This window comes from Dreissena polymorpha, chromosome 8, assembly GCF_020536995.1.
Source record: "Dreissena polymorpha isolate Duluth1 chromosome 8, UMN_Dpol_1.0, whole genome shotgun sequence".
Lineage (NCBI taxonomy): Eukaryota > Metazoa > Mollusca > Bivalvia > Myida > Dreissenidae > Dreissena > Dreissena polymorpha.
The window spans coordinates 17,533,566-17,605,654 of NC_068362.1; the positions used below are offsets into that span (position 1 = coordinate 17,533,566).

Here is a 72,089-nt window from a genome sequence, read left to right on the forward strand (position 1 = left end):
TAGGAACATTGATTATGACTGGCAGATGACCCCTGTTGATTTTCAGGTCACTAGGTCAAAGGTCAAGGTCACAGTGACTCGAAACAGTACAATGGTTGCAGGATGATAACTCAAGAATGCTTACACCTAGGATCATTAAACTTCATAGGTACATTGATAATGACTGGCAGATGACCCCTATAGATTTTCAGGTCACTAGGTCAAAGGTCAATGTCACAGTGACTATAAAAAGTAAAATGGTTTCCGGATGATAACTCAAGAATGCTTACGCCTAGGATCATGGCCTTCATAGGTACATCGATCATGACTGGCAGATGACCCCTATTAATTTTAAAGGTCACTAGGTCAAAGGTCAATGTCACAGTGACAAAAAATGTATTCACACAATGGCTGCCACTACAACTGACAGCCCATATGGGGGGCATGCATGTTTTACAAACAGCCCTTGTTTTGGTATTTATAAAAAATGCAGAAAAAGGTGTATAGAAAATTTAATAATAAATTAGTATTGTTTTCTCTGTTCAGTCTAGTTGGCTGTGGAAGGTAGTCAAGTAGCATCACACAATCAGGCAATTTAGTCACAGGGGTACCCCCGATAAGGAGATTTAGAATGTATACACAAGGTACCCTTGATACTGAAATACGGGCCCATAGGTACCCCTTATTTGGGAATAAGGTGCATAGGCAGCCCTGTGCCTAAATCCCTGTGAAACAGCTTGTACTACATACATTCAATAAGATGTTTAATTGTTGTCCTGATTTGTATATTCTGTAAGGAAGTAATGAAGGTATACTAGTATTACCATGGAAGTCTGTCGGTCCGTTCATATGAAAAAAATGCTTCGGTCATTTCTCAAAAAGTACTTAGAACACCTGGATAAAACTTTGCAAACTAATGAAGAGCAGTGTCCGAATAACGCATCACATTTTTTGGACGTGGTCAAAGAAGAGGATTCTGTTGCTAAAATAGAACATAACTTTAGATTTGAATTACTCAAAACGTTACATAATACATGATCATGAAACTTGTTAAACACTTTTCAGCAATTAATTTTCTGTGTCTGTGTTTCTATCCCTTCCTCTTTTTATCCATCTCTGTTCATCCGCACAAACTTGAATAATTAGATTAATACATATTTAACAGGATCTCAGATTTGAAAATTCTTAGAAAAAACTTGGAATACTTATAAAAGGTCATGCGTTATTATGCAAAACCTTTATGTTTCAACAGCCGTCAAAGGTAAAATAGATGTAAAACAAACATACTTAATATTGTAATTACTTAACAACAACATGTTTATCTCGTATCTCCCTTGCAGGGGTATGATGTGTTTTGAACTGGAGAAAAAAAGCAATGTTTTAAAAGTGTTTAGCCTCTGTGTTGGGAATTTTTTTTAAAGATCAGTGCTTTGGTGTAAAATGGAATATTGGACATAAACACATAAGGTATGAAAATACATAACTTGCTTAAGAAGAAACGACAAAAACCTTTTTTTCCAGAGTATACTGTTCATAAAAAAGATGGCATCAAAATTTTCACAAAGAAGACATTACTAAACAAAAAGCGTCAGAACTATTAGATGTTTCAGAAGTATCTGAAAGTGAGTGTGAAGAAAATTGTGAAGAAACAGTCAATACACGTAAATATATAAGCAGTTTGAGTTAACAAGACATTAGCATTAATTCACCAAAACTACAAACCAAGAAACAGTCAAAGAAAAAACACAAACATGAAAAACAGGAAAAGCAAGAAACAGAAAGCAATGAAAATAAATATAACCTCATCAGCATTAAAGGTATATCAAAACAGCTAAGTGAGATAAATGAAAAACTGTCAAATGTTATGATGAAAAATGACAGCTGCCTAGAAAAAATGATTAAACAAGTTGTGGAAAAAATGAATACCAGCCTTCTTCATAAACTTGAATTATTAGAAGTGAAACTATTCGATAGAGAATCCGAAAACGAGAACCTGAAGAAACAGATAGATAAACTACAGACTGAGCTAAACACAGAGAAAGTGGTGAACCGTGAAGCGTTGAGTGAAGAAAAGTATAGCAACAGAGAAGCACTAAATGAACTTGAGCAATACACTAGAATCAACAACATAGTTTTCCACGGTCTGCAAGACACAGATAAAACTGAAATCCCTGAAACCACTATGGAACTGGTTGCAGATGCTCTTAAACGACACACCGGTATCCAACTCATCAGAACTGACCTTGATTTCGGCCATAGACAAGGTCGTTTTGAAAATGGAAAAAGTCGACTTGTCGTCTTAAAATTCATCTCTAGAGAGAGAAAGGTACAGATATTGAAAATGAGGAAGGAGTTAAAGCAGGGTAAAATATAACCTAGTGAACATCTAACGCCACTGAACCAAGATGTCGTCAACTCTGTTCGATTGAAGAAAAGTGACAATGTGGAGTCAGTCAATAGTAGATGTGGAAAAACCTTTTACAAAAGCAGAGACGGCATAATGAACAGGGTCCTTTTTAGCCAGTATGACGAGTGGCTCAACCGACCTTGGCCTAAGAAAAAGTAGGCACCAAAAGAATTGTAAATATAGATTTGTGAACAACAATGTACATTCAAAACTACTGTGATAATACAAAAACTGAAAACAAAGGATACCGACAACATGGGCAGTACATGAAGTGATTGTGTTGAGCCTCACAGTTTTTTTACCAACATGAACATTGATATGCATTTACATATGCCTGTGCAGTTGTATACGCAAAAGATTAGTGGTCACTCAAACATGCAGTATTGACATACAGTTAAAACTAGTATTTATTTCCTTCCATTTAGTTTTCGTGGTAAGGAATAAATACAATACAGCATAATTATCCACTATCCTGGACAGGAACTCCTATAAGGTATAAGGTTTTCTTAGATTAAACATAAATACACCTTTTATGTCATCAACTGTTTGATAAAATAAATAAATTCAAATAAATAAATGAATAAATAAATGAAAAAGAGAACAGGTGTTGTAATTTATTGGTTGTGTATTTTACATCAGTATTCTCCTTTTTGAATGCAGCAATAATGAATACATTACCAAAACTGTATCTAATTATTGTATTTCTGTACCCTTTAGTCTCAAATATGAATGTTTTCATATATGTAGACTGCAACAGTTGAAAAATGAAGTAAGCTGTTTAAATAGGTAACACCCAAGCATGAACTTGTATATTATATTAAACCAACTTGATTGTGCTTAGCATGATACAATTATGTGAACACGTTTATGCATATTGCACAAGCAAGGTAGATTGTAACTTAATAAGAGAACTGCATTTCTTTATATTAAATATGTTTGGATGAACACATATTAATGTTTGGTATATACAGACATACTAATAAAGGATGAAGGTGTTCATTCATTAAGTAAATTTGCAAATTAAGTAAGTTAAATAGTTTATTAGTATTATTTGAAAATTGTAAAATATTTTATTGCTGCATTATTTTGTGTTTACTCGGAATGTGGAATACACGATGCGTTACATACAGTTGAACCTCAGTTGTGTTGGTTGTTGAATGGTATTTTTACTGTTGTTTTTCTTTTATATGCATTCCTGTGCGCATGATTCTTTGTATTTTCATTGCTGCTTTTTTATTGTTGTTTTATTGTGTTGCACCTCACCGTTTTTGTTGGTTTTTTTATCAGTATACCAACATCAACATTTATATACATTTACATATGCCTGTGAACTTGCATATTATATATTATATTACACTTACTAGATTCTGCTTAGTATGATACAATTATGTAAACACGTTTAATACATATTGCACTAGCAAGGTAGATTGTAACTTAAAAAGGGAACTTCAATGCTTCACGTTAAAGATATTTAGATGTACACATATTAGATGTTGGTACAAACAGACATACTCATAAAGGATGAAGGTGTTCATTAATTAAATAAATTAACATGTTGGACAATTGTAAAAGATTTTAATGCTGCATTATTTTGTGTTTACTCGGAATGTGAAATACACGGTGCGTTACATACAGTTGAACCTCAGTTTTTTGTTTGTTCAATTGTATTTTTACTGTTGTTTTACTCTCATTTGCATTCCTGTGTGCATGATTGTTTGTATTTTTATCGCTGCTGTTTTTTATTGTTGGCTTTTGTTTACAATTACTTATATCTACTTTATTATTTAAAACTTAGATTCTAGTCTTTTCAGCCAGTAGAAATAAATACAAATTTCCAACACAGGTAAACAAAATATCAATATGTTTTTTTTATAAATGTAATAGGCATGGTTTATTACTTTTCAATTTAGCCTAACAAATAAAATCTTTTAAAAATAGAAATGGAGGAAAAAATATGTTTCCTAAATGTAAGAGGTCTAAACAATGATATTACAAGGCAAAGTATATTCAGATGGTTTGAAGAAAATAATTATACAATATGTTTACTTCAATAAACACATGTCTGTGAGCTAAAAAAAACAACAAATGGCAATCAAAATCGATCGAGTGGAATAAGTTTTTACAGTGGGAAAAAATCAAACAGTGAAGGTTTGGGAATTTTAATTAAAAATAAAGACAATGTAAGTATAGGCGATTTTAAGGAAATAATACCCGGTAGATTATGTACAATTGATGTTATTATTAATAATGAAGAACTCACGTTAATCAACATATATGGACCAAACAAACATGAAAAAAGTATTTTTAAACTAGAAACACATCTGCTGCAAAATATGGAAACTAACTTTATAAGAGGAGGTGATTTTAATACAAAACTTAATCCAACCCCAGGCAAAAAGAACGCCAAAAAAGAGACACACATAAAAAGCAGAAACACAATAAACTCCATAATCGATTCATGTTATTTGATTGACATATGGCGAGCACTTCACCAAGAGCAAAAACGTTACACATGTCATTCAAGTGGCAAACCGGTCATTTTTTGTAGACTGGACTACCTCTTAATCTAAAATAGTATAGGTAATATAATTAATAAAGCAAAAATAAAACCAGGATACAAGACCGACCACTCTTTAATTGAAATAATGTTTGACAATAAAATAGGATCTGGTTATTTTAAACTTAATAATTCCATGCCTTTAAATGATGAATATCAAAATCAAATTAAGCAAGGAATTCATTAAGAAGTAGAAAACAACACAAACTGAAACATAAATACTTTGTGGTAGTAATACAAGGAACTGTAAGAAACTTAAGTATAAATTTGCTACCATGACTAAAAAGCGAAACCAGGAAAAAGAACAGAATGTCATTGAACAATAACAGTCACTAGAGAAACAACTACATACAAATAGTAATAATGAAACATTACACAAATTAATGAAAGAAACACAAATAGAGTACGAAAAAATTATAGATGCAAAAATAAATGTCATGTTTGTAAGAGCAAGAGCTATACACATCGAACATAATTAGAAAAATACCAAATACTTTGCAAATCTGGAAAAAAAAGACATTAGAAAAGTAAAACCATTCATAAGTTAACAATAAATAACAAAGAAGTAACAGACATTAACGCTATTATGAACGAACAAAGAAACTTTACTCAAACCTTTATAGCAAGAAAAAAGATATTGATACGAATACTCTAAACAATTCACATTTCTTTTATTTTTTATAATATAAAAAGACTCACAGAAAATGATAAACAATCGTGCGAAGGCTTTCTCACAGAATATGAATGTCTAAACGCCTTAAAAGAGATGAATAACAAAAAAATCCTGGTTTAGACGGTTTAACAGCAGAAATTTACAAAGTATTTTGGGACGTAATAAAAAAACATACTATATTAACTCTATTAACCATTCATGTGTATCTGGACAATTGACTCAACTTCAAAAACAATGTATTCTTACACTGATTCCAAAACCAGGAAAAAATATTGAAGCACTTGATAACTGGAGATATTTGAGTTTATTAAATGTCGATTATAAAATAGTGACTCAAACAATTGCAAACAGAATTAACAAATTTATATCATCTGTTGGTGAATAAAGACAAACTGTATTCATAAAAGAAAGATTCATTGGCGAAAACGTACGCACAATTTTTGAAACAATACATTTTCTGAATAACAATAACAAACCAGGCCTACTATTATTTGCCGATTATGAAAAAGCATTCGACAGTTTAGATCATTACTTCATGTTTACAAGTCTCAAACAATTTAATTTTGGAGCTTAACTCATACAATGGATTCAATTATTTTACACTGACATAAGTACCATTATTATAAATAATGGACATCTATCTGAACTTATCCCTATTCAAAGAGGCGTAAAACAAGGCTGTCCTTTTTCAACAAAGCTTTTTATATTAAGTATAGAAATATTGTCCAACTTATTGAAAAAAATGAAGACATTCAAGGAATAAAAGTTAAATAACAGGAAAAAAAACAAACACTTTTTGCAGATACAACCTATCTGACAACGCTTTATTCGTTCTCAGCACTGATAAACACTGTTCAAGACTTTAGTGAAGTATCAGGACTCAAACTAAATACACAAATATCCATCGTTATGGGCGTTGGTTCACTTAAAAATACACAAATTATATTTAACAAATACAAATTTACTTGGACCTCAGAAGGAGCCAAAACAATGGGTTTTTACTTCACAAATGATGAAAATCTCAATGTAGACAAAAACATTCAACAAAAATAAATTGCAGGCCTTTAAAAATTGTTTAAAATAGTGGCATCACAGAAAATTAACACTTCTCGGAAAAGTCAGTGTGGTGAAAACATTTGGCCTACGAAAAATTATGTACACATTGTCAGTACTCCCAAACCCATCAGAATGAACTTTATAAACATGTTGGAAATCTTGTCTTTGAATATTCTCTTAATGACAAACATACTAATTCAAATTTTAAAAATGTATTCATCAGAGATGTAATTTCTTCCTGGTAGAAAATTAAATCAAAAGAAAAAGGACATGTCAATAAAACGATAATATGGAATAACTCGACGCTAGCAAAAAATAACCAACATACCTTCTTTTACCAAAACTGGTTTAATACGGGTATTAAGTTCCTAGAACACATCTATGACTTTAGGTCAAAAAGCTCTTTTATTATACATTCGAAGCTTTTTAAACCCTTTATGAAATACCCTCAACAGATTATCTTGTATATTACACACTTATCAAAAGTATTCCAATAAATTACAAACAACAACTTTCTGAAATGGAATTCGTTTATTTCAATAATAACACATTACTTGAAAAGGTAAAAAAAAAACAGTGTGTAAATATTTGTATAATCTACAACACACCTAAGAAGAAAGTAACACCAAACAAAAACAGAAGTGGGAAGAAAAAATGTCCTCCTATGAACAAAGTATAGATTGAAAACATGCTTATATAACACCATATAAAGCCACCATTGATAATACTTTACGCAATTTTCAATACATGATTCTGCAATGCATATTACCAACTAATTCATATTTGTACAATGAAATTTAATATCTTCAAGTCTCTGCACTTTTTGTTCAAGTTGTAAGGAAACAATTATACATGTTCTATATGAATGTAATTCTGTACAACCGATATGGCGGGAGCTGACATTATTTTTAAACAGTAGACAATTACACATAGATCTGAATGTAAATGATATTGTATTTGGTACACAAAAGGAGGCAATTATAATCCAGTGATAAACTATATAATTATTCTGATGAAGTCTTATATATTAAATACTAAATGAAAAGCCGATAAGCCAAATATTGAGACCTTAAAAAATGCTCTAAGAATGAAAACTATATTAGAAAAGCAGATTGCTTTTGAAAAAGATAAAATTGATCAACATTATACAAAATGGCACAACTGTGCAATAACACCTTGGACTATATCCTCCTCATCATAGGATGTTTCTTTATAATATTGTTTATTTATCTCTCTTCATTTTTCCATTTTCTTGTGAACATTTGAGAAACTAGGTAAACACCTAAAGCCTATTGATTATTTTTGTTATTGTTTATCAATTCTATCCTCTCTTAATATTTTACATAGCTTCTCCCCTCTCTCTTTCTCTCTTTACCAAAATGCTAGAGCATCGTCTCAAAAATGTATGTTCTGGGAACAATATCAAGCATTAGCAAGTTAATGCTTAAATAAATAACGTGTTAGTGTTAATATTTACCAAAATCACTTGCTTGCATATTAATAGTAAATATATATGATACTTCAGTATGTATAACTATGTAGCTTCATATGTATTACATTGTTGTAATTGAGATGTACGTTGAAAATCAATAAAAAAAATAAAAAAATCTTTTAAAAAATATAAAAAAAGAAAATACAAAATACATTATAATAACACTTGGTAGAATTTCTTGGGTGGTGGTAGAATGGTTTGGCTGGATCGTTGCCTTTCGTCTGTCGGTCAATCCCTTCCTCTGTTCATCAATCTGTCCATCTGTCATTCCACAAAAGAATAATTTTGTAAAGTACATAAAATATGATAATGAAACTAAGTTATTTTGCACAACACTTCTGCGCTTGTAGATGTCAGGTGACAGTTACTAAAACTATAATTTTACTTGCCATTTTTTGTAGTTTCATAAGATATAAACATGAAACTTGGAGTATGCATTAATAATCTTTTCCTGTAAAAACAATATTCACTATTGGTATATGACTTTTTTTTAAGCAGTTCCCCTGTGGTCAAAACTGTCTTTACCCTAGTTATCTCTTTTATTTTTTAACTTCCTGCAAATTAATATTTATGGCCTGTGGTGGTTTTTCAATAATTTTTGTGACAAGATCTTATTTGCCCTTTTCAGTGGATATTCTGAGACTGGAGCAATGCCCGAAAACGAGTTTCTCGGCCTACGTGATCACCCTGCAGTACCTCGTCATTGTCAAGTTGGTCTTTTGGTCCCTGCTGCTTGCACTGTATGCGTAAGTGAAAATGCCACGTGTACATGATTCAGCCATGTAAATGAGCCTCGTTCTGGGAAAATTTAGCTTAATGTATTTGAACAACGTGTCGTCTCAGATTGCAGTGTGCTCAGGTTAGTCATGGATGACACTTTCCGATTAAACTTGATTTTGCGATAAAGAGACTTCATTTAAAAAGGAAATACAATAAAAGCAGAAAGTATTGTCCCTCTTTAGCCTGCGCGTACTGCACAGGCTAATATAGGATGAAACTTTTACCACATGCATTAAACTTAGTTTTCGGAAAGCGAGATTCAAATACAGCTTTAACACCTTCGGCTAGATGTTATGTGGTTTTCAATCTTTACGTAAAAGATATTGATAATTACACCATCTGCATATATTCAGTATTACACAATGCAAATATTCTGTGTGCAATGGTGTGACATCATACATTTATATTTTGCATGCACGGTCCATATTTAGCATTTGCATTCCGTATCAGAAAACAATGACCGGTCAATATCATCTTGATTGCCTCTATGATATTTAAACTGACATAAACCTGTCAACTTGATAAAGAAGGACATATATGTGTGAGGATCAATGTTAATAATTATAATACATCACAAGTCTCAATTTGTTGTTACATCATTCAGATTGACGAATGCAAAAGTGAACGTGATTGCCAGTGACCTCTGGAAGTTCCAGCGCTATGCCCTGATTGAGAATTTCAAGAACCGGCTCACACTTCCCCCGCCTCTCACCTTCATAAACCTAACATTCATTTTCCTGAAATATGTCTACAGGAAGTGCTATGCCAAGTGCAAAGAATGCTATCATCCAGAGGTGAGGGCTGGTAAAAAAGGAATGTGTCCCTGACTGAGTTATTTTCGTGAAAATCCAAATTATCCCTTGAAACAAACAACGCTGGTCCATGTAAAATCCTTTCAAAATGACGTACAATATGTACCATTGTTATTTTAATTTAACTTCAATTGGTGGATTAAATTTTCCAGCATTGATACGGAATGGTTGGTGCAATCGTACTCATTTAAGTGTTAGCCGAGGTATGTGGTCGTGCTCTGTGAAAAGGGGGTTTAATGCATCTGCGTAAATTGTCGTCCCAGATTAGCCTGTGCAGCCTGCTCAGGCTAATCATGGACTACACTTTCCGTTTAAATGGTATTTTTTGTTTACATAGATTCTCTTCTTTGCAAAAATCCAATTTAGGCGGAAAGTGTTGTGCATGATTAGCCTGAGCGTACTGAACAGGCTTATTTGGGACGACACTTCAAGCACATGCATTTAACCCCCTTTTCACAGAGGAATGCTCATATTGATTATGTGACACAATTAAACTGCCAGTTTGTCTACATGACTCTCAATAGAGCATAATTGTTTGGTTTGTGTTTGCGTCCGCAGAAGGAAAAAATGAAATATGGTGTGGATGACATGGATCAGGATGACTCAGTCTTCTGGAAGAAGGTGGCAAAGGACTACATCGCCTCTGGGGAACAGGCGGCCGAGAAGGAGTCTAAACTCGGCAAGATCGAGGAAATGTAAGAAACCTGTTTAGGAAATTATTAAATTAAGTCAGAACATCTGTCTGTCACAACTTTTCAGGGCTTTATATCAGATACTATGCGAAATTTCAACATAAAACTTCATGTGTGTATAGTGATAAAAATGGAGAAGTGTAATGAACACGAATCATAACCTTACATTTTCTTAAATAAAAGTTATCGCCCTTTGTAGTGTTTCAATGATATAACTTTTCAGGGCTATATCTGAGATTTTCAACATGAAACTTGTATTGTCTGCTGCAAAGGCATCACATGTACAAATAAGTGAGAAATAGAACAACCCTTCAAATAACCTTTTTTGTTAGTTCTGTACCCGTCAATAAATACAATTCATTGTGCACGCGATATCAATTCGACAAATTTGCTTTTTAAAATCATAATGTCCCCACAATCGATCCCCAAATAAAGAGGAGAGATGTATACTGAATACCCCATGGACATCGGTTTGTTTGTTTGTCTGCCTTGCCATAGACACAAACTGGATTGTCAAAGTATCCCTACACTTTTCAGCAAACAGCAATCAAACTCGCTTGCATCGTCCCTTGTGATATGTGAAAATGCTCCCCTTTTAATTCTCCAACTTAAGGGAAAAGGAAAGGTGGTTGAAATACATTTTGGTCATACTTTGTGAAAATGTGGTTTAATGCATGTGTTCACAGAGCACTGCTCGTTTGCTTTTGTCTGATTGTCATTTCATCCATATGATATTTATGTTGCACAACTGGAAAAGCATTGTTGCTTAAGTTATGAAACTTCACAAGCACATTAGCAAGCATGTGAACTCACCGCCTGATTTTTTTTATGCACCTGAAGGGAGGCATGTGGTTATTAGTCTGAATAGTCGAACCAGAAATTTACCAGATTATATTACTGACCTAAATCTTGAAAGATATGTAGATTTACTCGAGTCCGTTATGTCTGGAGCGGATTTACATGCACGTAAAAATCACGACAAGGGGTTTAATTACTTTAGATCGAAATTGTTATCTCTTTGCAAGGGATATAATCTTTGTATTTTACATGGCCGTAAAGATGAGGGTACGTGTACCTATAATGCTATGTATAGAAAAAGACCAGTGTCCAGCCTAGTAGATAAGAATTTTATGATGATATCTCTAATATGTGTGTTCTAGATACAATTAATGAATATTCTGATCACTGTCCGTTGACATTTTCTCTTTCTTGTTGTATATCAGATATGCCAAACGAATATGTAGAATTTGAAAAATTGTATGGAACTCGTCAGAAAATTATGATATTTTAAACATATTACATGACAAATGTACTGCCTTTAACGGAATAAACCAGAAATTGTTAGATGGTGTTTATGATATCAATGTATGAAATGTTTGTCTGATACTGTATATGACATTTCATTTGCCTTTTATGGTAAAACGTACAATAACCGTCCCAGACAAACGAAGCGCAAGTCGCTATGGTTTAATGATGATTGTAAATATGCAAAAAAGTTATTTAGTGACGCTGAGAGACGTTATGCTGACATTTAGTCGGAAGATAATAAAATATATTTGTTTAATTGTAGAAAACAATACATTACAGTAAAGAGATCGGCTAAAAGGAAATATATTTGCAAAAAAATGTCTTATATCAGCAAAACGTCTCCCTGCAAGTTTTGTAAGTAAATAAAGAAATTTAGAAATACAAATGGTTTTGATGCTAACGCTTGTCTTGATGATTTTAAACATTATTTTCAAAATATGTCTAATGATAATCAAAGTGAGTTCAGGAGTGATGAATTTTCTGCTGAACGCGATGAAACAATTAATATTGAGTATCTTGATAGATCAATTTCTGCTGAAGAGATTAAAAAAACAATATCTTCTTTAAATAGATATAAAAGGTGTGATTATGAGAACAATATATCAGACTTCTGAATTGATGCGAACAATGTTATATCTCCATATGTGTGTACTATTTAAACTATATTTATGATAACTGTATATATCCTGAGGCGTTGCCCAAAGGAGTAATTGTACCAATATATAAGAAAGGTGACAAAATATACCTGCGAATTATAGAGGTATCACATTAGTACATGTCATAGGAAAAATATTCTCTTTGATACTAAGAAATCGTATTAATAAGTGGTGTGATTAAGAACATATTTTTAACGAATCTCAATATGGTTTTCGAGATGGACGCTCTACATCTGATGCTATTTTCGTATTACATGCTATTATACAGAAAGTTCTGTCTAAAAAGTCTAACTTATGGTGTGTTTTTATTGATTACCAGAGGGCATTTGATATAGTTATGAGAGATGCGTTATGGACTAAATTGTTACAATCAGGAATTAGTTATAAAATGGCAAATATGATAAAATGTATATATTTAAATGTGCAAGCCTGTGTGAAATTGTCGAGTAATATGAATATGTCTGACTTTTTCAATGTAACAATTGGATTAAAACAAGGGGAGCCTTTTCTCCTCTTCTTTTTATATTGTCCATAAATGATATCACTAAAAACTGAATTTTAATGAGTAAACTGAAAAAGACTACGAACTTTTGTCCATGTATATGATTTTATTTGCCGATGATATTGTTTTATTCACAATGGATCCAAATAGTCTACAGTCGCAAATAGATGCTGTACATCATTATTCTATGAAATGGGGTTTAAAAATAAATGTAACTAAAACTAAAATATGTGTTTTTGAAAAAAGAAAGCAAACTGTGTATCCTGACTTCTATATAGATAATGAAAATATTGACATTGTTGATAACTTTGTATATCTTGGAATATAATTTACTTATACTGGTTACATGGCCAATGCAGTAAAAGCACTGCATGATCAAGCCATTAGGGCATACAATAATCTTTTAAATGTTTTTGATAAAGTTAGCCTAGATATTAAGACAAAGCTATCCCTATTTGATTCTATGATTGTACCTATACTGACATATGGTTGTGAAGTATGTGGTGTGTATGATTATAAACATGTTGATAAATTACAGATTAATTTTTTGTAAGTATATACTAGGTGTAAAGAAATAAACTTCTACATATGGTATATATGGTGAACTCGGTCGAGTACCTTTGTAAGTTATTTGTTTAGGAAAGAGCAATGAAATTTTGGTTGAAAATCATGAAAAATAATGAATCATCTTTATATAGAATGTATAATGACCTATGTAGCAATGTAACTACTTCTTGTTGGGCTAGTAGAATAAATTATATCACAGACCATTTAGGTTTACGGGATATTAGATTGTATTTTGATCCCAGTGTAAATTAGTATAATTCATAAATTCGAGAATTAGAGATCAATTTGGTCAAAAGTGAAATAATAATGTTAATTCAATGTCAAAGTTAGATAGTTATTGTAAATATAAACCTGAATTTTGCTTTGAAAAGTATTTGGATGTTATATCATATGATAAACTTAGCCATCAATTAACTTGTTTAAGATTATGTTCTCATAGGTTAGAGATAGAACTAGGAAGGTATTACAATACAGAAAGAAACAATTGATTTTGTAAATTATGTAACCAAAATGCAGTAGAGTCTGAATATCACTTTATGTTATGTTGCTCACGATACACGTTTATAAGATCAAAATTCCGAGGCCAATGTTCATGGGTTCATGTCAACTTCAAGTAAAAAATGTATGTATAATATTGCAAAACATGTTAAAGAAGCATTATGTATACGACAAAATACTCTTGATAGTTTACCAGTCTTCTGATCGCTTAGATGTATATATCTATGTATATCTATGTAATGCTCTGCAATATCTGTCTATGCTTATTTGATGTGTGTGTGTGTTTGTAAATGGCCAAATGCAAATGCATTATCTGATTGCCAATGAACTGAAACTGAAACTAAAAGTTATTTCTATAACCTTTTCTTTGATATTTTGAGTTATGGCTCTTTATTGAAATTTCTCGTGCAAGGCATAATGATTATAATTAAATGTATTATAATTAAAAGTCATATATGGATAGAGGATATTGTATACCAATCTATAATTAAAATGTGTCTTATTTTGCCAGTTTCGAAGAGGAAGATCATACTGTTTCGGGTCAAAACAAAACTTTTGGGGCATTTGGCATTTACTGTGAAAGCTCTTGCTTCAATTATTAAATGATTGTTTGAATTACAGTGTGTTTTATTTTCACCATTTTTGTAATGGGGCCTTGTCCGTTTTGATTGGATAAATTCGCTGCGTTTTGGCGCAAATTGAGAAATTAGTGATGCTGTAGTGAAATGTTTTGCTTCAAAATTGAGAATAAAAAGTGTTTTCAGGAATAGAATTGCTAAGGTTGAACATAAATAGCGAGATGTGAGATGGCCAAAATTGCAGGAATAATCCCTCAATTAGCATGAAATTATAATGTGTAATGTTGTTCTCAGGATGGCATGATAATGTGTTCAACAGCTGTGGTAATAGTCTGAAAATCTTCTTTCATATCAGTATGTACATAGTTTAGAATATGCACTTTTTAACAAGATTATATTTAATATGATATCAGATTCACTATTTAAAATAGAACGGTATATTAAGCTGGTAGAAAATGGTTAGAGATTATATGTTGTAATTGAGTGACATAAATATTTCAGATTGCATTCCAGTTTTCAGTTTCTTCATAACATAGCTTTGTGGTGTTTATGTTTACCAGATATAGTTATTATACCGCCCAAGGAGTAGGGATATATAATTGGTGTTGTCCGTCTGCCTGTTTGTTAATCCGTCCATCCGTATGGCACACAATTTTATTTGGCTTGGGATACCAGTTCAACGAATTTGCTTATTATTGATCCAAACTGTGTTTTATTCAGTTTGTTGGTGTTGCAAGATGACATGAAGCATCAGAAGAAAGGGATCAAACTCGTCACTGAGCGCATGGTGGAGATTGAGAGAATGATGCAGTCTCACAGACTCTACCTGGAAGACTTGGGACATAAACAGGGAAAAAACGGTCTGTATATTTCAGTCTTTAAACTATTTGTTTGTTAACCGTTTGCCACACTTGCCAAAAGTCGCAAGTAAAAGTAGTTAAATGATTTTCTCCTGACTATATAAATTTGAAAATGTATATTTTCCCTTATTTTGTTTGACTTGTCCCTGGTTTGGGGCAAGTAATTAAAGCCTATATAACGCTCAAAAACAACGAAAATGTCGTAAAGTATTTCGTAAAATAAAGTTAACACCTAAACAATCAGTGTTGTTTTATAGCAAAAGCCACAATTTCAAAGCTAGATGTGGTATGATTACATAGATTTTTGTAGATACAAAATGCTCGTTTTTATTTATTTGTGACACAATTAGTTCCATTTTAATTTCCCGCAAATATATCTATTCATACGACACACGAACACTAAAATGGTACCTTGTTAGTGTTCATGTGTTGTATGAATAGATATCGTTGCGGAAAATTGAAATGGAATTAAATATGCAAAACAATATACGGCGTTAATAGTTTAATGAATGAGATCAAGGATAGCGAATGTCGTTTTCTGTGCAGTTCTTAGCTGCATCACACGCAGTACGGGATGTTACGGGGAGTTTTCGCGGCTTATTTAACATTATAACATATTGCTGGTCATAAACCTATAGATACAAAACAGAAAACCAAAAGAAGAATAGAAGTGAAATTTATACATATGAGTCAACCGGCCACACGAGAAGTATCCGTATTAATAGGCGCGTTCTTCGAACAAACCTGTTTTAGTGGTTTGTCGGGCATTGCTATTTGATTCGATTATTAACAGTATCGAGAATCATCGTGCTCATGCTTAAAGTGATATTATGGGCATTTTGCACTGTTGAATTGAGCTGAAATTTAACAGGTCAAAATAGTTAGTTAAAATGTGGTTACTGATCAATTATCTGCAACTCACCTTGCTACCAGTTGTTTTTAAAGATATATTTTATATTCGATATTCTTACGTGACCCACCCAGTCCTGTAAGCCGAAATGATCCGTAAAACAATATTGTGTCTTTGTGTCGTATGAACAAATCTGCACTAAAACTAAATTTAGGTTCAACTCGTAAACGCATGATCAGTTGTCAAACGAAAGTACGGTTGATATTCAAATGCATTATTTTTCTCTTTCTGGTATATTGTTTTAGTATGTTGATGCTGCATTAATTAATATAAGTGTATATGAAGTAGAAACATCAAAAATAATCAACGGTTGCGATAGACAACTATAAACTCATGCTCATAATATCACTTAAGTACATTAGGCAATATGGTGGAATAATTATTGTTAAATTTATCAAAAATAATATTTATCATTGTATTGTTGAAAACACATTAAGAATCTATTATTGACATACCATAATTATATTGCTGAATATCTTCATTTAACATATTTCTGGTCTAAAGAAAATTCCAGGTCACCTAGTTCACGGATTTCGTCTTTATTATATAACGATTATTTTGCTGGCCGCGAACTCCGGTGATGACCTGAATATAAACTCTGAATGTCCGCGAATTGACCCGAAACCTCGCGGGTTGAAATGCAATGCTTTAAAGTGAGGCCTCGCTTTCACTGCTCTTTATACTTTTACATGTTAACATGTTGACAGGAATATGGAAGTAAGTACTAAATATGAGAACATAGCCTTTTAAGTATAAACGCTTTTGCGCTGGTAATACTCTGAAAATAAAAGGTGTACGCACAAACTGTATTGATGTCGAGAATTGAGTGTAAAACTGTTCTATCTATTAAGCCTTTTCATTAGAGATAAAATTGTTTCATACAGTAAAACAGTGTTACAAAGACGCGAATATGTTTCCAATGTTCTGGTGGTATACTCAAATCAGCCAATGGAATAAATGAAGTGTATTCATTCGTACCTAGCCGCGGGAAATTTTATTTGAATTTTATTGGACACTTACAAAGGTCAGGCTAAGGTGAAAAGCTGGCTTAATACAGCTTACGCCGAAAAACGAGCATTTTGTATCTACAAACATCTATTTTACCAGACCACACCTTGCGTTGAAGTTTCGCCAATTGCCATAAGGAACACTTTTAATTGTTTAACTTTATGTTACGAAATATTGTACGAAAGTTTCGTTGACTTTGAGTAGTAATGGGGCTTTAAGTGTGAAGAGAATATTTTTATGGAAGAATGATTAACTGAACATTAGTATTTCACAGTTTTAAACAGTAAAAATAAAGTTGCAGTAATTTGTAATATTCACTGTTTCGATGACACGGATCGTCAACATTGCTTTACTCTAAATATTTAATAATGTCATGAATTTTATGAACATATTAACAAGTTAGAGTTTCTGAGAAGGTCTTCATTGAATTTGATAAATTCAGTTTATTTGCAAATGTATATTAACAAACAGAAAATGATAAATACTGTTAACAAGAAAATGTGTAAGGTTTGGTGAATTATGTGCTCACACAAAATAACACTTTATGGTTAAACAATAAATTTCTTGTGCATTGTATATACAATGTATTAGTATTTTCAACTGTATGATCAAGTTGTCATACCTTAATAACAGTAGTTCTTTGTCTTCTGAACGGAATTTCCAGAGATTAAGTTAAATTTATATTTCGTATCATAATTTGTTTAAGCCACCCCAAAAAATCATCAACTTGTTCTTAAGCTAGAGAATTATTAAGACTTGAACTCAAGAAATGATCTGGCGTGTTTAAAACATGCTGATAATCAAAGTAGCTTATGTCATCTATAAATCAATACAGATAAAGAATGCTATTATGTTATGAGAAGTTTATTGCCGGGTGACTTTTAATTAAAAGTTATTTTTGCAATAGACCTATGTCAACCGTGTTTTTGACTCTTCTTAGCACATATTGCTTTTGAGGACCTATAAGAACAGCCTGCTGTCAGTCGTCCGTCAGTCCATTTTTGCAATGCATCGGTTAACTTTTTCTTCTCACCACTTCTTCTCCTTGATGGCTGGGCGGATTTTAAACTTAACTTCACAGGATTGATCCATTCGTGACTTTCTTTGAAAGTTGTTCAATTCGTCCAGTATGCTGCATATTTAGATCCCCATAGCTAAGAGTAGATTTGAAAATTATTACATTCCAAAATGTTAATCTCTGTAAGTAGAAGCGTAAGGGGTTTATTATTTGGTATGCAACATCGTCTGGTGGTCCTCTACTAAGTTTGTTCAAATCATGCTCCTGGGGTTAAAACTGGCCACGCCTGAAGAATGATCATGTGATTTATATAGGCTTAATAAGAAAATAATTTTACAAATCTTGAATTAGGGGTTTATTATTGGTTTGTTACATCGAATGATGGTCCTCTGCTAAGTTAATTTGAATAATGCCCCTGTGTAAAAAAATTGACTCCTTAGGGGTTACTTGTTTTTGTTGTTGTTGTTTTTTTGTATAGCAAACATTTTAATTTGAGCCGTGCTATGTGAAAAGGGAGTTTAATGCATGTGCGTAAAGTTTTGTCACAGATTAGTCAGTCTGCACAGGCGTACTGCACACGCTAATCTGGGACGACACTTTATGCACTTGCATTAAACCCCCTTTTTACAGAACACGGTCCAATTTTGTTCTGATACTGCCTCAGACCATGTCAAATATGTATCGTACAGAGTACAAAAAAACTTGATAAATACCAAAGTATTTAAACAAATATCACAAAATCTGTGCATAACAGTTTAGTTTTTTCATGTCTAAGGTGAACAAATTAAGGCCTTTAAGAAATCTTGTGTAATTGTATTAATTGTATGATACCTCATTGCTTGCATGTTTCTCTACACAGAGTTGCTGGGAATAATAAATACAAAAGGCACGTTTATTCACATCGCTTCCCGACAGTCACCCTATCCTGGTACCCACATTGAACGGTTCCGAGTCATTGACAAATATGTGCCGTGGGAGGTAAGTAGAACTTATTGGTTATATAATCTGGAAGAAAACAAAAATCTTTCTGGTAAATTGGGCTTAATGCATTGCTTAAAGTGTGGTATATTGATACATGGTCCAAATTTACAAACTCATGTGTGATCTGCTGTCACCAGCCAAACCTGGTGATAAAACATTCGCTCAACTGGCTGAAATTGTCAAAAACCATTTACAACCCAAGCCATCTGAAATCGTACAAAGATACAAGTTCCACAGTTGTTTCAGAACAAGTGACCAATCAGTATCAACCTATGTTGCTCATTTACGTCATCTTTCTGCTGACTGTAACTTTGGAGACACTTTAGAGCCTATGTTACGAGACAGATTGGTTTGTGGGTTTAACAATGACCGGATTCAGCGACGGTTACTGGCTGAGCGTGAATTAACTTTTGAAAGGGCATTAACAATAGCTCAGGGAATGGAACAGGCAGAGCAGAGTGCTGCAGATCTACAGAAAAATGAGAAATTGGGTGCAAATAGTCATTCTGTAAATAAGGTCAAACATGACAAACATTCCAACTATTCAAAGAAGCAGACTCCTCCATTGAAAGAGTGTTGGAGATGTGGGGGGAAGATACATACTCCTCAAGAGTGTTTCTTTAAAGACGGTGAATGTTATATTTGCAAGAAAAAGGGGCATCTCAAGAAGAAATGTAAAGAAGCCCAAGAAGGTACTTCATCAAAGAACAAAAGTAGTTCAAGATACAAAAAGAAATCAAAGCATCTGTACTTAGATGGAAAAGAAGACAATAGTTCAGACAATGAGTATACCTTTTATAGAATGAATTCAAATAAAAGAGAGAAACCCATAGTTGTGAATTTTCTGTTAAATGGCATATCAGTCCCCATGGAAATAGATACGGGAGCTTCCAAGTCAGTCATATCGCGAAAGACGTTAAAGAACATAGACGGGAAAATGAAGCCAACTCATGTTAAGTTAAGGACATACACGGGGGAAGAGATACCAATCGTGGGCGAAACCATGATACGAGTATCCAGCGGAAACCAAACGCGCGATTTTACAGCGATCGTTGTCGAAGGCGATGGTCCAGATTTGGTCGGAATAGACTGGCTTCAATCTATACAACTGAACTGGCATAGTATTTTTAAAACGCTCGAAAGTACTGATGAAAACGATTTAATTCGTGATTTTGAAGGCATGTTCGACGGCGAAAGAGGTACTTACCAGGGAATTAAAGCTAAGATAATACTTAAAGATGGGGCACAGGCCAAATACTTTAAGGCAAGAGCGGTACCGTACGCACTTAAAGAAAAAATTGGTAAGGAACTGGATAAGTTAGAGACAGAAGGTACAATAAGGAAAGTACAATACTCAGAATGGGCAGCTCCAATAGTGCCAATAGTGAAAGAAGATGGAAGTATCAGGATATGCGGGGATTATAAAGTAACCATAAATCCTGCGTCACAATTGGACAATTACCCCATTCCAAAGACTGAAGATTTATTCGCGAACTTGAAAGGAAAATACGTTTCCAAGTTAGATCTCAGTAACGCGTACCAGCAGATTGAATTAGATGAAAATTCAAGACAATACACTACAATCAATACTCACCAAGGACTTTACGAGTACAATAGACTTTGCTATGGAATAGCTTCAAGTCCAGGAATATTCCAAAGAGTTATAGATAACATTGTACAAGGGCTAGAAGGAGTAAGGGTGAGAGTAGATGACATTTTAGTAGCGGGAAATACTGTGCATGAACACAACACAAGAGTATGCGAGGTTTTTAAGAGACTTCAAGAAGCAGGAATGAAACTGAAGAAAAGTAAATGCATCTTCATGGGTAAAGAAGTGATATATCTTGGACATAAAATATCAGAATCAGGGATTGAACCACTTAAAGATAAAATTCAAGCAGTGGAAGCAATGGAAAGACCCACTGACAAGAAAGAGCTACAGAGCTATTTAGGGTTGATAAACTATTATTCGAGATTTCTACAAAATATCTCGACAGTGTTAGCGCCAATGTACTTACATCTTCAAAAAGGAGAACCATTCACCTGGGGCAAACAACAAGAAGAGTCGTGGATTAAGTCTAAAAAACTATTAGTTGAATCAGACCTTCTAGTGCATTATGATCAAAGTAAGGAAGTCATACTTACATGTGATGCGTCACAATATGGAGTGGGAGCGGTATTATCTCACAAAATGGAAGATGGTTCGGAACGACCGATTGCTTTCGCGTCCAGAACATTAACAAAGAGTGAAAAGAATTATAGCCAGATAGAGAAAGAAGGACTAGCTATTATTTTTGGGGTTAAAAAATTCCATCAGTACTTGTATGCAAACAAACAGTTTTGTATCATTACGGATCATAAGCCTTTGTTAGGATTGTTCAAAGAGGGCAAAGGGACATCAATGATGGCTTCGGCAAGAATCGTTCGTTGGTCATTAATATTAAGTGCCTACAACTACATCCTTGTGCATAAGCCTGGATCATGCATAGGGCATGCAGATAGTCTGAGTAGATTTCCGCTAAAAACGGAAAATAAGGAACCACCAGTACCAGGGGAGACGATTCTGTTAATGAACTTCCTGGAAACAAGTCCCGTGACTTCAAAACAGATTAGACAATGGACAGCTAGTGATCCTGTTTTGAGTAAGGTAAAAACATACATTCTGCAAGGTTGGCCATTTGATGTTGACAATGACTATAAGCCATACTTTAACCGTCAAAGTGAACTGAGTGTGGTTAGTGACTGCATACTTTGGGGAACAAGGGTAATCGTACCACCACAAGGTCGTGAAATGTTACTAAATGAACTACATGATGGACATATTGGCATGAGCAAGATGAAAGCACTAGGACGTTCATATCTATGGTGGCCAAATATGGACAAAAACATCGAACTTAAAGTAAAAGAGTGTCATACTTGCCAGATCAACAGTAAGACTGAAACCAAAGGACCATTACATTCATGGGATTGGCCTGGAAGACCATGGTCAAGAGTTCATATCGATTATGCTGGACCGTTCATGGGGAAAATGTTTCTCGTGATTATCGATGCGCATTCGAAATGGATGGACGTATATCCAACTTCAACAGCGACATCAGAGGCAACTACCGAGTTGTTACGACAATCATTCGCTACAAATGGATTACCAGATGTCATCGTTTCGGACAATGGAAGTTGTTTTACCAGTGACGAATTTCAAAAATTCATGACGCTTAATGGTATAAAACACATTACATCTGCGCCATATCATCCATCAACCCATGGATTAGCGGAACGAGCGGTTCAAACATTCAAAAATGGAATGAAAAAGCAAGGAGCAGGTTCGATACAAACGAAAGTATCAAGATTCTTATTCCATTATAGAACAACATGTCAATCTACAACTGGACAAACACCTGCAGAGCTGCTGCTTAATCGGAAGCTGAAAACTCGTTTGGATTTAATTCAACCAAATCTCAGAGAAAGGGTAGAGAGGAAGCAGTGCCAACAACAAATTAACCATCCCTGCAAGAGTAAAAGTGAATTTCAAGAAGGTGATCATGTGTATGTTAAGAATTACGGTGTTCATGGTGATAAGTGGTTAAAAGGTCATGTAATTGAGAAAAATGGTTCAGTGTCATTTAAAGTAAAGTTGAATGGTCAAAATGTGGTAAAAAGGCACATAGATCAGATGAAAAAGTGCTACGAAAATGAATCAAGTGAAAATGAGTGGGAAAAGAATGTTCCTTTTCACATTGATGAGTTGGAAAAACAACGCGATCAAGTGATTATTCAGGACCAAGAGACTCCAAAGGAGAACACTGAAATGGTAACCGACCAAACACAAACAGTCGAGAAGTCTGCCAGACCAATCAGAGAACGAAGGAGACCTGTTAAACTGAAAGACTATGTGTAGACAAGAGCTGTTTGTTATACAATGTTTTCAAATTTTGTGTTAACTGAAGTAATAATGTTTTAAGTTACTATTTGTTTAAGACAATTAGAACAAGGATAGTTCTGCTTAGAAATTCTAACTGTTTCCAAATGTTGATTTATAGTTTCAATATAAAAAGTTAGTTTCTGGTTTTCAAAAGTAAACTTATGAAAAATCTAAGGAGGAGGATATGTGGTATATTGATACATGGTCCAAGGGAGATAAATCTTGTGAGTATGCTGCAATAGAACTGTAATAGTTATCTACCAAATGACGTAAGCTACTCTTCAATAAGAAGTTATTGTTGGTACGATTATGATGAAATGAATACACTAAATAAAACCATTGAAACAGAGTAATGACTTGTTTCTGCGTTTATCCTGTGTTGTAAGGACACCACATAAAGTGTCATCCTTTATTACCCCGTGCAGTCTGCACAGGCTAATCAAGGACAATGCTCTTCGCCTTAACTGGAATTTCATTTAGAAGAGACTTTCTTCAATCGAACAATTCCTGAAAAGGGAAACGTTTTGTCCCCAATTAGCCTGTGTGGACTGCAAAGGCTAATCTTTGTTGACAAAGTACGCACATGCATTAAGCCCATATTTCCCACAGTGAGGCTCATATGAATTGTTTTCGTTGCATTGAGTATTATATTTTTCTTGGTGACCGTTTTACATTATTGTCATGTACATGTATGTTGTTTGATCGTCCTGGTGTAACTATAGGTCCAGTCAATCTGTGCATATATGTTTCCATCTGTCCATCCAATTATGTACTCTAATATAACTCTAGAAGTACTTTATCTAGGTTGATAAAAAATGGTATGAGGACAGATAGCCAAACTGTAAATATGTATGTTATTAAAGTTTTTTTCAGTCCTTCCATCCATCTGTCTATCCCAAAAATTTGGATAATTCAATATCCCCATTAAGCTACGTTGATTGAGAGCTATTTGGGGAATATGCGTTTTATTTCTTCTTCTTTGACACCAAAAATGTGTGGTTGCTGTGGTTATGGAAAGTTGTGTAAACTAGAATCTGGATCCTGAGACAAATCAAAAAGTACTTAACCTACGGTGATGAAACTCTGTAGATGGATAATGGCCATACAGTTTATTTGTCAGACCAAAATTGTGGTTACTTTGTTACAGAAATATTAAAAACAAAAAACTGCAGCCCACCAGAAATAAAAAGTGCATAAACTTAGGTAATAAAACTAACGGGGATCCTGTTTGTGCGACAATATTTAATCCTTGACCACGTAGATAAGTATTTTGACGCATTTGTAGTCCCTTAGAAAGTTATATTTGATTTAAGACCTTTCTTACATGATTCAAGTTCTTTTCTAACCCCATGATACGGATGAGAAGCAAACAGCATAAAACCTGAACAGCCTGCGAGTTACTCGTACACTGTTCTGGTTTTATGCTGGTTGCAAAAGCCATTTTCACTTTGCTTCTTATGGGGAAATGGTTAACCAGTATGGAGCTGCTGTTCTGTCTGGGATAAAAAAAATTAATTAGATATGAGCCTTGCTTTATGAAAAGGTGGTTTAATGCATGTGCATAAATTGTCGTGGAGTCCGCACATGCTTATCAGGTACGACACTTTCCGCTTTTATTGTATTTTATGTTCAAAGGAAGTCTCTTCATAGCAAAATTATGAGGTTAGGTACCTGAGCTAGCATGAGGTCCTTCTTGAAATATTAGCTGTATTATAAGTGTAATTGCCGAAATTTTCAACAACAAAATATACAACTTTGCATTTTGCCATTGCACTTTCATTGAAACTTTTTTCATAATACTTAGAATTATATACTGTTATCATTTCAAATTATTTCAGCATAATATTTTTACAAGTCCTGTAATTTGGTTAAGGGTCTACTCATAATCTTCTGAGCCTGGCTCTGGGAAAACAGAGTTTAATGCATGTGCGTTAGGTGTTGTCCCAAATAAGCCTGTGCAGTTCATACAGGCTAATCAAGGCACACTTTTTAGCTCACCTGATTACAATGTGCTCATGGTGAGCGTTTGTGATCGCCTTTTTTCCGTTGTGCGTCGTGCGGCGTCAACATTTGCCTTGTTAACAATTTAGAGGCCACATTTATTGTCCAATCTTCAAGCAATTTGGTCAGAAGATTTGTCTCAATGATATCTTGGATGAGTTTGAAAATGGTTACTTTTGCTTGAAAAACATGGCTGCCAAGGGGCGGGGCATTTTTTCTTATGGCTTAATTAAACCTTGTTAACGCTATAAAGGCCACATTTATTGTCCGATCTTCATGAAACTTTGCCAGACGATTTAGCCAAATAATATCTTGCAAGAGTTCAAAAATGATGCCAGTTCGTTGAAAAAAATGGCCGCCAGGGGGCAGGACATGTTTCCATATATGGCCAAAGTAAAACCTTGTTAACACTCTAGTGGCCACATTTATTTTCCGATCGTCATGATACTTGGCCAGAAAATTTGTCCCAGTGATATCTTGGACAAGTTCGAAAATGGTTTCGGTTGCTTTTAAAACATGGCAACCAGGGGGCGGGGCATTTTTCCTCATATTGCTATATATGGCTTTAGTAAAACCTTGTTAACTCTCTAGAGGCCACATTTATTGTCCGATCTTCATGAAACTTGGTCAGAAGATTTGTCCTAATTATATCTTGGTTGACTTATAAAATGGTTCTTGTTGGTTGAAAAACATGGCCGCCAAGGAGGCGGGGCATTTTTCCTTATATAGCTTTAGTAAAACCTTGTTAACACCCTAGAGGCCATATTTAATGTTCGATCATCATGAAACTTGGTCAGAAGATTTGTCCAAATTATATCTTTGACAAGTTTGAAAATGGTTCCTGTTGCTTGAAAAACATGGCCACTAGGGGGCTGGGCATATTTTGGCTATATATGGCTTCAGTAAAACCTAGTTAACGCTCTAGAGGATACATTTATTGCCTGATCTTCATAAACTCGGTCAGAAGATTCATCCTATTGATATCTTGGACGAGTTCAAAAATGGTTAGGTTTTGATAAAAAATATTGCCACCAGGGGGCAAGGCATTTTTCCTTATATGGCTATCGTAAAACCTTGTTAACATCCTAGAGGCCACATTTATTGTCTGATCATCATGAAACTTGGTCAGAAGATTTGTCCCAATAATATCCTATCTTAATTGAAAAATAGTTCCGGTTGGTTGAAAAAGATGGGCACCAGGGGGCTGGGCATTTTTCCAAATATGGCTATAGTAAAACCTTGTTAACACTCTCGAGGCCTGTCATGCCACATTTATTGTCTGATCTTCATGAAACTTGGTCAGAAGATTTGTTCCTTTGATATTTTGGACGAGTTTAAAATTATACCAGTTGGTTGAAAAACATGGCCACCAGATGCGGTGCATTTTTCCTTATATGGCTATTGTAAAAACTTGTTAACACTCTAGAAGTAACATTTATTGTCCAGTCTTCATGAAACTAGATCAGACTATTTGTTTTAATGATATATTGGATTTGTACAAAAGTTGTTCCGGTCTGTTGAAAAACGTGGCAGCCAGGGTGTTCACTATTCATGAAAGTTGGTTAGAACATTTGTTCTAATGACATCAGGGGCTACACTGAACATGTCTGATCATTTGAATATCAGGTGAGCGACTTTGGGCCTTTGAGGCCCACTAGTCTTTTTTATGGTATTTTTTGTTTCAAGTAATACTCTCCTTTACTTAAAAAACAAAGAGGAAAGTGTCGTCCCTGATATGTCTGTGTGGACTGCACTGGCTAATTTAGGACATCACTTAACGCACATGAATTAAGTATGTTTTTTCAGAGTGAGTTATTTCTTCTTTATTTTATAGGTCCTGTATGACGTGTATGATCCAAAGACCTTTTCCCTGGAGAAGTCTAAATTTCCTGAGAGTGAAATCCTGTTTGTGGATGAGGATATTTTAGAGTGAGTGATTAAATATAAATTGTTGTTGCATTTAAATATACATTGTATTTGCATGTGGCGTTTGATTCTTTCAATATTAGGCAAATAATGTCTCTTTGGCCTCATCATTATCTGATACGGAAGGCATAGAGTGATTGGTTTGTCTGTATTTCGTTGATTTGTTTGTTTGTGTGTCTGTCTGCCTGGTCATGTTTTAAGTCATAAGTATGTGCACTTAGTCATGGTTAACAAAGGAAAAGTGAGAGTTTGTTAACGGATAGCCGTGAATTCACAGAAATAATGTATATATTTCTAGAAATACAATTAAATAGAGGATATTTGTTGGATTCGATGGATTATCGATTTTAATACACGAGTGATCATAGAAAAAATTGCGCCACGAGTGAAAAATATATTTTCTATGATCACAAATTTTGTTTTTATTTTATGCTTTTTTTCACAGTTTATATACATTGTTAAAGAGTTTAACTAAAGTATTTCGTTGGGAAAATGACGTAATTTCGTCAAAAATTTAACATAATTTCATAGTAAAAAGTGAAAATTATCGATAATGTTCACTGTTAATTTTCACTGTTTGAAACAGTGAAATTATCAGTTTTAATTCACTGATATTTCTCTATAAGCCACCGTAAAGCATGAAATAAAAATTTAAAAACAACATCTTATTTAGTATTACTCGGATAAAGTGTGAGAAGGCGTTTCGGGCCAGTAATCTAAACATTGCTCACAGCAATATCCTAGACTTCATGCCGCAATGGAACACGGTCACCAAATACAAGGAGAACGACGTCACCGTGGAGGTCGACCGGCGCTCCTGGATCTACGTGAACGGCATCCCTATGAGATATGCTGTAGACCCACTTGAAATACCCATGTTAGTATGGTCACATAGTTTGTTTTTCTTTGACTGCATGTATTTTTCTCATGATTTTGAAATATTGATTTCTGTATTCTTGAAAATCTCTCACTTAGAAGTTTGATGTTTATCCCCGCCGAAATTTCGGAAAGGGATATAGTAAAAGTCTCCGTCTGTCTGTCCGTCCGTCTGTCCTTCCGTCTGTCCTTCCGTCTGTACGTCCTTCCGTCCGAAACTTTGTCCAGAGCAAAACTCCAAATTTATTCAATGGATTTACGTTAAACTTGGAATATAAACATATTGCATTTAGGTGAAGTGCAGTGACCAAGAACCATAACTCTATCTACCTTAGTTTTTAAATTATCTCCCTTTATATAATTTCAAAGTAAATTGTTATCCGGAGCATAATTCTAAATCAACTGAAGGGATTTACTTAAAATGTAAACAGATGGCAAGAAGGAGAAGTGCAGTTACTCAGAACCATAACTCTTACTACCTTAGTCTTTGAATTATCTCCCTTTATTTAATTATACCCCTATTACAATTGGTAATGGGGGCTATATAGGAGCCTATCTGTCGGTCGGTCGGTAGGTCTGTCGGTCTGTCCCGAAAATTTCATCCGATCTTCACAAAACTTCACCAAACTTGGTCAGAAGTTGTATCTTCGAAATGTCTAGGTCAAGTTTGAATATGGGTCATGCCGGGTCAAAAACTAGATAACGGGTCACTTAGTGCGTTTTAAACCGAAATTTTGTCCGGACCATAACTATGTCATTTATCGTTAGATTTTAAAATGACTTTGTACATTTGTTCACCATCATGGAACGTTGTGTCATGCGAAAGAAGTACGTCGATATCTCCAAGGTCAATGTCACACTTGGAGTTGCCCATATATGAGCTTTGTCATTTATTGTGATACTTTAAAATCATTTTGCACATTTGTTCACCATCATTGGAAGGTGTGTCAGGCGAAAGAATAACGTCGATATATCCAAGGTCAAGGTCACACTTTGAGTTCAAATGTAAAAAATGGCCATAAACGAGCTTGTCCGGGCCATAACTATATCGTTCAATGTGAGATTTTAAAATCATTTGGCACATTTGTTCACCATCATTGGACGGTATGTCATGCGAAAGAATACCGTCGATATCTCCAAGGTCAAGGTCACACTTTGAGTTCAAAGGTCAAAAATGGCCATAGATGAGCTTGTCCGGGACATAACTATTTCGTTCATTGTGAGATTTTAAAATCATTTTGCACATTTGTTCACCATCATTGGACGGTTTGTCATGCGAAAGAATACCGTCGATATCTCCAAGGTCAAGGCCACACTTCGAGTTAAAAGGTCAAACATGGCCATAAATGATCTTGTCATGGCCATGACTATGTCATTCATTGTGAGATTTTAAAATTACTGGGTACATTTATTTACAATCATTGAACGGTGTATCATGCGAAAGAATAACGTCTGTATCTCCAAGGTCAAGGTCACACTTTGAGTTCAAAGTTCAACAATGGCCATAAATGATCTCGTCAGGGCCATAACTATGTCATTCGTTGTGAGATTTTAAAATTACTCGGTACATGTGTTTACAATCAATGGACGGTGTGTCATTCGAAAGAATAACGTCGATATCCCCAAGGTCAAGGACTCACTTGGAGTTCAAATGTCTAAAATGGCCATAAATGAGCTTGTCCGGGCCATAACTATGTCATTCATTGTGAGATTTTAAAATGACTCTGTACATTTATTTTGTTCACAGTCATTGGACGGCGCGTCATGTGAAAGAATTTAAAAGTTCAAAGGTCAAAATGGCCATCAATGATAATGGCAAAATAATTCTCAAAAATTGCCATAAATTATCTTCTCTAGCTTTGTGAAGGCAGTATGCAAAACATTCTGTGTCAGTGCAGCATGTGTGGGTATACGTCCAGTCTGTGACAAAACTCTAGGCTCAGAGTAAATATTTGTCCGGAGCATAATTCTAAATCTACTGAAGGGATTTACTTGAAATTAGAAATATAAGCAGATGGCAACTAGGAGAAGTGCGGTGAACATGAACCATAACTCTATCGGCCCTAGTTTTTTAATTATCTCCCTTTATTTAGTTTCATAGTAAATTTGTATCCGTTTTGTCAGGGGCATAATTCTTAATATACTGAAGGGATTTACTCTAAATCTACTGAAGGGATTAACTTGAAATTTGAAATATGAACAGATGACAAGTAAGAAGAGTTCAGTGACCAAATACCACAACTCTATCTACCTTAGTTTTTCAATTATCTCTCTTTATTTAATTGCAAAGTAAATGTTTGTCCGACTCATAACTTTAATTATATATAAGGGATTGATTTGAAACTGAAAACATAAACCCATTCAATATAAGGGATTCACTTAAAACTTAAAACATAAACCCTTTATTTAATTTCGTAGTCAAGTCTTCTTTTTTAATTACCCCCCTTTCTTTCATTTCCATATATTTAATTCTCTACAGCATAACTCCAATATAACTAATTGGTCCTTGACATATAAATAGATTACACAGGTGCTATGTTTTATAAATATTATTCTACTCTCTAAAACTAATGTTCTAATAATTATACAAGCAAACACATTTCGGCGGGGATGGCCACGTTAATATGGCTCTTGTTTTATTGATATTGCAAACATTTTAACACCAGTTACCCGGTCAGAAGAGCGTTTCATGTTCTGATCCACTATTTTAACAACAGAAACCCATTTATTTGCATAAAATCATCAAAAATGGGATCACCGCTTTGGAACGATCAATACAAACCATTTTTGGGGGCTGGCCCAACTTCAAACTTACCCCAGAACTGCTTTACCATTTAACAGCGGGTTTTTCCTTCTTTATAAAGTACCGGAAAACGGCATTTCCCAATTAGGAAAAAAATACTACTGTCAAACAAATTCACAATTGAAGGTTTAAAAAAAAAAATTATTAACATGCAACATTGAGTTAGTTTCCCTATGCAGCTTTATCGCTTGAACTAAATATAAATATAATGTTGACAACTTGACAACATTTAGTTATCAATTTTAATGTATTTTGGAGCACAAAATCAAATACACCAATATCCCAAAATGAAGACTTCAAGACGCGAATTTTCCCAATTTTAGGGTTTTTCGCACACAATTTTCCAAAATTGGGCCGGTACAGGTATTTCTCTTAATTGGGAAAAAACAGCGCTGCATTAGTTTCTGCACTTCACCAAACATCTTTGGCACTCATTTGGAAGAAATTTACAAATAAATTGCGTAAATTTGTTTCATTTATGTTCTGCCAAAATCACTGATTTATGTTCAAATGATGGATAAATAAAGTTTTAATTGGTTGTGAAAAAAATCAATAGAGCCACGCTTTAGGAAAATACAGCTTAGTACATGTCTGTAAAGTGTTGTCCCAGATAAGCCTGTGCAGTCTGTAAAGACTATCAGGGACAACTTTTTTCGCCTAAACTGAATTATTGCTAAAAAGATACTTCCTTTAAACGTAATATAGTATAAAAGCACAACAGCAGACTGCATAGGCTGATGAGGGATGTACACTCATGCATTAAGCCCAGTTTATCCTGAACGAGGCTCATTATGTTGTAATTCTACTTTTCATCAGCAACCCGATGGGGCGTACAGGCATGAGAGGTAAAGGTGTTCTGTGGCGGTGGGGACCCAATCACATGATCAAGGTTGTTGTGACCCGGTGGAGAAGGATGAGGAACCCGGACGGCACCTTCAAGTTCCTGTATGTAGAGGGTAAACGCGTCCTTGAGTTCATAGCTGTACAGAAGGTGGACGTCACAGATTTGGACTTTGCTCTTCCTGGGGTATGCCTACTGTGTAAACTAAGTTTAAATTAGTTTGTTTGATAGGTTTAGAAGCAACATAGCTATGTTTAATGACTTTAAACTGAACACCAACAAAAGCATTTACATTTAGGAAATTATGTGTGGTGTTCTTCTTACCTTGTTTTGTGAAATACAAACAATAAGAAATACGGGCAATTGATACCACAAAAATGTTCAGAAGGAAACCTATTTATGATTAACAATAACAATGAACGCAAATGTACATTTTATCCTTTAGATATGTTATGCATTTGTTTTTCTGCAAAATAACTCAATTTCTATTAAAAAGCTTAGATAGGCAAACTATGGATAGATTATAATCCTTTGTCCTTGTGCCTGTTGAGTCATGTGTTTTCAAATTAAACAATTAAACAATTGTAGAGTATGCATTTAATTTTGTTCTAAAAGCTTTTCTGTTAATGAATACATTGTGACAATGCCAAAATAAAGATGTGCATATGTAGATTCAATACATCAATATAAACAGATGAACATTACTTTTTCAACTAAATTTTTATTGTTAGAATTTTTATGGAATGGGTTACTAATTGCGGAATGTTTTGTGCATGTTATAGCTCTGTTGCATATTTAAAGACCTCATTATTGTACAATACTAAACATATGGTGGCTAGTCCTGTCTGTTTAAGAGATTTAGTAAACCTCAACTATCTTGCTTCTCGAAGTGCGTGTAACACAGCTCTACATATGACCTGCTGATACGAAAATAGGTCATATTATGCAGGATGGGGTCAGCACAGTTCCAGACCAGCCTGAGCATCAGTGCAGTCTGATCAGGAGCTACCAAGGCTACTAATTATACCATGAAACCCTGCATGACTTTAAAGCCAACAGGGTAGCTCCTGACCATACTAAGGGACTGGGCAGAGCAGTCTAGAGCTACACTGCCAGCATATGGCATGAACTTGTATATAACTACCCATTTGGCGTGACGTTGATCATATTGAATATAATGTTAATAAATTATGGTGATCTGAGAACTTGTGTGAGTCCGATCGGTTGCATGAAGTCAGGCCATGCTATGTGACACAACTAATAAGACTGAAATATGTTTCCAGAACATCATACTTATGCAATATATCATTAAATATTCGCACATTTTTTGTGTCAATGGATTTTTTCCGCTTCACCTAACTCAAGATGTTGACGTCACTTGTGGAAAATAAATAACCATGTTTTTCGAGGTATAATATTACTTGACAAAGTAAACCAAATATTTGTATTGAAAAAAGAAAGAAGTCTCGCGGCTAGTTTACGAAACAGAAAATGCTAGAGGTGAATACATTTTGTACTTAAGTGTTAAATACAATACGTCTCTGTTGAATGTAAGATATATATTAAAGTATTTAACCAGTACTGTTTGCGGATATCAACGGTTGCTGCATTTTTAGTATGTGATTTAAGTACATCCATCGCGTACTTACCAGCCCCCAGTCTGTGTAAGGCTTTCATTAGACATAAAGTACATAGAGAGTATGCACATTAAAATGTGAAAACTGGGCTTAATGCATGTGGTAAAATATCATTGCAGATTAGCCTGTGCAATCTTCACAGGCTAATCAGGGACAAAACTGTCTGCTTTTATGAAAACAGTTGTTTGAAGAAGGTCTCTTCTAAATGAAAATCCAGTGTAGGCGGAAAGTGTTGTCACTGAACAGCCTGTGTGGACTGCACAGGTTTACCTAGAACGACACTTTACACTTATACATTAAGCCCAGCTTTCCAAGAACAAGGCTCCAATACAGTTTATTGACGCTTGTTTTACCTGTAACCATGTATGCTGTGTGATTTCAGGACGTTTTGCATGGACTAAGCAACCCACACAGCATCTTGTGTCAGGCATTCATCAGGCAGGTGTTGGGCAAGGAGAAACAGAAGCAGTACGACACAGATCACATGATTCAGGTGGGTCTCTTGTGCGAGCAATTCTGTATGGTGCAGCTCTTGTGGGGGCCATCCCGCATGTTGTAGATGGTCTGAGATTGTTCCAAAAATGTGTTAAGTGTCAAACAGTCCCTGCATTCTTTCAGATTTCCAATAGATCATTAAAACAGTGTTTGCCTATATTTACATGTAGATAAATGTTTGCAATGTTGTATGCATTTTAACATTAATTAAACAAACTTGTAATCATAATATGTATTAAGTCAAATAAGTGTTAAAGGCAATATTTTACATTCCTGTAGTATCTTGTTATTTCAGATTTAGCTATCAAAAGAACCAAAAAGTGAGAAAGTCAGATAAAATGAATATTTCAGCAACCAGTCTTTTGAAATTATAAACTTGTCACAATTATTCACAGGACTTGTGTTAAGTTTGGTCGGGAAATTATATGTACTGCCATTCTCACCATATCTTTGATTCAAGTAGACCATATCTTGGTTACTTGTTTTAGTGTCTGCTCTTAATACTGGTTCACCAGCTTACTCATGAAAAGAGTGAGTAGGTTAAGTGACTGTCTGACTGTCTTGATATTAACAAATGTAAAAAAAAATCTTCCTGTGCGCCAGATTTGATATGAAAAAGCTCAAATATTCAACCAAATAAATATCTTCTTCTTTAGTGTCTGATTAGAATGTATTGTATTTCAGTAACATGAAAAGAGGTAAAATACCACCCCACGCAACCAAATCTTGTTCCTTTGTCTCAGAAAAGAATATGATGTATTTCAGTTCTTCTCCAAGTTTGCCGCAGGGCCGCCAGAAAGCCTGCCCAACTCCCCTGGGCTGGGTCAGATGCCCTTCTCCTTTGCTGCACGCTCTGTGTCCATCTACAGTCAGCAGACCTCGGTCCTACAGCCCCTGGCCAGGTCCAATATGGACTCAAATGGCTTCTGGTATGTTAATCTTTTGGATCAAGTATATTTGAAAAATATTGTTGTGAATTTATGGGGCTTTAACTATGATCCATCATTTAGATAATGTGAATTAGACGACTAATATGGATTTGGTATGTTCCATTATTTGGTATCAGAAAATTGATATGGATCAGCATCTGGTATGAACCATCATTTAGGTTTATGGAGGCTTTTGTATATTCCCTCATATAGAAAAATTATATCACACAAATTTGGATGAAGTGAATTAGTCAGATGAAATGGATTCATCAGGATTCTGGTATGTTCCATCATTAAGATACAGTATATCAAACATCCGATATTGACCTGCGGTGCTTCTGGTATGTTCATTTTTAGATAAAGTTTGTCAGCCAAATGATACTTACGGTTTCAATGAGGGCTTTGGTATGTTCCATTATTTAGGTATCGCATATATGACCAATGATAAGGAGTAAATTGACTTTTTGTATGGTAAATTTCATCATTTCAATAAAAAATCCAGACCATTGATATAGGGTTTTAATATGGTAAGTCCGTCATTTAGATAAAGAATATTGGTAAATAGATATGGATTAAAGGAAATTTGATATGGGCAGTTCCCTGTCTCAAATAAAGTCTTACAATACAAATATTGTATAGTACAATTACCATAATTATTATATGATGCTGATGTACTTACAGCCCAACGCTGCTGTACAAGGGTTACCTGGACGATCCACGTAACACGGACAATGCCTGGGTGGAGACAGAAGTCTGGAACTTCCACTATGACCATGGCGACACATTTGACAGCAGTCTACCTGAGGTAGGTTAATATATAATAGCAAAATTACATGTTCTTTGAAAACTGGGTTTAATGCATATGCGCAAAGTGTTGTCCCAGATTAATCAGGAATGACAATTTCATTTTTTATGAAAATATTTTAAACAAAGTATCTTTTAAACAAAAAGATTGTTCATGTGGAAAGTGTCATCACTGACTAGCCTGTGCAGTCTTCACATGACACTTTACTCACATGCAATAAGCCCATTTTTTCCAGAACGAAGTTCAGTCTACCAGAGGTAGATTGTCTTTTTCAGTATTATAACATGATTGTGAATTAACATTTAAATTTAAGATCCTTTTTGTCTAGCAGGTTTGTGGAAAGCTTGATAACGCAGCCAAAGTGGTCAAATGAATTTTATTTTTTTTATTCAATATCATACATACAATGTAAACATGTATATGATCATACAACATAGTGATTGTACAAAGCAATACATTTCAGACATGTTATACAAGATATGCTAATATATTATTTTTTTTAGAGAGAAAAGAAAAGAACAACAGAGGAATAGTTATGAAAAATGATGAGTTGTATAAAGTCGGAAGAAAGCATACTGGACTTGTGTGTTTTGTTGTATATTCACAATGATCTTGTCAGATTGAAACATAAAAATGAGAAAAAAATAAACAAATGAAAGTTACCGTGGGTGTATATGTCCGAGATTGTCAGGACTGTTACTTTGTAATTTATGATGCAATTTGAAAATAACTTACCCCAATAAGGTAACATCATAAGATGACAAGTTGCAAGTATTTTGCCTTTCCCTTCCTAAAAGTTCAAGGCCACATTTAGAGGTCATTGGTTGAATTCGGCCAAAAAATGCATTGTCTGTGTAACTTTGTCATTTATTCAATTTGAAATAATTTCCCACAAATAATACCTTGAGGACATTGCAAGTCACATATAACACCTGACTCCTTGCCTCAAAATTCAAGGTTGCACTTTAAGGTCAAAGGTCTGATTAGGCCATAAAACAGCCTACTTCATCATTGATCATGATGTTTTAAACATTTTCTTCATAAATGTTCTCCATCTTGTGACTATATGTCATGTGTGACAACAGTCTCCCTTCCTCAAAAGTCAAGGTCATACATACAGGTCAAAATGATATTTGGCTATGAAAGATCTTGTCAAGGCTGTAACTTCATCACTTATCATGCAATTATAAAATGATTTGTACATGATGTTTACCATGAGGAGAAAGCGTGTCACACCTTGCTTAAAAAGTCAAGGTCACACTTAATTGATGCATACAATTATGTTGTGTCATCGGTACCTTTACACTTTGGTCATTTGTAGGGTACACTTGGCAGTTAATGAAACTTGAGATATAGGTACATGTATTATTAATTGATGATGATTATTTTACCCTCTACGAGCATCTAAGTGGTTGATCAATAAAGAAAGTATTTGTTGTTTTAAGAGAAAAGTCACTTCAGAAGTCAATATAAGGTAGGTTACTGTGTTGCTATGGATATGCGGTTAGATAAATGATCTAGAGAACACCAGTTTGATACCTTTCCACTCAATGTGAGAGTGATTTCTCTCAAAGACAGCTTGTAAGGTTTCTTCCCACAACACAGACAGACAGCAAAGCTAAATAAATATTTGATATCAAAATTATGTCTTAAATGACTACAGGATGCCAGCGTCAAGTGGAAGGAAGTGTCACCGTACGTGAAGATGTTTGGAAATGAAGGTGTCATAGTCAAGGAGGCAGCACGCATACATGAAGCCTACCACTGAGCTCAAGCCACATGTGTTTACTCGTTGTGATAAAACCCAGCTAAATGCATGTGCACATTGTGTCATCCCAGATAAGCCAGTGTAGTCCGCACAGGCTAATAAGGAAGCACACTGTGAACCTGAACGAATTTTTGGTGTAAAGAGACATTCTATAAACAACAAATTCCATAAAAGCAAAATGCGTTTTTCATGATTTGCCTTTGCAGATTACACAGGCTAATCTGGTACAACATTTTATGCACATGCATTCAGCCCAGTTTTCCAGGAAGGAGGCTCTTATATCCAGCACGCATACTTGATACCTTTCATTGAGCTTGGGCTTCAAGGGCAGAGATTGTCAATAAACGCCAGTCCTCATTGCTTGGTGGTCGCGAAAATGCATGATACCTACCACAAAATTATTGCTTCAGTTATTCAAAATGTTGAAAACAGGGAATGCAAAACGGTCACAACTTGTTTCAAAAAATGACATTGCTAGGAACTAATTACTTAGTATTATTATGCCCCTCTTCGAAGAAGAAGGGGTATATTGTTTTGCTGGCTGTCAGTCGGTAGACTGTCCGGAGACTGTCGGTAAACTGTCGGTACACTGTCGGTGGACCAGTCTGAATGTCGGTAGACCAGTTCGTTTCCGATCAATAACTCGTCAACGAATTCACCAATTGGCTGGATAATTCCCATGTGCATTGGCCTTAGAAAGTAGATGAACCCTATTGAAATTGGGGTCACTAGGTAAAATGTCAAGGTCCCTATCACACTTTGTGTGAAAATTGTTTCCGATCAATAAATTGACAACGAATTCACCGATTGGCTTGATACTTCACAAGTGCATTGGCCTTGGGTAGTAGATGACCCCTATACTATCATACTAAGTGTTAAAATGGTTTCCGATCAATAACTCGTCAATGAATTGACTGATTGGCTTGATACTTCACCTTTGCATTGGCCTTGGACAGTAGATGACCCCTATTGAAATTGGGGTCATAATGTCAAAGGTCAAGGTAACTATCACACTTAGTGTGAAAATCGTGTCCGATTAATAACTCGTCATCCATTTGACCGATTGGCTTGATGCTTCACATGTGCATTAGTCTTCGACAGTAGATGACCCCTTTTGAAATTGGGTTCACTATGTTAAAGGTCAAGGTCACTATGACACTAAGTGTGAAAATCGTTTCCGATCAATAACTCGTCAACAAATTGACCGATTAGATTGATACTTCACATAAAGGATATTAAGAATAAATTTAATATTTTTTTAGGAAATAAGTGTAAAGTGACCATTACATATATGCGGAGAGTAGAAACTGCTATAAAACAGTTAGAACTGCACCTCACCAGATTTGTTTTGGAATCATCAAGTAGTTATTGCGTAGTGACAACAGCTTAAATTGGTATTGTGAAACTCGTGGTTGGTTTCTTTAGTATGTAAAATCATTATGTTTTTTTTATTTTTTGGTTCATGTAAAATCATTCTTCAAAGGTTTTGGTTTATGAAACAATATCGTGATTGTTAAGTTGTTTTGGTTCTTGGACAATCAGGTTGATTGGTCAGTTGTTTTTGTTCAAGTTAATTTATGTATATTGTTTTTGAACATGTAACCTAAGGAAATTTTAGCATCTTCTTGTAAGTATAGTTTTACTCTACTACTCCCCAATTATTATGTTCCCCAGTCTATAGTGGGGAACATATCGTTTTTGTCCTGTCTGTTGGTTTGTTGGTTGGTTTGTTGGCATCAAACTTAAACATTGGCCATAACTTTTGCAATATTGAAGATAGCAACTTTATATTTTGCATTCATGTGTATCTCATGGAGCTGCACATTTTGAAAGGTCAAGGTCATCCTTCAAGGTCAAAGGTCAAATATATGGGGGGAGATATAGTGTTTCACAAACACATCTTGTTTTTAACTTATGTAATTTATTTGTAACTCATTTTAAATAAATAACCAATTATATTGACAGTCCAATTAAAACCTTGTGATATATAATGGTAAAAACAGATCTGAACACATACTGTTAAGATAATGACCTTCAAGGGAATTCTCAGAGATCAAATTGCTGTTTTAGCCAGATACAGAAGTAGTTATAGAACAACTATATACAATACTTGCTGTATTTCAATTTATTGCATATCAAACAAATGATAATGTTGTTGCAGGCATGCGTTGTTATAGCATATATTGTTACAAATATTTTAGATGACAATAATATATTTCTTTTAATGCCATTTTAATTATACTTCACAATTTTTTACTTAAAAGTAGTGTTGTTGTTGTTAATATCCATTTGCATTTTACATTCCCTTTATTTTGTTTAAAGTGTCTCTTTAAACCCTTGCTGTTAATGCAATCATTTTACTTTCCATTTATATTGTAAAGTCTGAAGTGGCTTTAATTTTAGTTATATTGTTTTCTACTTTTTATTTGTTTCATCATTTCGTTGCTATTGCTTGTTTTTCTTAGTGTGATGATGTTCCACATTTTTAATCATTCATCTTTTCAGAAGTATTTTCTTATGAAGAAGATTTTGTTTTCAAGATCTTTCAATTGAAACCAAATAGTGCATGTTTGTACTTTAAGCAGACTGACCTAATAAGTGTCTCTTTAAACCCTTGCTGTTAATGAAATCAGACTAAAGCTGGAAGTTTTAATGACAAGTAAATGTAATTATATTCCAAATAAATTATTATTCATGTTAAATGTTTATATTTGGTGAACACATTTTCTGAATATTTATTAAACTAATTTTCTAGCAAACAACCCGCACGCTTCGTTTGGCTGTTTAAGATACCTGCAGCCAATTGTATAAATATGGATAACTTTAGCTGCTCCAAACCTTTATTTGGATAAAGATAATCCAATTCAAATACCTTGGCTAAACCTTATCAATAAACGTAACCAAACCATGCACCTGTTCGGATATCTGTTTGTTTATACTATCGCTAACCAACAAAAATATCCTACAATTGTCTGCAGACCTTCATCACATGTTGGCATATAATTCATTTTGACCAATCATACAATGTCATAGTTTACCACCATTGTTGGTAAACTATGACATTGTATTATTGTTCAAAATGAATAATAAATATTGATGATCCAAAAATTTGATTGAAAATGGAAAAACAGAAAATTTAAATCAAAACCCTCGCTTTATTTGTTACATTATTTGAAGAAGGTAATATACTGTGAATGTAAATATTTGTAGATCGTTTCATGTATGTATAAGCTCTAACATGTATATGTAAATCATTATATGTATATGCAGATGATTCTAGCTCGCAATGCTAGCTTGACACACCCCTTTATGTATGAATACATTGAGGTACCTTTACAAAGTATGAATTAGTATCCGTACTTGAAGTTATTTTAACCAATTGAAGCATAGGTCACTAAGTATACTGTTAGGGCCTCATTAAACTGTTACAAAACATGTACCAACTAAATCCAAGCAAATATAAGAAAAATTCCAAGCGTATAATTTAAGCTGATGGAGTTCACGAGTGTCAGGTGAATGTTGTAAAGCTATAAATTATCATGTAGATCATTTCTTGTTTGCAGATAAAATTGTATATTTGTAATAACATGTTAGTGATGATAAAATTAGCATTTTAGATAGATCAGGGCCGGATCAGGAGATCATAACTGGGGGGGGGGGCACACAATTTATTCCAAACAAACAAATGCGTGGGGGGGGGATGGCGGCAGCAAGAAGTCAGTGAACAATGAATGGTCATATATTAATACGTTTACACTTAATATAGGTGATTTCAACATAAAGAAGTAAATATACAACGCTGTGTGTTAAAGATGTCTAATATTTATTTAAAATTGCGATTGACATTCAATAGTTGATCTACAACAAATAACAAATACACTGTGGCTCCAATTGGTAGGGGGCTGGCAGCTTTAACCACATTTGAGTTGGAAGGTGGACTTTCATCTTCATGATGAGTTCTGTAAATAAAAAGAGAGATTATTTACAAATGTCAAATTCAGTTGAATTAACTATGCAAACATTTAATTTCAAAATATACATAAATACTGTTGGTCAAGGGGTCGTATTCCAGTAGCTTCTTAAGTTTTCACTTAAGTTAAAGAAATTTCTTTAATAAATGTCTTAAGTTAAATTTGAAATGTCAAAAACAAATCATGAGACGCTTAGTATTTCTCTGTAAGAAATTCTTTTAAGAGCTAAAGGTAGTTAACTTAATTTTAAATATATGAGAAAAATACACAGAGTGAAGAAATTTATTGAGTTTATGAAGCTACCAGAATTTAACTTAAGTGGAATTTTATGTTTAAAGAAAAAATGGCGGAAATAAGAAAAAAATATTGCGCAATATTACAACTTAAGTTATTTTTGACTTAAGAAACTACTGGAATACGGCCCCTGATCAATATTTCAATTAATATATTTTAATATTATCAGAGCTTATGGAAAGCGTGATTAAATGTGAATGTTATTAGTTAAAGATGCAAAAGCTGAAAAAAGTGCACAAAACGTTTGATAAAGTTCAAGAATTTTAATAAAATGCATATCTACAAGGTGTATATAGAGCGAAACAGACATATATCATTGACGTTGTGTGGGCTTTATTCGTTATATATTACTAGCAAAGTAGCATTATATTTTTTTTATTAATTTAAATTCAATTTTTCCTTGTTCTTTCAGTTCAATATTTTAGAGTTAAACATATAACATTTTGTCTAAATTTAGCGCAATAAACGGGTTATAATACAAAATTATTTTTTTAAATAAATTCTTCCTTTAGACTTAACAACTTTGGCTCCGAGTCTTTCTATGTTGTTTTTTTGTTCTTTTTTTTTGATGGACCAAAAAATTAATCCAGCGGGCTTCCTTGTTAGGAAGACAGTGTCGTGAAACGCTGTATTATATACCGCAAGAAAAGTATACTTGTTTAGCGTTCCCATTGTTATGACATCTGAAAACACATTGTTAATTGGTATAATTGCCATCAAAACAATGTTCGAGATCATCCAGACGCTTATACCATGTAAATGACAGACGCTCACTGTTCTACAGACGTTTAAATCTAGTGCCGAAAAGAGTGCATATCGTTTATTTATTATCCCACGCCAAATGGCATTGTACACCATCTGTTAATAATGGAGTTATGGCCCTTTGTATCTTGAAAAAAATGCTTTTTTTGTGTCCGGAGCACTATCTTGGAAGTGCTTGGGCGGATTTCATTGAAACTTGGTAGGAGTATATATATGGATAAGAGGATGATGCATGCCAAATGGCACTGTACACCATTTGTTTATTACGGAGTTATGGCCCTTTGTATCTCGAAAAAATGCTTTTTTGAGTGTCAAATATTACACTTCTGTGCCCAGAAGCATATTGGCGGGGGATATCAATTCAACGAATGTGCTTGTTTTTTTTAAATATCACAGTCAAAGTTAATCAGTTACATTCATTTACAAGTAACTGTGTCAGTATATTTGTCAGAAACGTGAAATAACAAGAAGTTACAAGATGTTGAAATCAAGACATTATATATATAACACAGGATGACCCATTAAAGTTATATAACTTATTTCCAATAGGGTCCTATAGATGGGTGTCAAAGGTACAAAAATGGGGGCATTAATAAAAATAAAAATATCATTCATTTCAACTTGAGACTATAGTCTTGAGATCAAATAGTAATAAGCATATATTATTAAAAATCACTGGTTATAATATTATCTTGTAATCACATTTGAATGCATGTACAAATACTGTATTGATTACTAATTTAAACAACAGGCATATATATATATATATATATATATATATATATATATATATATATATATATATATATATATATATAACAAACCAGTCACATAAAACATTAATTAAAACAATAAAACTACTAGTGAAAATTAAAATCAGCATTTTCTTTCAATTTAATATTTTCTGTAAGAACAGTCTTCACTTTCTTTTTAAATTCATATTTATTCTAAGCATGTTCAACATGTGCAGGCAGACTGTGCTAGTCTTTGATCGCTTGATACTAAAATAAGTGTTGGTAAAACCATTCCCTTGAGGTAAATAAAAGTTTCCTTTACCATGTCTCCGGTTATGGCTATGTAAATCAGACACTAAACTAAAATTATTTTACATGTAAGAAGGACATTTCTTGTTTACAATTTTATGAACATGGTTGAGTCTTATTTGCCTAACTGTATTTTGAACACTTAACCAACGAATACTACTCAAATCTTTAAATTTCAAATATGTTCTAGAGTCATATCCATGAATAAATCTAACAACTTTTTTTTACAACTTGTAATCTAGTTTTCGACTGTTTACTAATAACCATTGTACCATGAAGAACTAGCATAGTCAAAATGACATTGAACCAAGTAGTTACACAAAAAATTTCTTAATTCCATATTTAAACAGTGGTTTTGTCTACACAATAATCTTATTATTGAGTTCACGTTTTTAAAAATATTATCAACAGTAGATGTATCAGAAAGGTCATCGTCCAATATTGAACCAAGGTATTTAACAGATGACCGAGAAACAATAGTGTGATCATTACATTTTACATTAAAGTTATGAAGTTTTGATAATTTCCTTTTGGAACCAAACACTGTACATTCTGTGTTTCCAGGATGTAAAGACAGTTTGTTGTCCGCTAACCATTGACTACAATTTTCAAGTTCTTTACACAAAACACTACTGATGATACTAGGATCTTTGTGAGAATAAAGGATGGCACTGTCATCAGCATAAAGAATAGGTTTACATGATTTACTTACACTAATACCCATATCATCTTCATAGCATAAAAACAGGAGCGGCCCTAAAATACCTCCCTGTGGGACACCGCATGTGATAACCATAGATTCTGACATTGTATTATTGACATTTACCATTTGATTACGACCTGTTAAGTAAAACTGAAAACTCCACTGACTAAACACCCATTGTCTTGAGTTTCTGGCATAGAATGCCATGGTCAACCATGTCAAACGCTTTCTGAATGTCTAACATTATAATACCAATGTAAAGGCCTTTTGAAGTTTGACCCTTTATATGGTCGGTAAGGTGGATAAGGCAGGGTCCGTGGAATAGTTACATCTAAAACCACTTTGATATTTATATAAAAGACCATGATTAACTAAAAGAGATTCTAACTGGTTCTATGCAGCCCTAATTTTTTTTTAGACACAATTGATAAAATACTGACAGGTCTGTTGTTAGAAACATCAGATCTATTGTTCTTTTTAAAAAGTGATTTAACCTTAGCACATTTGAGATCACTAGGAACTGTATTAGAAGTAACAGAGCTATTGATTAAAAAAGTAATGTGAATTTTCACAAAAGCTGCAGCATCTTTCAAATATTTTGCAGGAATGTCATCTAGCCCTGTACTTTGAGAACAATTTAATTTACACAATTCTTTATAAATATATTCTTCACTAATTTTGATTTCTGTTTTTATAGAACTGTTTAAAACAATGAGAATCAGCAGTAAAAATATTGAAAGGTACTGGTAGCTTGTCAACAAACACAGAAGGAAAAAATGTATTAAAATGACTAGCAATTTTAGCTGGTTCAAACCAATTTTCATTATCAATATTTAATACAACATTTGGTGATGATTTTGTCTTTTTACTATACCCAAGGTCATTCAAATGAGACCATAATCTTTTAGGGTTATACTTATTTTCCTCTAACTAGTGCGAGATATAATCAGACTTGGCAGATTTCACCTGTCTTTGTACCACATTTCTATAAAAAAAAAAAATTTACTATACATTTCTTTCTGTTTAATTGGTTTATACTTGTACAAATAAGAATCTCTAATACTAATTGATTCTAAAATGTTTGAATCCAACCAAGGATTACTCCTTCGCTTAGGTATAATCTGTTTTATTAAAACAGTATTTAACACACCTAAAAACAAGTCGTTACAACACAGCCAAGAATCGTCTACAGAAGTGGCAGTAAACATACTGGACCAATCAAAAAAGTTAAGAGTATGTATACAAATATCACAATTGTAATTTTTCATTGATCTTATAACAATGTTTATATGTTTATTAAAAACACCTTTCTATGTCTTTCTAGTACAATTTACAGGCAGGTGGTCACTAAGCCCAACAGGCAGGGTACCAGACTGAACAATCCTGTCAGGGTGGCTACATATTACATGACCCAGCAGACTAGAGGAGTTTTTTTCTGATTTTCTGGTTGGCTCATTAATAACTTGTGACAAGTTAAAAATAATAAGTATTTGCAAAACAGATTTATATAAAACTGATTTCTTATGTAAAAAAAAATATTGATATCATTGAACAAATCATTCAGTGTCAGATCTAAAATTGGTTTACACAGAATCAAATTGATTCACAAAGTCATTTTGTTTAGGGGTCTATAACATGACGCAACTAAAATTGGCTTGGTCTCGGTAAAAAAAACAGCCCAGACAGCCTCAATATTGCCATTTTCCAGATCTCTTCTATCCAAAAGGCAAGGTCTTCGTACTTACGAGATTGTTGCTACGGTGATAATGGAGTGTTAAGGTACAACAGGTGCCGCCCCGACCCCCTGTGGATAATAGACAGTAAGGTTGGTAGGGGCACTCCCTCTATCATCGTCGGAAACCCACGGCTGCTGATTACGCTCCGCTCATCTATCTAGGAATGGAGAGTAACGTAATGAATAGACCAGGGTTGTCCGACGATGTCCCTCTGTCGGAAATCGGAACATCTGGCCACGTTGGTTTCACACAAAAAACACTTACATGAAAAAAGATGGCTTTAGCGGCTGGGTGGGAAACGTGCCCCTCGTCCCCCCCCCCCCCGGTAAATCCGTGCCCGAGTGTTCCAAGTGGAGTCAATCACAATATGAGCTTGAAGATCAAAAACAGTTTATGTACACCGTTTTAAAGTGCACACATATTTGTTTATATCACGAATTTTCAAGTTCCTAGGTTAACTATGAATTTAAATATGTGAGACTTCAGCTTAAACCTTTTTTAAGTTTTAAACTTATAAATTATACTCAACAAAGTAATAATATTAAACAGAGACCACTTGTCAATTTTGATCTTAGATGAACACAAAATTGATACAAATTGAAGAAAACATGACTAGTCTTGAGTTGGTTTTGCACCCTAAAAAGTGTTTCTTTAATGAATTAAATATAACATCCTACATTTGAAATCACTATCAACTAATTCATTTATTTGACCTTTATGTGTGACCCTGACCTTGGAGATAGAGGGAAGGACCTACTAACATAAAGCACTCTACACACGTTTAATATTTGTGGGGAAAAGAATGAATAATTAATCTGCATTCTGGACATGCTGTTTCCACAAATTGAAGTTTTTAAACTCAATATTTGAACCACACGTTTGGCTTCCTATTCTAATCTTGAACTTTGAGCTAGGGAGACGGATTTTATCCTTTACACACCGTCTCCACATTGTGACTAAATATGTTTGTTAATTTAATTGTAATATTATATGATGAATGATAAGCTGACAGTCCTGACAAGCCGTTGTATGGCCAACTTTGACCTTTGGGTGTAGCCTTCATCGTAAAGGTGGGAAGACGGGTTTTCCACGAGACTAGTCGTATAAACGTGGTGACCATTTGGGGTTAGTTAGTTTAAAATTGCCAGATGACTTATGAAGTAACAGTCAAAACAAGATTGTATGTGTTCAAATTTAATTGTTGACACCTAAGTGTGACCATGACCTTTTGAAGTAGAGAGACGGTTATTATACGCGACAACCCGACTCTACATGAGAGCCATTTTATGGTATTTCATTTTTAAAGGATATGATGAATGTTGAAGTAACTGTCTAGACAAGTTGTTTTATTTCAAGTTTTGACCTTTGACCAATTATTGCGACCCTGACTTTGATGAATAGAGTCAGTGTCTTCAGATGCAGGATATTATATGTGACAAGTTTCAAAAAGTTTATGATGACGTAAGAGTCCGGGCAAGCTCGGACTGCGTAACACAAGCATTTTTAGAACGTGTTGCCTTCAGCGGGCTGGACAAAAATATTCCCGCAAAAAAACTCGCCCTCCGTGAGACATGCTTGCGTGCATATTATCCTCGATGTTCCCATCAAAAGCAGCAACACAACTGAAACAACCAAATGCAGTAAGTTACACTTTTCATTTCTAAATCTTCATTTATTTTCTGAACATATAACTATCGCAAACAAAACTATCATTTTGCACAAAGACACAAAAATCCATTAATTTAATCTGACAATTTTCAAGGAACCGACTAGAAGCCTTTTCTTATCTGATCTGTTAACATGAGGACTAAAAAGCAGTTTAACATGTCAAGGATTTAAAAACACAATCCCCTATAAAGAATAGTAAAAGTTTCTCACTATGTCAATTAATGAAATAATCAACAAAAAGATAAAGGAAATGAATATCTACAAACAAAGTATAAGACCACGATCGAGTTTTAAATGAAATGTTCGGGGACAAATAGCTGTGTAGTAAGGGATTTATCACATGAGTTCCAGAGTAGGGTGTCCCGATTTTTCCCCAAATGAACCACACATCGCCATGTCCTGACGATAGACCAAATCAGTGAATTCATATATAAATGGAACGCCAAAACTGCCTTGTATGGACCGCCAAAACTATATTTTCCCGAAAGACCATGATAAGTTTGTTTATTTGACATTTAGTTGAGTCAAGTCGGCATCTTTATGAGTCAAGTTCACATAATGTTGGGTCAAGTTTCCATAACGTGAAGTCCAGTTTTCATTATGTTGAATCGGGTTGGTGTTAAGTTTAGTAATGTTAGAATTGTGATATTTACATAGTGTGTAGTAAATTTTACACAGTGTTTGGGTCTCAAGATGGCATTATGTACAGTTACTATGACACAATGTCGAACTGGCATAATGTTGAGTTCAATTAACATATGACTGAGTCTTTTTGATCCTACAGCCAAATGTTTTTTTTATCCTACAGCTAAATAGAGAATACTATGTTAGTGTGATTGTGTACTTAAATTTATCTCCACGGTTATTTTTAGATAAGGTTTTCTCCACGGTTATTTTTAGAACATGTACATAGGGACTACTTTTTATCCTACAGCTAAATGATTTTATAGAACAAATACGACTCATAAAGAACAGATAAGGTTTTCTCCACAGTTTTTTTTAAAATCAGGTTTCATCCACACTTATTTTTAGAACATTACGTAGGGACTAGTTTTGTTTTGCTTTTCACCCCTGATTGCGTCATTAAGGTCATTGGGTACGCAGTCGTTTAACGAGTTTAAGGTAGCGCACCTCTAATGATTTCCCGCGATTTCTTCGAAGGTTGAAGATGATACTATTTGGTGCCGTAGCCTAGTGGTTAAGGCGATAGACTAGAAATCTGTTGGGATATTCCCGCGCAGGTTCGAATCCTGCCGACGACGTATACTTTTTTGCGACGCGTTTTATTTATTTTCTAACGTAATTTTATTGAAAATAAAAAATATAAGGTGTCACAGGTAAGTACTTATGATTTTTCGACACTATATACAACGCTTCCTCACGCTTTAATAAAATCCAAACTTGTTTCTTTGATTGAAAAAACTTTTGCTAGAGAGAAATGTTTGTATCTAGCTTTAAACACTAAAACAGCTTTTTTTACTAATCAGATATTAGATAATTACATCATTTGGACTGGTCTTGACTTTTGTGCAGCACTTACTTTTCTTTTGGATAACTTGTTTGTTGAATTTAATGGTAAAATATTTAAACAAATTATTGGCGTTCCTATGGGTACTAATTGTGCGCCACTTATAGCTGACCTTTTTTTATATTGTTATGAAAGCGAATTTATGTTAGAATTATCTAAAACTAAGCAAGTAGATTTGATTAATTGTTTTAACCTTACTAGTAGGTACATTGATGACATACTTAATTTAGATAATCCATTATTTGAACAATATATTCACAAAATCTACCCAAAAGAACTAGTCTTAAATAGATCGTGTATATCCAATACAGACGCTGCGTATTTAGACTTACATTTAACTATTAATAATAATTTGATCAAAACTAGTTTATACGACAAACGGGACGATTTTAACTTTGAAATTGTAAATTTTCCGTTTCTAGATGGCAACATCCCTAAAGGACCTTCCTATGGTATTTACATTTCGCAGTTGGTACGTTATGCCAGAGCATGTTCGTGTATTAAAGATTTTAATGATCGTAATCTAATATTAACTAAAAAATTGCTAAAACAAGGCTTTTTGTATCATAACCTAAGAAATAAATTTGCTAGATTTTACTCTAAGTATGGTGATTTAATTTCAAAATATAATGTTTCTTTAAAATGGCATTTAAATAATGGAATCTCCCATCCATCATTTTACGGAGATGTTTTGAAGCGTGTCCGCAAATTAAAATATGTTAAACCAAATGTTCATATTAAACTTTTCAATTTAATTAACTTGTTTTTATCAAAAGGACACGATGCTTATGTACTTAAAAACACGTGTTTGATGGTTTTCGATTCACTATATCTTTCTTCCCTTAAAATTTGGAATCATTAGTGATATTATAAGCATTTTTCAATGTTGATTAAAATTGTGTCATTGTGTCGTATGAACAAATCTGCATGAATACTACATTATAGGCATTTTTCACTGTTGAATAAAATTGTGTCATTGTGTCGTATGAACAAATCTGCATGTAAACTACATTTGGACTCAAATCGTACATCAAATCATTTCTGTCTTCAGTTGTCAAAACACCTATTTACTGTTTGATTCCAATAATGTCGCTTTAATGGAATTACCATTTTTATTAATTTGCTTCTTGATATTAAATCACCTAAACTTGTTTTATTAGTAGCACAGCCCCATTTATATTTTTATTTAGTACTGCCCTTGGAATTTGTTCACGTCATTATGGATTTTTGTGACGTCATACGACAGACTTTCCCAGTTGTAATCTACATGCATAGGTCATTGGGTTTATAACGTTCCATTTTATTTATATTTTCTCTCTGATGGGCGTTTCTTGTTTGATTTAATTATTTTTAATTTGTTTAGCAGTCACATAAACAACCAAGCTATGTAATATGGAATTTTTACACCCATTATTGCTGCTTCTTCCTGTATTTGCGCGATGATTATCTGAGATATTAACTATATGATTCTATATTCTCAAATCTTTTCTATAAAGAAGGAATGTAGTTGACAATTGATAATAGTTTTATTTGATCGTTCGTCAAAAAGTTGTAATTCTGTTACTCTTGTATCTTCAATGCAATTGAGTAATTAAATAGTAATTAAATTGAATGCGTTTTAATTCCCTTTTATTATTGTTTAATTTGAGTTACAATGCTATGACGTTAAATTTTATTTACACTTAAATGTATTATGAATATTGCTGGGCCAAGTGTGAGGTTGAGCGCTCTATAACCAGGTTTAAACCCCCAATGCTTTGCATTGACCGTTCCAAGGCGGTGACCCCAGCTTTATTCATATTTTGTGTTTATGTTGGTTTGTATAGTGCTGTATTGTGCTGTTTTGTACTGTTTGGGCAATCGGTCACTTGCCTTAAATAAAGGACCAACTAATTGTTTTTAATGAAAATTCAATACTGCTCCAGCAGCTGGAGTTTCACTTCTTTATATTGCATTGCACAACAGTTTGATGTGTGCTGCGTGGATGCAGTAGCGTGTATCCCCGTACATATCTTCGATGTTGTTATATTTTCAGCCTTCAGAGGCTGGTGGCGGTATTGTGTTTTTATTATTTTTTAAGAAACCTTGTTTAAGACCTTTCTTATACTTAGATTCTTATACATTCTCTGTACTTATAAAGTAAACGTGTATGTTCATCAATTGAGAGTTCTGCAGGTTATACTAAATTTTTACAGACCATTATCTGACAAGCTGCCTCTTACTCTTGTATGTATGTTGACTTGGCAATGTGTATTAATGTGATTATAAGATTGGTGGATTCGCCAAATAAATAACCTATGGACAGATTGATTACAAAAAACCCGAAAGTTGTTCTCTCACCATTGAGAATTCCGATTACACGTAGTATTCATTTGCCGTTAAATTATAGACAATTACTTTTTTCTAAACCTACAGTCAAATTAAGTTTACTTCGAACATCTTTCATTGGAGGTACAATGCGGCTGGGTTCTAGTTCGCAGCGTAATTTAGCTCCGTGTAATCGGTATCCTACAATAAATAAGTGCAACTCCAGGAAGTGTTTTTGTTTCAAGTTTTTAAATATGTCCTCTTTTATTCTTTCATCGGTTAATAACCGCAAATTTTCAGTTAATATTAAATCCGATGTCTCATGAAATTCCATGCATGTGGTTTATGTTATTACTTGAAATGTACCCTGTTGTGGTGCGCAATACGTTGGGCAGACGGGTAGATCACTTAAAACACGTTTTAGGGAACATTTTTTTTAAATTAAAAATAACAATTTATTTTATAACTTCATTTACCAGCACTTTAATAAAACAGGTCATAGCGTAACAAATATTTCAATTCAACCTGTGGAACAACTTATTTTTAATGATAGTACTTCAAGTCAGTTCCAATTAAAAGCAAGATGCATGTCAGAATTTGAATGGATTAAACGTTTGCAATCAGCTTACCCACTTGGATTAAATGATAATATTCTAAATGTTGGAACAATTTCTAAAAATAAATCGATTTATTCATTTTCTCTGTTTAGTAAACGTCTAAGAAATAAACGTTCACATGGCATTAGGAAAAATGGTAACTTAAGGCGTAAATTTAAACGTCTGCTTTCTTTAAATGATTGCTACACAGTATTACAAAATGGGGGTAAACATAAATTACTAAGTGCACTTTGCTCTCTTTCTGTTTCTGCGTTGGCGCATATTGATAAGGAATGTAAACTTATTTTACTTCAATCTGACCCTCTATATGAATGTGCTTGCATTATTGAATCTTTCACTGACTACTATCTTAAACCTTTTATTGAAAATGTACTTAACAAAACTAGAAATCGTATCAAAATTGAGTTTTGTAACAAAGGTCTTGATTTAATTGACCTTCCTAAAATATTCAATGATAAAAATGTACGTCGGTTGATTCCCCCTTATTTCCGCAATACTGAATCACCACTTATTTGCTACACATATAGTAAACCTGTAAGAAGTATCGTTTTTAATTATAATTCTATTTCCACAGATATAAATGTAATAAGAAATTGTCCTACATTATGTGACTGTACTAGTTCTAAATATATATATGGTCCAGTTGGACATGTTATTACTGGGGACCTTAATTTCATTCAAAATAAAAACCTTAGAAATTTGCTACGCAGAGGCCCTAAGTACAGACTGCCTATTCCTGTTGATTTTGATGACTGCATTAAGAATATCGTAACATCCTTACATGATTATTGCACTAAATGGTGCAGGAAGGAAAATGCTGAAATTACTGCACTCAATGATTGGAAAACAAAAATATTTAGTATGGCCATGAATAAAATATGTTTTTATGATACACATCCTTTGGCCCTACCACATTCACCTAAATTTAATAAACAAAATCTCTGTAAATTGCTTGAAGACTTAAAATCTTAATTCGTCTTAGTTCCTGCTGATAAGGCTGCTAATAATGTTATCATAATATGACGAGTGTTTTATGTTCAAACTATTTCACAAGAACTTTCACAAACTACACCATATTGTGAGTACAATAAGCAACCTAATGAAATTATTACCGACCATAGTGCCCAATGCATAAAGTTAAATGTAATAGTCAATATTACTGACAAGAAATTGCCATCACTTTACTGGATACCTAAATTACATAAGACGCCATATAAAAGTCGTTTTATCGCTAATTCAGTGTCTTGTACCACCAAACAATTATCTGTGTATCTTACATCTGCATTGAGTGCTATTAGATATCATATAGCTAAATTTTGTAATAAAGTTTATGAAAATAGTAATATTAACCTATTTTGGTCAATAAAAAACACCTTAGAAGTTATTGATAAAATTGAAAATAAAAAATATAAGGTGTCACAGGTAAGTACTTATGATTTTTCGACACTATATACAACGCTTCCTCACGCTTTAATAAAATCCAAACTTGTTTCTTTGATTGAAAAAACTTTTGCTAGAGAGAAATGTTTGTATCTAGCTTCAAACGCTAAAACAGCTTTTTTTACTAATCAGATATTAGATAATTACATCATTTGGACTGGTCTTGACTTTTGTGCAGCACTTACTTTTCTTTTGGATAACTTGTTTGTTGAATTTAATGGTAAAATATTTAAACAAATTATTGGCGTTCCTATGGGTACTAATTGTGCGCCACTTATAGCTGACCTTTTTTTATATTGTTATGAAAGCGAATTTATGTTAGAATTATCTAAAACTAAGCAAGTAGTTTTGATTAATTGTTTTAACCTTACTAGTAGGTACATTGATGACATACTTAATTTAGATAATCCATTATTTGAACAATATATTCACAAAATCTACCAAAAAGAACTAGTCTTAAATAGATCGTGTATATCCAATACAGACGCTGCGTATTTAGACTTACATTTAACTATTAATAATAATTTGATCAAAACTAGTTTATACGACAAACGGGACGATTTTAACTTTGAAATTGTAAATTTTCCGTTTCTAGATGGCAACATCCCTAAAGGACCTTCCTATGGTATTTACATTTCGCAGTTGGTACGTTATGCCAGAGCATGTTCGTGTATTAAAGATTTTAATGATCGTAATCTAATATTAACTAAAAAATTGCTAAAACAAGGCTTTTTGTATCATAACCTAAGAAATAAATTTGCTAGATTTTACTCTAAGTATGGTGATTTAATTTCAAAATAAAATGTTTCTTTAAAATGGCATTTAAATAATGGAATCTCCCATCCATCATTTTACGGAGATGTTTTGAAGCGTGTCCGCAAATTAAAATATGTTAAACCAAATGTTCATATTAAACTTTTCAATTTAATTAACTTGTTTTTATCAAAGGGATACGATGCTTATGTACTTAAAAACACGTGTTTGATGGTTTTCGATTCACTATATCTTTCTTCCCTTAAAATTTGGAATCATTAGTGATATTATAGGCATTTTTCACTGTTGATTAAAATTGTGTCATTGTGTCGTATGAACAAATCTGCATGAATACTACATTATAGGCATTTTTCACTGTTGAATAAAATTGTGTCATTGTGTCGTATGAACAAATCTGCATGTAAACTACATTTGGACTCAAATCGTACATCAAATCATTTCTGTCTTCAGTTGTCAAAACACCTATTTACTGTTTGATTCCAATAATGTCGCTTTAATGGAATTACCATTTTTATTCATTTGCTTCTTGATATTAAATCACCTAAACTTGTTTTATTAGTAGCACAGCCCCATTAATATTTTTATTTAGTACTGCCCTTGGAATTTGTTCACGTCATTATGGATTTTTGTGACGTCATACGACAGACTTTCCCAGTTGTAATCTACATGCATAGGTCATTGGGTTTATAACGTTCCATTTTATTTATATTTTCTTTCTGATGGGCGTTTCTTGTTTGATTTAATTATTTTTAATTTGTTTAGCAGTCACATAAACAACCAAGCTATGTAATATGGAATTTTTACACCCACTATTGCTGCTTCTTCCTGTATTTGCGCGATGATTATCTGAGATATTAACTATATGATTCTATATTCTCAAATCTTTTCTATAAAGAAGGAATGTAGTTGACAATTGATAATAGTTTTATTTGATCGTTCGTCAAAAAGTTGTAATTCTGTTACTCTTGTATCTTCAATGCAATTGAGTAATTAAATAGTAATTAAATTGAATGCGTTTTAATTCCCTTTTATTATTGTTTAATTTGAGTTACAATGCTATGACGTTAAATTTTATTTACACTTAAATGTATTATGAATATTGCTGGGCCAAGTGTGAGGTTGAGCGCTCTATAACCAGGTTTAAACCCCCAATGCTTTGCATTGACCGTTCCAAGGCGGTGACCCCAGCTTTATTCATATTTTGTGTTTATGTTGGTTTGTATTGTGCTGTTTTGTACTGTTTGGGCAATCGGTCACTTGCCTTAAATAAAGGACCAACTAATTGTTTTTAATGAAAATTCAATACTGCTCCAGCAGCTGGAGTTTCACTTCTTTATATTGCATTGCACAACAGTTTGATGTGTGCTGCGTGGATGCAGTAGCGTGTATCCCCGTACATATCTTAGATGTTGTTATATTTTCAGCCTTCAGAGGCTGGTGGCGGTATTGTGTTTTTATTATTTTTTAAGAAACCTTGTTTAAGACCTTTCTTATACTTAGATTCTTATACATTCTCTGTACTTATAAAGTAAACGTGTATGTTCATCAATTGAGAGTTCTGCAGGTTATACTAAATTTTTACAGACCATTATCTGACAAGCTGCCTCTTACTCTTGTATGTATGTTGACTTGGCAATGTGTATTAATGTGATTATAAGATTGGTGGTTTCGCCAAATAAATAACCTATGGACAGATTGATTACAAAAAACCCGAAAGTTGTTCTCTCACCATTGAGAATTCCGATTACACGTAGTATTCATTTGCCGTTAAATTATAGACAATTACTTTTTTCTAAACCTACAGTCAAATTAAGTTTACTTCGAACATCTTTCATTGGAGGTACAATGCGGCTGGGTTCTAGTTCGCAGCGTAATTTAGCTCCGTGTAATCGGTATCCTACAATAAATAAGTGCAACTCCAGGAAGTGTTTATGTTGCAAGTTTTTAAATATGTCCTCTTTTATTCTTTCATCGGTTAATAACCGCAAATTTTCAGTTAATATTAAATCCGATGTCTCATGAAATTCTATGCATGTGGTTTATGTTATTACTTGAAATGTACCCTGTTGTGGTGCGCAATACGTTGGGCAGACGGGTAGATCACTTAAAACACGTTTTAGGGAACATTTTTTTTAAATTAAAAATAACAATAAATTGTATAACTTCATTTACCAGCACTTTAATAAAACAGGTCATAGCGTAACAAATATTTCAATTCAACCTGTGGAACAACTTATTTTTAATGATAGTACTTCAAGTCAGTGCCAATTAAAAGCAAGATGCATGTCAGAATTTGAATGGATTAAACGTTTGCAATCAGCTTACCCACTTGGATTAAATGATAATATTCTAAATGTTGGAACAATTTCTAAAAATAAATCGATTAATTCATTTTCTCTGTTTAGTAAACGTCTAAGAAATAAACGTTCACATGGCATTAGGAAAAATGGTAACTTAAGGCGTAAATTTAAACGTCTGCTTTCTTTAAATGATTGCTACACAGTATTACAAAATGGGGGTAAACATTAATTACTAAGTGCACTTTGCTCTCTTTCTGTTTCTGCGTTGGCGCATATTGATAAGGAATGTAAACTTATTTTACTTCAATCTGACCCTCTATATGAATGTGCTTGCATTATTGAATCTTTCACTGACTACTATCTTAAACCTTTTATTGAAAATGTACTTAACAAAACTAGAAATCGTATCAAAATTGAGTTTTGTAACAAAGGTCTTGATTTAATTGACCTTCCTAAAATATTCAATGATAAAAATGTACGTCGGTTGATTCCCCCTTATTTCCGCAATACTGAATCACCACTTATTTGCTACAAATATAGTAAACCTGTAAGAAGTATCGTTTTTAATTATAATTCTATTTCCACAGATATAAATGTAATAAGAAATTGTCCTACATTATGTGACTGTACTAGTTCTAAATATATATATGGTCCAGTTGGACATGTTATTACTGGGGACCTTAATTTCATTCAAAATAAAAACCTTAGAAATTTGCTACGCAGAGGCCCTAAGTACAGACTGCCTATTCCTGTTGATTTTGATGACTGCATTAAGAATATCGTAACATCCTTACATGATTATTGCACTAAATGGTGCAGGAAGGAAAAGCTGAAATTACTGCACTCAATGATTGGAAAACAAAAATATTTAGTATGGCCATGAATAAAATATGTTTTTATGATACACATCCTTTGGCCCTACCACATTCACCTAAATTTAATAAACAAAATCTCTGTACATTGCTTGAAGACTTAAAATCTAAATTCGTCTTAGTTCCTGCTGATAAGGCTGCTGATAATGTTATCATAATATGACGAGTGTTTTATGTTCAAACTATTTCACAAGAACTTTCACAAACTACACCATATTGTGAGTACAATAAGCAACCTAATGAAATTATTACCGACCATATTGCCCAATGCATAAAGTTAAATGTAATAGTCAATATTACTGACAAGAAATTGCCATCACTTTACTGGATACCTAAATTACATAAGACGCCATATAAAAGTCGTTTTATCGCTAATTCAGTGTCTTGTACCACCAAACAATTATCTGTGTATCTTACATCTGCATTGAGTGCTATTAGATATCATATAGCTAAATTTTGTAATAAAGTTTATGAAAATAGTAATATTAACCTAGTTTGGTCAATAAAAAACACCTTAGAAGTTATTGATAAAATTGAAAATAAAAAATATAAGGTGTCACAGGTAAGTACTTATGATTTTTCGACACTATATACAACGCTTCCTCACGCTTTAATAAAATCCAAACTTGTTTCTTTGATTGAAAAAACTTTTGCTAGAAAGAAATGTTTGTATCTAGCTTTAAACACTAAAACAGCTTTTTTTACTAATCAGATATTAGATAATTACATCATTTGGACTGGTCTTGACTTTTGTGCAGCACTTACTTTTCTTTTGGATAACTTGTTTGTTGAATTTAATGGTAAAATATTTAAACAAATTATTGGCGTTCCTATGGGTACTAATTGTGCGCCACTTATAGCTGACCTTTTTTTATATTGTTATGAAAGCGAATTTATGTTAGAATTATCTAAAACTAAGCAAGTAGATTTGATTAATTGTTTTAACCTTACTAGTAGGTACATTGATGACATACTTAATTTAGATAATCCATTATTTGAACAATATATTCACAAAATCTACCCAAAAGAACTAGTCTTAAATAGATCGTGTATATCCAATACAGACGCTGCGTATTTAGACTTACATTTAACTATTAATAATAATTTGATCAAAACTAGTTTATACGACAAACTGGACGATTTTTACTTTGAAATTGTAAATTTTCCGTTTCTAGATGGCAACATCCCTAAAGGACCTTCCTATGGTATTTACATTTCGCAGTTGGTACGTTATGCCAGAGCATGTTCGTGTATTCAAGATTTTAATGATCGTAATCTAATATTAACTAAAAAATTGCTAAAACAAGGCTTTTTGTATCATAACCTAAGAAATAAATTTGCTAGATTTTACTCTAAGTATGGTGATTTAATTTCAAAATATAATGTTTCTTTAAAATGGCATTTAAATAATGGAATCTCCCATCCATCATTTTACGGAGATGTTTTGAAGCGTGTCCGCAAATTAAAATATGTTAAACCAAATGTTCATATTAAACTTTTCAATTTAATTAACTTGTTTTTATCAAAAGGATACGATGCTTATGTACTTAAAAACACGTGTTTGATGGTTTTCGATATCTTTCTTCCCTTAAAATTTGGAATCATTAGTGATATTATAGGCATTTTTCACTGTTGATTAAAATTGTGTCATTGTGTCGTATGAACAAATCTGCATGAATACTACATTATAGGCATTTTTCACTGTTGAATAAAATTGTGTCATTGTGTCGTATGAACAAATCTGCATGTAAACTACATTTGGACTCAAATCGTACATCAAATCATTTCTGTCTTCAGTTGTCAAAACACCTATTTACTGTTTGATTCCAATAATGTCGCTTTAATGGAATTACCATTTTTATTCATTTGCTTCTTGATATTAATCACCTAAACTTGTTTTATTAGTAGCACAGCCCCATTAATATTTTTATTTAGTACTGCCCTTGGAATTTGTTCACGTCATTATGGATTTTTGTGACGTCATACGACAGACTTTCCCAGTTGTAATCTACATGCATAGGTCATTGGGTTTATAACGTTCCATTTTATTTATATTTTCTCTCTGATGGGCGTTTCTTGTTTGATTTAATTATTTTTAATTTGTTTAGCAGTCACATAAACAACCAAGCTATGTAATATGGAATTTTTACACCCATTATTGCTGCTTCTTCCTGTATTTGCGCGATGATTATCTGAGATATTAACTATATGATTCTATATTCTCAAATCTTTTCTATAAAAAAGGAATGTAGTTGACAATTGATAATAGTTTTATTTGATCGTTCGTCAAAAAGTTGTAATTCTGTTACTCTTGTATCTTCAATGCAATTGAGTAATTAAATAGTAATTAAATTGAATGCGTTTTAATTCCCTTTTATTATTGTTTAATTTGAGTTACAATGCTATGACGTTAAATTTTATTTACACTTAAATGTATTATGAATATTGCTGGGCCAAGTGTGAGGTTGAGCGCTCTATAACCAGGTTTAAACCCCCAATGCTTTGCATTGACCGTTCCAAGGCGGTGACCCCAGCTTTATTCATATTTTGTGTTTATGTTGGTTTGTATTGTGCTGTATTGTGCTGTTTTGTACTGTTTGGGCAATCGGTCACTTGCCTTAAATAAAGGACCAACTAATTGTTTTTAATGAAAATTCAATACTGCTCCAGCAGCTGGAGTTTCACTTCTTTATATAAGCTATATTTATTGTTAAATATGTTGCAATTTTTATGCACATTCTTCAATCATTAAAATTAAAACAACGTTATGGCGAAATTGGGTGATTAACTGTTGAAAATACGAACCATGCATGTTGCATTTTTATTTTTATTTCAAAAGGTAAACGGTAAATCTGTCTAGTTTTTTGGTATTTTTGCTGTATATAGTGTTTCTATAAAAACTTAGTTTAAAATATGACTTAAATGATACTATTTTGAATTTTATGACACTTTATTTTTAACCGACCCAATTTTTACTTGGCTGAAATCACTTACATTTCATGGCGCTCTTCCATAGATAAAAATTTGTAAAAAATAAATGTCTGTAAAAAATACTTATTTCATCTTGTTTAAACTTTAAGCACCTTATCAGCATCTGTACACACCAACTGCATGCCCATATTTGGAAATTTGAATGAATTATGGAACTTTTATATACCCCAGGGGTAAAAATAAACTGGACAAAAGCCGAGCGTGGGGGTGGTTTTGAAAAAATCGGTATATTTTTTTAAAAAGCATGGAAAGCCTACCTACAAATTTGCATGTAGTTCAGTGAAATGATGCTGATTAAGAAAATAATTAATTAGATTATATTTGGATATGTGCCCATTAGAGGTGCGCTACCTTAAGAGTGTGTGTGTGTTTACGATGGATTACTATAATATTATGAATGTGAAAAACACAGTGTTTGGATATAAAACTGGAATGAAACTGGTGAGACTGCATTTTTGATTTAGTTAAAATGTCGAATGTACTCGAATAACGCGATGTTTTGTTGAACAATTGATGGATTAAATTTAAGAAAAGTGTCAGCGAATTGTTCTTTAACTTTTCGAAGGAAATCGATGTCGAATTAAAATGATAATTTCTTTGATGGTTTAGTCGTTCCTTTGTCAGTCGATCAAAGAATGTCTATCCACAAAGAATTTCCTGCTTACATCCAGTGCTTTAAAGTGGAAAAGATGGATGGCGATGAAGAAATTTTCTAGAATTTTAACTCGTCATGGAAGCAAATTAAAAATTACGAAAATAAACATGGACGTGGTTATCATACAACATCGGTGAGTAGAACAATAATTTTATGTAAGTAAGTATAAAGCGTGTAAAAAGAAGAGTTGTTAAAAGACTAAAATTAACAATATCGGCGGGAATAAATGCTGAATCATGCTTCACGTAGCCACAGTATGTGTCTACACATTTTGTAAATTTCAAAATGGCGGGAGCCATGTTTTTTGTTGTTTTTTTTTTTACAGTGGTGAAACAAGAATTGTAGTTTGAACACAACCGTCTGTGTACTACTTGAGTGTGTTACATTTGAAACGCTGATTAAATTTGAATCGATGCGTATAGCGGTATTTTGTCTCGTTACTTTTCTTTTGCGTGGAATTTTTAAGGACTATTTCGATTTCCGTAAACAGGAAAGATCACAATAAATATTACTACGCAATGTAAGATTCAGTTAATTTGCTTTTATTTTAGGAATAAATTAAATAAAACAATATTGTAGGATAAATGGAATACTATGTTAGTGCGATTGTGTACTTAAATTTATCCCACGTGTGAAGAAAGGTTTACATGGCGAGGCTTGCCGAGTATTCTCTATGTTTGGCCTTTCACCCCTGATTGCGTCATTCAGGCCATTGGGTACGCAGTCGTTTAACGAGTTAACGAGTGTGTGTGTTTACGATGGATAATTTAGAGGATAATACACGGCTGAGATGGGCCGAGCAGTGATAATCGTCCCGCAGGGGGCATAACCCTGGTTAGCGACAAGGGGCCGATTATCACTGCCCGGCTCAGCCGTGTATTAAAGTCTTTAATATATATCTTACTTTTATACTAAATTATAGATGGGCACAGGTTTAAATTAACCGTTTTGAGTCATACTATAATACTTTTTTGGTTCTTCACTTAAATTTATGAAGAACTAGCTTTCCGTACTTTTATTTTCATTCAATTTATTACGCAATTTATGACGTATCTCGTGTGACGTAATTTAAAAAACTAAACTAGCTAGACGCTTTGGTTTTAAGGACAACATAAATTCGGACTTGGAGGGTTTTTATTTAATAATTAAATATTTTTTTTTAGCATCGAAAGATTATTGTGTGTGTTTACGATGGATTATCATCATATTATGAATGTGAATAACAGTGTTGGGATATATAACTGGAATGAAACTGGTGAGACTGCATTTTCGATTTAGTTAAAATATAATTAAAAGAAGAGTTGTTTAAAGACTAAAATTAACAATATCGGCGGGAATAAATGCTGACTCATGCTTCACGTAGCCACGATATGTGTATACACATTTTGTAAATTTCAAAATGGCGGGAGCCATGTTTGTTTTTTGTTTTTTTACAGTGGTGAAACAAGAATTGTAGTTTGAACACAACCGTCTGTGTTCTACTTGAGTGTGTTACATTTGGAACGCTGATTAAATTTGAATCGAGGCGTATAGCGATATTTTGTCTCGTTACTTTTCTTTTGCGTGGAATTCTTAAGGACTATTTCGATTTCCGTAAACAGGAAAGATCACAATAAATATTACTACGCAATGTAAGATTCAGTTAATTTAATGTGTTTTTTGCTTTTATTTTAGGAGTAAATTAAATATAACAATATTGTAGGATAAATTGAATACTATGTTAGTGTGATTGTGTACTTAAATTTATCCCACTCGTGTCAGAAAGGCGTACAAGGCTCGGCAAGCCTAGCCATGTAAACCTTTCTTCCATCGTGGGATAAATTTAAGAACACAATCACACTAACATAGTATTCTCTATATGTTTGTATGTAAAAAGGTTAAGTTAATTTACCGTTGTATTTGCTCAAACAGCGGGTAGGTGTAGTTAAGTTTTCAATCTGCTGGTTTAAATCGAGATTCAGTGATTGTATTAAAATTGGCAATGTGTTTTGCCTTTACTGAGTTTAGTATGATATGTTTATTTGTATTTTAGTAATTTTATGTGTATGGAAATAAAACCTTCTTCCAATATAATTCACTGTTGATTAGGATCAGTTGATATGTAAATTACATGTAACAAACAGGTCTGTGGTAAGGCAATTATCATAAGTTTGATATATGAACTAAACGTAATGATTGAAGCGCACCACAATACGTTATATTGGCTGAAGATGAAATACCGAAACACTACTTCACAAATCAATCACTTATCAGATAATAAAATAGCACTCAACATGTATTACGTTTGATATATTTTTATGCCTAATTAACTCAGTCTGATGCAAATTTAACCTAACATAATATTATTTGACTCAACTAAATGTCAACTTGGCCAAACATCGTGCAAATTTGACCCAAACTGCACTCAACCTAAAGCGAATTTGACGCAAAACAATGCCAACGTGACTCAACGTAAGGCCAATCTGAATCAACCGAATGTCAACTTACTCTTACATTATGCTCCCTTAACTTAACCGAACTATTGATTGACCCAATAAAGGGCTAATTTAACTATATCTAGTGTTTACCTAACTCAACATAACGTCAACTCTTGCGAACATTATAGAAGCTTTAATCCACCAAATTGCTTTTTGGACGAATAAGATGACATCTTGACTCAATCTCGTGCAAAATATACGCAATCTTATATCAACCTGATCGAACATAATGCCAGTTTGACTAAGCCGTATGCATCTTGACTACATGCAATGCCGGTTTCACCAAAAATACTAAAACTTGTGTCAACTTGGATCAATACCATGCCTGTTTGACTCAAACTAATTCAATCGTTGCCATACATAATGCCAGTTTCACCCAGCGTTATTACATTTTGACTACATATTATGTCAAATTGATCCAACCAAATATAATTGACTCAATCAAAAGTCATCATTACTCAACCTTATCATATAATTACCACACGTTATGGAAGTTTTACATAACAGACCAACATAATGCCATCCTTACTGAACATAACACCAAAACTAATCGACGAAATGCTATGTAATGAAACATATCAGTTTCTATAAACAAATGCTTCGGAACGCTTCTACTGCATTCCGCTTTAAGAAACCGATGTCTTTGGTAAATTGGTATTTTATTTGAATAAATCCGACATTTGTATGATTTAATGTGTCAATATGTTGTGTGAAGATGCTTAACGTTGAATACAGTTTTCATTATGCTGAGTCAGGTTGATATTAGATTTAGTGAAGTTAGCAGTGTGTTTTGTAAAATAGGCACAATGGGTAAAATATTGGAAAATGGTTCGGTCCAGGTGGCATCCTGTTCAGTTACTTTGACACCAAGTTGAGTGGCATTGTCATTAGGTTAAATTCAATTGAAATATGACTGAATCTATCATTGTGTGTTATGTATTATTATGTCTAAAAGTTTATCTCATGTTGGCTAAATATTTTAATACAAAAACTCAAAATGACACATCAATGACTTGACAAAAAGTTAAAACATGTCCACATTTATTACGTTGGATACTTCTTAACGTGTAATGCAAACTCAGTTTATCAGTGTCTCTGAGCACAATGTAGTTCGCTACATATTTGTTTCGGCGTAGCTTCTCCAAAATATTTTGTATCTCATTGTTGTGCGATAATTTAAGCATTGCGCCATAACAATGTTCCAAATTTGGCAAATGCAACAATACTGCAATACTGTTTAACACATTTCAGTGATTTTTTCATACTTGTAAAATTAATTAAAATTCACACAAATGTTTCAATGCAGAGGTCGTAATAAACTAATAAGAATATACATAACATACAATCAAGAACTAAACATAATTGTGTATGAGTATTAGAAATTTACGTTATGGTCATTATGCAATGCTCTTTCTTAGTTGGCTTTTATATTAGCTGTATGAATACCAACGAAGTTGCTGAAAGACTATAGTCGATCATAACGTTTTTCAGCTCACGATTGCCTGTCAGTATTAAGTTGTCGTGTTTTGAAAACATACTGTTCATAATCATTAACACACACACATTTATTGGAATTATGGTTCGATTAAGGCTCTATAAAGGTGAAGATCCGTAATTATTTACCGATTTGTAATTATTTTGTTCCGTATTTTATATATAAAGGTTATCAAAAAACAATATATATATGCTATTGGACATAACCATAAAAATATGAGCAATACAACTTGTATTGTGCTCAAAATACAGTGTCCTCCAAGTCAATCGTGTTTACAAACAATCAGTTTATTTACATCGCTGATGACTCGGGAAAGTGAAAGTGAAAGTGACTCGGGTCACCAAAAATATATCGTTGATTTTCAATGTTTTCCGGTATCACTCACAAAGTAGGTCTCTTCTAATAATGGTCAAAACGTTTGTAGTGATCTAATTAGTTACTTTTTGCTGGTAAAAAGTTGTTTTAATATAGAATTAAAAGGGAAGTTCTTTTGGCTATTTTTAGCATACGTCACCGCTTTGGGGCTACACATCAAGTTAGTTGCAAAGTTGTAAACATTTCTTCCAATTATGAAACGAATATATCTTCTATACTTCTTGACAACGTTGCACCTCAGCTGTGCTATTAGCATTTTTTATGCAAGAGTAAATGAAATCCGGTAAAAATTAGACTCGTTTATATGCATAATAATTGGATTTGTCACCTTTATAGGGCCTTTAAGAATACGGTATAATTGCATCATTTTAGAAGTGGTATTTAAACCATTTTGCGTGTGAAATGACAAGGCCTCATTTTGGCCCATTATATATTGAAACAATAGTGTTAAATAATAACTAGACACCATTTTTTAATGCCGATTTACATATATTGCATAGTATTTAATCAAGCTCCAATCAATATAATACTTTGTTTAAAATGCCTTCAGTAATACCCATGTTCAAAGTGAAGTACACTTCAACGAAATCCACATGTTTCGAAACCATAGGATATAAATAATTTGTACACTACACGTTACACTACGAATTAAAAGGATAAAGCTCCGGTTCCTCTCGTTAGTGGAATAATGCATACAATGCAGACTAAGGAGTATCACTTAGCAGTTGGTCTCTAAACCAATACTTGCGCATATTCGACTTATGACATCTATCGTTTCAAGAGTTCAAGTTTAACAAGGGGTATCAACTCAAGTTGATATACATATAAAATGTTTGTATTGAAACTGTATTTTGCTCTAAAATAGTTAGTACTGGTCATGCGTTTTAAACACTTTGCTATGAGTTTAGTCAGTTAGAATTGAACTACTGTACGGGGTAAGAATGATTGAAATAATGTTTAAAATAAATTTCGCGCACGTACCGTTCAAAAGTTCCTTAAAGTTAATTTAAATTTTGAATTCATTAAAGCGACATGGATTATGTTTAAAGACACATTTGTGAATAATATTAATCTGCACATGTATGTGTGAATTATATTGAAATTAAAATGTATTTGCGAGCAATATTTGTCTGAACATTTATTTGTGAATTTTATTGTTCGGAACATGTATTTTTGAATAATATTGATACGAACATGTACTTATGAATGATATGGGTATAAGCATTTGTCAATTAATTATATTGTATCATACTTTTTTAAGGAGGTTTGATAGATGGTTAATCAAAGAAGGCATTTTTAAAATATTTTTATTTTAGATTATTTTTTAACTTATATGATTGTGTGTTCCCTTGTAAAACCAGGAATCTTCGTCAGATTATTAGCACTTGAGCTAGCTCATTCATGAAGAGCCGTTACATCTATTTTAAAGTTTAAGAAAATTTATAGCTCCGTAGCATTTGATGTTGCGAAGCCCCTTCAATTAAACGATACTTTGAAACATTTATTTTTCTTGAAGTAGGTCATGTCCAATCATGGTTGTAATCAATGATTTCTAGGTATAGCATGTTGGCCTGGATCAGTCTCTCGAGCCTTGACTAGTCGCTGGAGCCTTGACCAGTCGCTTGAGCCTTGATCAGTCGCTCGATCTCCAACATCCGGTCGTTCAGACGTTTGTTGTCCTTCTGTTGCCGTCGCAAGTCCTCTTGAATGAGCGTCAGTCTGTGATGGGGATGTGTGTATTTAACGTTATGTTACTTCCCGTAAGTCGTGTGTCGCCATATAAACACACTCAACATAATAATCTTAGGAAGATTGTTTATCTGAATTTTCCTAAAAGCTTTGATCCAAACTATCTGTGTTTTCCGAACAAAACTGTATCAAACCACTTCGAGATCTTGCTGTTATTTGCATGTGTTCAACTGCAGACACATTAGTATTCACTACAAATTTTCTTAACACAAGAACTATCAAATTGACGTTAATCGCGACCTTAGTGTTCTAATGGTTATTCAGTATTTATCATTAATTAGATGAGCATAAAACCTCCTTTCAATATATTGTATTCGGGTGGTCAATAATGCTCATACTCACACGTCGTCCAGCCTGTTGGCCTTGGCGTCTTTGTCCGCCTTTGCGTCTTCTCTCGCAGTGTACTCTTGGACCACCTTCCGCCAGAATCCCGCGTCGTCCCAGGGCCCATCTGCAGCGCAAGGACTGCTGTGTTCATTCTACAAAATTGAAACGCCACGTCCGTGGTAATTTATGCAAGGTGTGTCGTTGAAAATATACATGGAATTTATATTAGGTTGCGTAAAAATGTGTAATGATGTGTAACATACAACTACGTGTTCGGTTTAATTTTTAACTTACAGCATAAGCAATAACAGCATAAAATTGTATCTTTTACGTTTTATTGCATAATGTTTATTTAAAATGTTTGCAGACTTTATTTTCAATACGAATCCCATAAAAAGAAGAGTCAAGTGTCTACCTTCGTCTTTTTACAGCACTTCTTGACACTGGCTGTCCATTTCCGGACGATGTTTTTCATAAGAATGAAGAGAACGTTGAACACGGTCAGAGGCGGAGGGAGTGTCAGTCGCTCCACGAAATCCTCAATGAGGACGTACCTTTGGAACTTCCAGATGTCGCTTGCAATCGTATTTACCTGTGCGTTTGTAAGACTGAAAAGTAAGGAATGAAGAGTTGAATCATAAATGACAGCATGCTAGCTCAAACGCGATGTTAGTCGCTTCGCAATCGAGTGTTGCCGATTTTATGAATGCAACCACAGTGCTCTTGCCAAGTGAGACACCTTCGCCTGATGGACAACGTGTGTATATAAATGGTTATTAAATAGGCCTGAGTTTTAGTTGCTGCAGTTATTTCTTAAACGGGCATGTGACATTGATGAGTTTCTATCTCCGGTGTAAAAGTACTGGGGATTGTCGTCGCATAAATTTAATAAGTGTTTCAGTTATTTTTAAATTTTGAAATGGTGTCAATGTTTCGGATATCAATGTGCAAGGAATTCCATAGATTAGAAGCAGATGGTGACATCGAACAAGTTTAGTTCTTCTTAATAAAATAATATAGTCGTCCGCGTTTCTCAGATTTCTAGATGATTGTTCATGAAATGCTTGTGGTAGAAGGTTAGTAAGGTAATTCGGACATTGACTGTTATACATTTTGTTCATATTAATGAGTTTGAGATAACTTCTTTGTTGGTCAAGACTTGGCCATTTAACTTTACAATAAAGAATTCTATGGATAAGGTTAGGCCTGAGACAATACGCGCGGCTTCATTTCGGAGTTTCTCTAATAATTCCTTGTCGTACAATGTACAACCACCCCATACAATGCACGCGTATTCCAGTAATAGTCGCACGTGTGTGAAGTATATTTGAATAAGACATTTATTTGAGAGTTTATACTTTACTTAACGCATAACTCCGATGAGTTACCTATAGCTACACCAACTCTAGTTACCTCTAGCAACGCTTTGTCATACTAGTTCTCTATATTTACATATTATAAAACTAGTTATCTTTGTCTACAAGTTGTAAATCTTGTACCCTTTATCTAGACATTTTAACACAATTTACTCATCAATGCAACTTTAAGCACAAGTTACCTCTAGCCACACCTTATAACCACAAGTGATTTGCGTGTTGCTATGATATTAATACGTCAAAACATCATTTTGAATGAATAATTATCAAATTAAAACAAAAAACAACTTCTCTGAAAAAAAACACTAAAAAATATAAATATTTTTTAGTTGAATACCTTGTTATATATATAAATAAATGAATATATATATATATATATATATATTTTTTTTTATTTATTTATTTATTTATTTTAATTATTTATTTATTTTTTTATTTGAAAGTAAAATCTTTTTTTCAATGAGGTTGACGTTTCGTTATAATTTGATTACTTTTCATTAAACATGATGCTTTCACTATTTAATATCATAGCCACACGCTAACCACCTGTGCTTATAACAAGTAAGCTCTAGCTACACCTAGCAACACAACGTACTTGAAGCTACGCATCAAACACATCTTAGTTGTAGCTTCATCTTATAACATGTCGCTCAAATGATTTATATAAAGACATTGCCTCACACATTTCATCTAGCTTCACATTTCAAAACAAGTAACTACTAGCTACAACGTGTACAACTAGTTATCGCTAGCAACAACTTGTAACTTAAGTTACCTCAAACAGCACACTTTAATACAGGTCATCTCTAGTTACAAATTGTTAAACAAGTGTTCTAGCTGGTTATTGCAACATAAGTTACCCCCAATCTACACATTGAACACACACGTGAACCCATACATTTACATTGTAACTACTATCTTTACATACAAATTGTAACAAAAGTTACCGCTCGATGCACATTGTAATACGTGTTACCTGAGACTACACGTTGTAGCACATGCTACGTCTAGCTAAACATTAAATCATAAGTTACCCCTCTAGCTTAACACTGTAACACGAGTTACCCCTGGCTAATTTAATAGCCTCTAGCTTTAAATTACAACAGGTGTTACCTCTTGCTAGTTTTTAATACGCATTACATCTAGTTTTACAGAGTAACAACTGCTATATCCAGCTACACATTGCTCCACCTAGTTACACCTAGTAACGCCTATTATACCGAAATATTAATCATCTCTCACGAGAACATAGCGAAGAGCAGGGTGACGAGGATCAGCTTGCAGATCATGACGTACTTGAGCGTGACGATGTATCCAGAAAAGCTTGAGTACGGACATTGCTCCAACCGCTTGATGTCCACTGGAAACGGTCAGATACCCATAATCATGTTATTCCACTGTGCATGAATTTATCGCACCTTGAACATGATTTTGTATGATATCATTGTCGACCGTAATTAACATAACATTGTACATTAATCTGTATCTAAATTTGAATCTTCGCCACATGCATTATTCGAATGGCATGAACTTTAAACTGTCTCACTTGATTAAGAAGTTGGGAGTAATAATTAGAGAAATTAGAAATTAACTGTATGCCCTACTGCAACGCAAAAAAATGAGATCGCACATTTCGCGCACATGAAAAGCGTTCCACAAAGTGAAAACATAGTATGCGATGGCCATTATTGAAATTAGTGACAATACGAGGAAAATGTATTTATCATCAAATATTATTGGCTCCATCGACAATATAATATAGACGCCCTTTTTGTATATTTCACGAAGAGCATAACTTACGCCTTTATGGTTTATTATTCAGATTAAACAAGTGCTTACTGTATCCTTCTTGTGAAGTACTGTAGTTATGACCTGAAAGAATACAAATGGCAAAACGTTTATCTGTATAAGGAATGATATTGTTGATGTTGTTGACTATGATGACAACGACGACGACAACGACGATGATAATGATGATGATGATGATGATGATGATGATGATGATGATGATGATGATGATGATGATGATGATGATGATGATGATGATGATGATGATGATGATGAAGGATGATGATGATGATGATGATGATGATGATGATGATGATGATGATGATGATGATGATGATGATGATGATGATGATGATAATAATAATAATAAAAAGTTATAATAATAGCAAATCATAGTCATTATATTATTATCATAAAAAGCATCATACCAAGAACCCAAATCTTACACATCTGTCAATTTACTTTCGTGTGTGAAAATAATATGGTAACGAATAAGTGCTTTTCGATAAACGATAGTAATTGCTACATGTTTCTTGAAGCTGGATGAATTTTACTCTGTTTTACATTTTACTCTCGGTCATATTATCTCCATCAATTACATTAATAGTCTTTGTTGGTGAAGATTAATAACCTGTTAATAAAGTATAGTATGTCATGTCGTTTTATAAAGGCAGCAAATGCTCATTTAAAGTTATTTTTGATTGTTTATGAATTCCTTATTAATTAATTTAGTGTTTCATACAGCACGTCTCAAATATAAACGCACAGTATACACTGACCTACATGACAGTAACTGAGGGTTCTTTCATAGTCCGGTGAACAACGTGGATCTCCTGAAAAGAGAAGCTATATGTATACATTGGGTCAATAACAACAGCAATCTCCACGCAGAGTTGTCGTTCCTTGCTCTCACATACAACTCTGCGAAAGGCTCAGCCCTCCATTTTGTCTATAAAATAGATAAAACCGAACAAACGCATTCAACGTATATTTGATTGGATATTTGAGATCGCATGCATTAAATTAAGAAATATGACTTTTAATTGTACGATAAATCGTGCAAAAACTTGCGAGTTTTAAAGGGATCTTTTCACGCTTTGGTAAATTGACAAAATTGAAAAAAGTTGTTTCAGATTCGCAAATTTTCGTTTTAGTTATGATATTTGTGAGGAAACAGTAATACTGAACATTTACCATGGTCTAATATAGCCATTATATGCATATTTTGACGATTTTAAAACCTAAAAATTATAAAGCGTTGCAACGCGAAACGATTGAATAATTTGGAGAGTTCTGTTTTTGTCGTTAAATTTTGTGAAACTACGAAGATTGTTTATATAAGGTATAAAATACATCAAGTATGTGTACTCGGCGGAATAGCTCAGTAGGCTAAAGCGTTTTTACTTCAGGACTCTGGCAGGACTCCAGGGGTCACTGGTTCGAAACCTGCTCCGGGCAAAGTTCTTTTCCTTTGTTTAATTTTATTCTTGATTTTTTACAGGAGCTT

General features: G+C 33.6%; 2 protein-coding genes and 1 non-coding gene across 3 annotated transcripts in view; 2 read left to right on the forward strand and 1 right to left on the reverse strand.

Annotated features, from left to right (window-relative positions):
* Positions 1–23,004: 23,004 nt before the first annotated feature.
* On the forward strand, positions 23,005–37,334 carry LOC127840352 (ADP-ribose pyrophosphatase, mitochondrial-like). Its single transcript, XM_052368761.1, has 8 exons — positions 23,005–23,142; positions 27,089–27,183; positions 27,854–28,057; positions 31,676–31,886; positions 33,720–33,830; positions 34,598–34,761; positions 35,443–35,566; positions 37,230–37,334. Exons 1-8 carry the CDS (start codon positions 23,005–23,007, stop codon positions 37,332–37,334), a joined length of 1,152 nt encoding a protein of 383 aa, XP_052224721.1.
* An 11,357-nt stretch (positions 37,335–48,691) lies between these two features.
* Positions 48,692–48,773, forward strand: Trnas-aga (transfer RNA serine (anticodon AGA)). The gene has a single exon. It is a non-coding gene; the product is annotated as a tRNA-Ser (tRNA).
* Positions 48,774–66,830: 18,057 nt separating this feature from the next.
* Positions 66,831–72,089, reverse strand: part of LOC127842020 (protein ced-11-like) — a 15,113-nt gene continuing 9,854 nt past the window's right edge. The window contains exons 9-14 of the mRNA XM_052371331.1: positions 71,362–71,415; positions 70,634–70,666; positions 70,037–70,154; positions 67,834–68,026; positions 67,434–67,570; positions 66,831–67,061 (exon numbers count right to left, since the gene is read on the reverse strand). Of these exons, the coding sequence (XP_052227291.1) occupies positions 66,938–67,061; positions 67,434–67,570; positions 67,834–68,026; positions 70,037–70,154; positions 70,634–70,666; positions 71,362–71,415 (659 nt within the window). The 3' untranslated portion in view covers positions 66,831–66,937. The remainder of the gene's footprint in view (positions 67,062–67,433; positions 67,571–67,833; positions 68,027–70,036; positions 70,155–70,633; positions 70,667–71,361; positions 71,416–72,089) is intronic.

What these genes read in the sequence shown, in the direction of transcription:
- LOC127840352 (XM_052368761.1), top strand. Translation starts at nt 23,005, where the DNA reads ATGAAAAAGTGCTACGAAAATGAATCAAGTGAAAATGAGTGGGAAAAG. An exon ending in GTGGATGAGGATATTTTAGA is followed by an intron (nt 27,184 to 27,853) that starts GTGAGTGATTAA and finishes CATCTTATTTAG; the next exon opens with TATTACTCGGATAAAGTGTG. An exon ending in GACCCACTTGAAATACCCAT is followed by an intron (nt 28,058 to 31,675) that starts GTTAGTATGGTC and finishes ACTTTTCATCAG; the next exon opens with CAACCCGATGGGGCGTACAG.